We start from the raw sequence: 72,089 nt of genomic DNA on the forward strand, positions 1-72,089 counted from the left end.
ACGCCGTGTAGGGTAATATTTGTCAAAGGGCTGCATGCAAGCGAAGCGAGTAAGAAAAATGTTACCTTCTGGATAAGAAAATATGATTTGTTGATAGATTTTGACGTAATATCCAGACAATAATGTAATATTTCACCCTTTTCCTTTCCTTTGTCTGATTCTTTCCTTTTCTGTTTTTTACTTGGTCGTCGGTGAAACTTTTTTTTAGGAGGGTCATGTGTCCGAGCCTCCGCCCCATCTACACGCAAAAGTGTACTGCTGCTTATATCAATGATGTGACCGAATCTAACATAGCTTACACAGTGATTGATGGTCTGGTCCCAGAAATTCGTGAGGTACATTTTCCCTTTGTTTATAGAACAAAGGTTTATATTTTTTGATGAATACATATATAGTCTTTGGCAGAATCTACAATTCATTCAAAACATATCAATAATTCATAAGCAAAAGTCTAACCATTCTCATCCGACCCCCTGAGTTCTTCAAAAGCTTGTTCCAGCTTCTGACGGTCGGTCTTCCTGTAGAAGATCGTTTCAAGTTCATGAATCTTTTCATTGATGATTGATATTTCCTTAGAGAGTTCTGATCGTTCAAAAGCAAGTTGGTTGGATCGACTAATTGCCTGCCTCGTGTCTTCATAGTCTCGCTCCAGCTCAGCCTTCTCCTTCTGGCGTGCGATCAACTCCTGTTCGTTTAACTTTAAACTCCTGTTCAACGACTTCAGCTTCTTGTGCAGGATCTCGACGTCTTTCCTCACGCCTAGGATACTGTCAATGTCTTTGGAAAAGTCCGCAACGTCCTTGTTTTGGAAGATCATTCGTTTTCTTTCCAGGACGTCGTGTTCACCCTGCGATTTCTCCTGGTTCATTCCCCGATTTTGGTGTACGAGTTTATTGATTTCTTGGTCTAGTTGCTTTATTCGTTCTTTCATTTCTCGAGTGCGAACGCGGAGTCGTTTCTCGACGATGCTACTCAGGATGTTAGAATGCTCGAGCTCGATGGTGTTGTACTCTTCCTGTTTCAGTCTTTGTAGACGCTTGGTTTTGATCAATCTGAACTGAATATCTTCCAGATAAATCTGATCATTGGCCCGCCATTTCCCAAGGAGATGGATGCAAAAGTAGAACTTCTGGAAGAGATCCGGAAAGAGCCGAAGCACCGGAAATCGCTTAGAGTCCACGCTCTCTGCTACCTCAAGAGAAAACTTGTCTGCACTGAACAACTTGATGTTCACACCCGGATGAGCATCGGTAAGGAGCTGATCAATAGCATCCAGGGTGGATTTGAGTTCTAGATTCGTGCTACGGGCCCACTTCAAATCAAACTCCCCTTCAAGCGATTGGTAGTTCCTGCAGAAAGTTTGGACAATGCTGTATATGTCGCGTACTTCGTCTAGGAGATCTGCAAGAGCTTTGGCGCTTCGGGTGAACGCGGTTGCGAACGTCTGGATGTCCTTGCTGAACCCTGCATCGCGGACACCTCCTGGACGTCGAACCTCCATGCACGTCCTTATAAACAGATCAAGCTCCTGCATCCCGGCTACTCGAGGAATCATGCTCTTGATTCGCTTTACCCGATGTTTACTCTTAAAAATTTCTTCGACATGAAGCAAAAACTGTATTGGCTCTATTCCGCCGTAGAAGAACTTTTCGATCTTTGTAGCGAGGCGGGTTTTCAATAGCTTCAGTTCTCGATCGACATAATCGTAGACCTCGTGAATGTTGTTGGGAGGATCATCCCCCTGCCAGCCTGGGGAGGGCATGTCGGATCACGGGTGCTTAGTCGATCCCACGAACTAACTTTTACATCTAAGAATGTTTTTGAAGAAAGGCTATCTCTGCATCTGATAGATCTGAAGAAAAAAGATTGAATCATTAATTTTGATAGAAATATGCATTGGATTTAAAGACTCAAGGTAAAAAAAATCTACGGGTAACTTACTTCTTATTAAAAAAAAAACAGATAATGCAAATAGTCACGAATTCAGTCGCAATATCTACTTTGTTTTGCATAGTACTTTATCTGGGAAAGTAAATGTTATCATTGATATCATCGAGTTTTTTAAACGCGGTAGGAAAAAAGCAATAGATTTAAAACTGTGACTTCTTTATTTCCAATTAGACTTTATATAAGACTTACCCACTCCCATATAGGCAGTGGGGTTGAACCATATTGTTGAATAGGGGCTAGTTGCATAAAGAGTTTCGATTAATAAATAAACGCAAGTCAACATATCAATCACAAGTCCCGAAATGCATGATTTTGGTTAGTCGAAAATCAAGTAACGAATGATTTTTTAGAGCTGTAAAATTCAAATTCAGTTTTACTTCCAACAGAATAGAAAGTATAATACAAATTATTTTCATGCATTTATAACAAACATTTACAATACGAATCATGGCGTCATATGATATTCAATGACATAAATGACAAATTTACACAATATGGTATATTTTGTAGACAATTTATAATACATAATTGAAATAGAAAAACAGGTATCTGTGGAAATGGGAGATAGGTTTGGCATTGCCTACACTTTGTAATTCGATAAAAGAAACAAAGATTAACATTAACACCCCCAAAAAGTCATTCTGACAAAAAACTTCCCTTTATAAAGTAGATAATCTATCAATTGCCCCTTTCATAGGTATCTGTTCACATTGGAATATTTATTTTTTTAGACTCTGTACTGGAATATAGACAGTGAATGTTTAAAAAGAGACGAAAAATGAATGAGACATAAATAAGGTCAGTGAGAAAAAATGGAAATCATTTATGGACAGACGAAAATAGTATATGGACATGTGCACTTCAGCATTGCCTGGCTATACGGATGTATGACATTTATGAGTTTTTTGCTACTTTTATTGCAAGAATGGAAGCCCCAAACCGAGCTGTTAAGTTTGAAGCAACTGAATGCGATGATAGCTAGCTACCTTGGTATGCAGTGTTTGAAACTACTTCATTCGTTTCGCCACCGGTTTGGCTCTTGCATGCATGCTTTGTTAGAAATAAAATGTCAATTTTTAACTTTTTCATTGAGTTTGTGAGCGAAACTTTAAGGGAAAACGAAAAAAGGATGATTTTAAAAATATTACTTGAACAATAGTCCCCTATTTTATCAGAATATGCGTAAGAAGTGCATTGCGTAAAGAGCAAGTACTTACCAGCAGTCACCGTGCGGATTGGCGTAATTCCACGCGGCTCAAATAATTTTCTATGACGTCTCCAAAATGATTAACCAAATATTCATTTTTACATGCTTGTCTCAACGTTAACAATTTGTACTAAAATGTACCTGCTATAAGCTTAATAAAGGATAAACTTAAGAAAGATGCGATTGAGTTTTGAATCCTGGTACTTATTTCTCGAAAGGAATTAACCTTGTATGAAAGCTTAATTTCCACTCCTATTCTATGTTTTTCTTTGTTGTGGATACGTCGTACATTGTAAATAGTACTGCTATAGTAAAATTAGACATCGCATATGCCCTTCTAAAGAATACAGGAATTCCTATTTAAAGATGGTGGATCAGTCAATATATCAATGAGGTGATATTTTTCCAAAGAAACCCAAATATAAATCATATCCCCATTTTAACAAACGAATTCAACGTTAATTATAAGGAGAAGTGAATTAGAATGAAGTATATTTCTTTCATTGTATTCCTTAGCTGGTTTTAAATCATAAATTATCAATGTTTCTGCAATTTTGTTTTGATAACTGTTACTTTTTGCACCCCTATTTACTTTTTAGTTTGACCCTCTATTATTCCTTCATATTGATTATTTCAAAATGGCGCACATCAATATCGATTACATGAAAGTCCTCCCCCAAATCGGTTGGCGGTTTAGTGGTGGACCACAGATCCTCCCGAAACAAGAACAATTATTGATTTGTTCTATAAAGTTCTCCATCAGAAGAAAGTATCCGTCATTCAAGAGGTTCCTTAATATATATATATGGCAGCCATAGAAACAAATCTGTAAGATTTTCATATCTTTAAAAAATAAAACAGAATTTAAAAAAAAGTGGAATCTAACAAATAAATATGTTTATCTTTTGTCCATAGTCATTGGTTGGATACATATTCACAAACAAATTAATCACTTTCGGACCAATTCCAAGAGTTTATTTTAAAAATAATGTTTACTTCTGCGATAAAAATTACTCGGGATCAATACTTCTTCGTAGCTTAAAAGACAACATTTATGCCCTCCTTTAGTATAAGATCACTAACATCAGCCGGGTCAATATCGAAAAAAAAAGTTCATAAATGGTCCGTCATCTTCATGCACCTCCACCAATATGAATGAAATAAAGACGATGATAATAATGTTGTTAATGATGATGATGATGGTAATGGTGATGATACTGATGAGATGATGATGATGATGATGATGTCGATGATGATGATGATGATGATGATGACGATGGTGATGATGATGATGATAACATTGATGACGATGGTGATGATGACGATGATGATGATGATGATAACATTGATGACGATGGTGATGATGACGATGATGATGATGATGATGATGATGATGACGATGATGATGATGATGGTGGTGATGTTGATGATGATGATAATTACATTGATGATGACGACGGCGACAACGATGTTGTTGATGATGATCATGATTACATTGATGATGATGACAACGGTGATTATGACAGCGATGATGATGGTGATGATGTTAATGATGATGATGAAGATGATGATCATGATGATGATGATGACGAATATTAACATGCAGATATATTTAAAACAAACAAACTTTATGCCTCCTCTGAAGATAAGGACAAGGAAATTAAGAAGACCAGAGGATAAGAATGCGGGATATTAGAGGGATAAAGTGTTTAAGGGTGAAGACGAGCATACTTAAGAACAATCGTTAGGAAAAATAAAATGATAGAAGGAAGAAACAGGATATGAGAGATAAGGGTAAGGTCATTACAGAGATGAAAAAAATATCTGAATATTTTATTTTTGAGGCGATAAAACCAGGATGTATAATGCGCATAATTTGAATCAGGCACTATATACATAAAGTGTGCATTATTAATGCAATGTGGAATTTAAAAGCGGCACCCGGAAGAATTACGATACCTTAAAATTATTACGAGAAATAATTCAAACTGTGGAATTAGAATTTAAATAAGAAAGATAATACAAATCATGGAACAAAACTGTGAATTAAACATAGAGGGGATGATTATAATGGACATTATAATAATCTTAGGAATTCTGAAAGTATGCAATAGAATTCATATGGAACCAGAGAGCCTTATAAAACATTAAAGTCATGCGCAAAATGAGAATGGTGGAAATCGTTTAAAATGTCATACGGCCATTAATCGGCCACCGAGTGCTATTTCGGTCGCCACAAAAATACATCAACTGCATTTCCCCTTGTGTCGGCGACGGAGGAGAATGATGGAAAAATATACATGTACATGATATACTTCGGATAAACGAGGTTGGAATTTAATATCCAAGAAAACATCATGTCCGGGCCATTATTTTCCTTTTGCCCGACAGCACTTTGTCCCCTACTTCACAACCCATTCCCCATGTGACGTAATTCAATGTCGTCACAATTTGGTTGTCATGGGGACAGCATGATTGCGCAGCGAGCGAAATGTCCAGCTGTTATGATCGGCGGTGCATGGTGTATGAGCGGCTTTCCAAATCACGGACAAGAAAGTTGGTATCGAGAAATTAATTGAACATGGCAAAAATATAATTGGATAGAAACCAAGCGTGGTCGAGTTACTGACCCGTCTGTTAAACAAGATTGTGTTCATAAATATGTGTCCGACTAAAATCATTTAACTTGGTAAAATTCCGGCATAGGGGTTGTCTATAGCGATACCAAATGTGAATTTAATTTATATTTGTGTTATTCATTTTTATATTATTTATTTATACATTCATTTATTCATTCATTCAATTATTTATTTATTCATTTATTTATTTATTCATTTATTTTTATTTTATTTATTCATTCATTTATTCATTTATTTATTTACTTATTTATTTATTCATTCATTTATGTATGTATGTATGTCTCTTTTTTTTTTTTGGGGGGGTAATTTGCAGGTTTTACGGACCTCATCCTCCGCCTCATTCTTTTTTAGCATTAAATGGACTTTGCCCTATGAAAACAATCAAATGTTTTTTTTTCTTCTACTATCTATTTTTATTTATCCAATATACAGGCTTGAGAGTACCTGAACCAGTGTAGCTATGCTAAGGGTGGATCTTAATTGGTACTTGGTAGGATTCCTCCAAAAGAGTCCAGAAAGGTGTACAAACTGGTGCGCCGTGTGCGGTCACAAAGAGGGAAATAAAATAAACCAAAGGAGGAAGTGAAATCAATCTTTGTTACCTCCTTTTTGATACAAAGATGATTTTGCTGTCAGCATCTTCATTTATTTTTGTACATGTATCTTTCCTATTCCTCATTTTTTTTCTCCCCGCATCTTTTTTTTTTGTTATTAATTCTATCCTGTTCTTGTACGTCCGGACAGGCTCTTGTCCAGACAAGATGGCTATTTCAGGAACTTTTCGATGAATATTTCATGAAGCGATTGGACGTAGTATCAGAAAATGTTACAGATTACATAGTCACAGTTATTTTTGCTATTTGATGCATGCTTTTTTTTTAAATAGAAAATCCGGAGCAAAAGAATGTTTTTATCTGCTTTAATGTCAGGACATCGAACCCACCCCACACTTCATCTTGTATTATTGTATCCCGCTTCCTATCCATCCATCACCGTTCAAAATCACAGTTTTCATAAGGTAGCATTCATTGTCCAAATAAATGGAAATTTGCATTTTTACATAGCATTTTTTAACATACATAACATTACATAAAAATATACACACAGAGAGAAACGCCGACATACAAATATATAGAGACAAGGAAGCATGCATGGGATCGAGATGATTTTATATAAAATGAAGTTTAGATTTAAATTTGAAATGGAATTGAAATTGGAATCGAAATCAGGATTACAAATCTCCATCTTAAAAAGAGTTACGATTGATCCAGTTAATGTCAACTGTATTGATGTCATGACTTTTCTACAAAAAAAATGCACAATGTCCTTTGTAAACAAGGAGAAGCCACCGACTTTTCAAGAAATCAATTAATGTATGAATTTACAGCATATCTAAAAATATTTCGAGCCAAAATGGTTCATTGGTGATGATGTTGCTGGCTTTCCATTGTTCAATTCAATTTCAATTCAATTCTTTTATTTCATTTCCATTCAAAACATAATACAAAGTAATATAAAACAACACAAATCAAATACAATTTTACAGAAGGGCATTCTTACTTCGTAAAAAAAAACCCAGTATAATATAGAGCATAAATGGATATGGAAATGGAAATGAGGGGGATCCACTAAAAAGCAAAGCTTGTAAAAATGTGGATCCCCTTAGTTATGATTGATCGGATCAAAGATCAATCGCAATTCTCTGTAAGATGGGGCCCAGTAGTCAATTTTCTATTTTTCATTTTCTATCAAATTTTATCCGACATCTCCCCCATTTTTATCTCCATCCCCCTTCTTATAATTTCTTTCTCGTTGTATAATCGCATTCTCTTTTTCTCCTTACTTGCTTCTTGCTTCAATATTTTTTCTTTCAAAAGTTTTCTCTATCTTCCTCTTCTCCCTGTCTCAGGAAGGTTCATATTTTTCTTTTGACTGCTCTCATTGAAGCCAGCCCCTTTCTGACATCATCTCGTCTGTCATATTGTTGTTTAGGATATTTCAGATTCAGTATCATGGTTATAACTGCCCACGAGCAGAAAAAGGTCATTGAGATAAACCATGAAGGTGGCTTTTAAATTCACTGACATAGGCATTTGTAATTTGATGATTATTCATGCATTCCTTTCAAAATATTCATTTGATCACATCCAAGCTGAAGAGTAATAGAGCCTTCATAATCGCTGGTATTTGACAGTAGCCTTAACAATAGTCAAATGTGCCAAAGGCAGACAATAAAACAGATTTCCAAACCTTATCTCTGATGTACTATTATACAGGGGCGTCGATCCATTTTTCAGATTGGGGGGGCAAAATCATGGATCAACGTTCCAAAGGCGCTCGATCCCACAAAACGAACAAACTCACCCACACACACCCCTACACCTCCCACACACACATAGGCCTATATCATATGTATATATATGTGTGTGTGTGACTCATGAGAAAGAGACATATATCTCACCCTCACCAACAAATTAATGCGAGCGCGAAGCGCGAGCTGAAATTTTTTACTGACATGAAAACAGGGAAAAGGTACCTGTTTAGGAGTGTTTGTAGTAACTCATGAGGGGGATAGATACATGTATCTCACTACACAGATAATGTGAGTGCCGTTAGAGAGCTGAAATTTCTTTATATTCTGACCTGAAAGCTTGATATTCTAAACATTTTTGGTATCAATAATTAATATGGGTTTCTAAATGAACAATAGCTGCGAGCGCGAGCTGAAAATTTTGATATTTCGATCTGAAAAAATGAACTATTTAATGGACTATTTTTAATAAAGAACAAGATATATATATCCAACAAAAGATTATTGCAAATCGAAGCGGGAGTTCTTTTGAGGTTTAGAACTGAAAAAAGGACATTCTATTCACCTATTTAATCATGAAAAGTATGGGTTTTTGCTACAGAAATGATGCGAGCGCGAGCTGAAAATTTTTATATTCCAATCTGAAAAGCGGACATTTTGAGCACGATTTTAAATAAAGAACTAGTTGGTATCTCGATCTCGCTTGCTGATTTCCGTGTAACATTATAATCTTAATTCATTTTTTAGTTGCACATGCGGAATTATTGGGGGGCAAAATGATATGTTTGCCCCCCCAATATTTTCATTGGTGGGGCGATCGCCCCCCCTGCCCCCCCAGGATCGACGCCTCTGCTATTCTAGTCACCTGGTCTATACAATGCCTTTTGTTCTTAGAATTTGAATACTCTACCAGTAAAGCTAGCAACATCTACATTTGAAAATGATAGTGCTTATCCTAATGAAAAATCACAAAGGTCATTTGAGAAAAGTTGATCATGAGCTAACCGTGAACTGGCTTATTACCCCTCCCCCCCCTCTCTCTCTCTCGCTTTCTCACAAGAACTTTGCTTAAAACAACTAAATGCAATCAACTAAAATAAGGAATTCCCAGAAATTACTTGAATAATGTCTTTAATATCATTGGACGGTAATATAAACAAGAAAGTTGTTCTTTGTTTTTTAATATCATCGGACGGTAACACAGACATGAAAGTTGTTCTTTGTTTTTAGTACATCTTCGATAAAGGCCCTTTGGTCCAAATATTTGAAATGTAATATTTGCGTATCAGAATGGTTACAACAAAAAAAACCTTAATATCATATAATTTCAATATCTCTTTGAGTATCTATAACGACGTCATACTAAACATTGATACATTTTCCAAATGATATCTTAACAAGAATACCTTGGTCACTTTTCTTAATTCATTACATCCACCATCATATCACTTTACCTTAATGCAATACGCAAGCACATTTACATTGTACTTTGACGAATAATTATTTATCTGTACTTTCATGAGGCACTCAGTCTATATCTCAATATATATTTGTTCCTTATAAGGCCAACTTTGCAATATGTTGCAGCAAATGGTTGGATATGTTTGTGTTGGAAAATAACCCATACCCAATTGACAAATTCATTCATATACATAGGGTACTACCAAATACTATCTCAAACACATAACTATTTTTCCTAACTTAAATGACAAAGTGACTGAAAGACAACATCTTGTGCTATTCTTCTACAAACTATGATGAAATACGACGCAGAGAAATTGAATGAAGGTGAAGTAAATGAGACAAATAACAATGATTTTATTTACATGGGCAGACGTTCAAAAGGTCAGGCCATGAGCAGTCACATTCTTCTTCAGACCTGTTAATTGCCGCTTTTTGTCATCTCTTAATTTATACATATTTTTTTTATTACATCCCAACAAATCACACTATATCACAAACTATGTAAGCATGTCTCAATTCAGACCCTCTTATCACCAGAATGTAGTAATTATCCAAGAAACCATTCAACACTCGCAAAGTTGAACTTATTCTTTTATATACAAAGAAAACGTTACCCAAAGCAATTAGGTAGCTAAATTCACACTGTAATCTTTACGAGTAGCACAACATGCACATACAGACTTTCTATAAAAAACAGTCAATACGGACGGAAAGAAAACTGTCAAATAGAATGCAAGTTTATCAAAAGCCGATGGGATAGCCACGTAATAGCATGGACGGAAAATCAGTGGAATAACGTGATTGAAAGACATAATTAACATAATCATTTAAAACAACATGTCTCACATGGCATCTTCCTATTTCTCTCTTGCAATCTCCAAATTGACTGGACGGGATTAACCATTTGGACGGAGACAATTTTTCATATTAAAAAAAACCCACTGATATGAACATCATTGTCTCTAATTTTTGAAATGAATAATGCAACATAAATATAGTCAAACTACAAGGCTATGTTTCAATTTTACAAATTTCTCTAAAACGGATTAATAGTTTGCATTGTATCCCACATATTAGGAATCTTGAAATGTGACTATTTTTTGTTATGTAATCATTCAAACTAGGAGAATAAGTTATTTTCAATGACATGATTTGTTTCTGCCACAATGCATCACAGAAAATTAAAGTTAGAAATAAATTTATAAACTAAATAGCCCCCCCCCATTTATTCTTAAGAAGAGATATTCAATTACCTTGGCCATTCTTCAAACCAATGTAAATAAGTAAACCACTATCCTTTGTTGGAATCTGAAAAGTAAACATATATCTTTCTTCATTGTTTAGAATTAAATTATATAATGCATCATAATAATAAAGAAATTCAGCAACTAGTCTCATTTATATATAGTATAACATACATGCTTTCACCATTGCTAGCTATCATTATTTTGCACATTACCTCCACATACATACAAACTGACATCAATAGTTTTCCCCCATTTGGTATTGGAAATAAATGAAATAAGCAAAGAAAGACAATAGAATTTCATCTTCAAAGATTGGACAAACATTTACCTAAATATACACATCTCCAAGATTGAATCTGATTAAATAAAATTCATATTTACATTCAACCACTTCATACACAATTTTACACAATTACACAATGAAATATATAATACACTTATATGTTCATAATTTTTTAAAGTATAACATATGAATATATAATGTGCAAGCCTAAATTTGTCCTTCAAATACTTTGAGAAAAAATATTTGACTAAAAACATGAACCCCCACCCCAAAACATCATCTCTACATTACTTTGAAATTCTTCAAGATTATATAATCATTCAGAAAAAAAAAATCATTTAAAAAATGTAACAATTTGTAAGAAAGAATAATGGGAAAAAAATCTGTTAACATTAGCAAATCAACGTACTAATATAGTTGTAAATATTTTGAGAATGAGTATTTTATTAAAGTTGTTCAGCATCTTGTCCAAAGGACAGTTGTCCTATATCGAATTCTATTAATCATGAAGTGGTGCATATATGCATGTGCATGACATCCTGTTTTCCCTTAAGAATTTGAGTGAAAATTTTCATTAAAAAAAGCAGAAATGTGTGAATACGAGAGCCAATATTTGCAATAGATTTCTATGAATTTTATGAACATGGGGAGGATAGAGGAGGAAAGGTACCCAACATGTAGCCATGATGGCCAATGTAAATGTGCATATGGAAGAAAACAATATGGAAATCGATAACACAACATTACTTTTTCACAGAACAGTGATATCTCTATGTGCCTTTAATACAGATGTATTATTGCTTCAGTCTATCACTATCTTTAACTAAATGTACACCAATCCTAAGGTCACATGCAACATACACAGATGAGCATACATGGGACTACAACCAAACTGTCTGCCCAAGAGTTTCAGCTGTTGATACATCTCTATGTAAGGGCATTTGAACAGAACTCCATTTACAGTGAATCCTATACATTATGGAAAAATTGATAGCTCACAAATAATTTCCACTTTTTCCATGATTCTAATTTGTTGTAGACTGTATCGGAATGGAAAAGCAAGTCAGTTAACATCAATTAATGCATGCATTATCTAAAATACACTTGTCATGTTTATGATAGCACAACTACATCAATAAGCACATGACATGTCATATCAATCAGGCAGCCACTGTGAAAGCCTACATACTTGTTCAACATAACAAGACTGATGTTTCATAAAAATATGTGAAGATTTCCACCCCACTAATGATTGTGTATCATGAAACACAGAGATTGCAAAATATCTCGGAAGTAACTAATTGTGCAAATTTTGCAAATTACCAAAACTTATAGGCCAATATTCTGAAGTCGGGTTTAACCTAAACTCAGGTTGAAAGTTGAGGTTTAAGTATGGATAGCCAATTGTTACATAAATCACTAACAGTAGAGATATCATATTTCAGCTCATTTTGCTCTCAAATCATTCATAATTGTCTAGGAAGTATGAATAGATGATTGTCTTCACCATGGATGAATCAGGAGAGAGCACAGTAAACATAAGATACATGTTAATAAAGATTTTGACACTTTTGGCTTCCCATAATTTTAGCACAGAGTTAGACCATGGTCTAAGTTAAACCCGAATTCAGAATACGGGCCATAAAGTCTCCTACAAAATATGTCGTCCTGATGGAAATCAAAAATCCATTACTAGAAAAGGGTTTCACTTAAAGATAGCACTGATGTTTTCAAAAGAATCTATGTGCTCAGTACATATTGTTAATGATTGCAATATTTTATGCTGGTGAAACCTTCACTACATACATCTCTGGCTGTGTGAACTTCTCCAGAGTTGTTCAATTAACTTGAAGATCTAATTCTGGTCATCAAGGCCCTCTCTCACAAAAACTTCTTATCGATGAAAAAATACAACATAGGACAGAGAGAAACACATCAAGACTGTGTTTCTCATGACAATCACTAGAAATCTGTGACATATTTGTTCTTGGCCAATTAGATTACAGTATTTTAATAGCTTACAACAGTAAGCTATTAAAATACTGTAATTTTTAGGTTCAGTGAAACAGGTCCCTACATTATATTGGCCACATATGGAAACATCACAAAGCCCTGTTTGCACATGCTGTTAAATGGCTGCCGCTTACACCTGGAATGTTCTAAGAATACTTGAAAGTACTGTGAATTAACAGTAGGATGGGTGAATTGTTGAACATATTAATATCTGTATGCAAATCATAGATTGATACACACAGATACAGAAATGAGAAAAATAAATATTTTACAGAAAAAAATCTTACAAAAATCATAGGACTGATTAATAAGTAAAATATCTCACGGACATCCACCATCAATCAAGAAATATATATCTTGCTCTTCCATTCATTGGATGATCATTACTGACATAACAATCCTATTTCAATTGAAAAATATCTATTTATACTATTCTGAGCAGCATTAGTTGATAAAATTTATTTATTCATAACTCATATCCTAAAATTTATCGCATGAACTATTCCCACTTGAGTATATGACATCATAGCTAGATCAGGGGCCCGTTGCAGAAAGAGTTGCGATCAAACACAAATAAGAAAATCTTTCGCAACTTGATTTTCAGCCAATGAAGCACCCTACTCGGGACTTGCGTTTAAACGCAACTCTTTCTGCAACAGGCCCCTTGTGTTGTAAATATTGCAAGTTTTGTTTTCTAAACCATTAAAAAAAATGAGTATGTGCATCTATTGTGTGTACCGTTTGGCTGCAGAAAGACTTTTTATACCAGGGCTCTGTTGTACAAAGAGTTACAATTGATCCGATCAATTGCAACTATAGACGGCCAGCAACGTCAACATCTATTATGCATGTTTGTTCAAAATATTTTCTAGCTGTGATGTATATTCATGCATTCATTGTTTTGTTGAAAATTCACTGCACTTCTCTTTGCATAAAAAGGACATTGTGCAAATTTTTCGTAGAAAACATTATAAAACTGATGGATTTCCACAGAGTTACGATTGATCGGATTTATTGTAACTCTTTGTACATCAGGGCCCAGATGCCTAGCCATGGAGGAATAGAAAAGGATCACTTTTTAAATAAACTCACTCCGGGCCCATCTTGAAAGGATGGCTAGGGTGGATTTGCCTCTTACAAAACAATTCCTTCATGTGATAAAGAAGTTACCTTCCACTTTTGCATGGAAGTAGTTTGGGAAGGAGATATGTGATAAAGCTCTTCTGTCATCTAGGACAGTATGCATGTGGACCTCGTCGCAAGGTGATCCACCCAATTATGGGATGGTGAAAGAACGATATCCTTCAAGCTACCTGAAAAACCCGAGCTCCTGTATTGCATTGGATATAGCAGGTGAGACCAGCATGGTCATTTCACTTGTTATGTAAATAGTGTATCCTTCCTTTATATACTAGTATCTAAAACTTTGCAATTCAATTGCATCCCAGCCTTAATGATTTTGGGACAGATGTGGTATGACTTATACAAAGCCGACACATGAATGATTTGGTATTATTAATTAAATCCGCTTTTATATAGCGCTTAATACATCAAAATGGCGTGTCAAAGCGCTTTACAGATATACTATTACCCCGGTCATTGGATTCAATCAGTCATTCCCGCACACAATGTGTGCACATTTTCCACTCCCTGGGGAGTATTCCAGTCAGTCGTCGATGAGGCGCACACAGTACTGGACAAGCTACAATGACTTTCACATCCTACCGGGTACCCATTTAGCATCTGGGTCGAGAGTGGCAAAGTGTGGATATTGTGAACAGAAGCAGTGATATCAGATTCCCAAAGCATGTAATAGCTTTGGATATCATTCTTTTGGTCAGCAACCCAATACTAAAACAATTGAAAGAAATAAATTGGATCTCGGTATCCTTCTGTTCAACCTGGGGGGTGTTTAACAAAGACTTAAGGACTTAAATCACACTTAAATACTGACGCGTACATGATCTTATTGATAGATACACAGTAGTGAGTGTCCTCATGACACGATCCGACCAATGCGGTCAAGCGTTTCATACAGTACGCAACTCGGTACTTAAGTTCAACTCTAAGTCATACTTAGATCTTTGTGAAACACCCCGTGGTGATTAACGTTTCATAAGTGACTGTGATGAATTGATTTGATTTTGTATTTGAAGGCACAAATGAGTTTTCAATGCAAGCAGCAGTGTGAGCAACTCTTTGATCATATAAACAAGATACGTGCAGCAATTAATTTCAAATGCAGTTACGTACTGTAAAATAATTTCAATAATTCATAATTTGATCTTGTTTATATAAGGCGGATAATTTTATTTTGCATAACACTGAAATTGAAATTTCATTGGAAAGACTCAGAATAAGGGAGTGTTCGTATTACAATCATTAATAAAAAGAATTAAGTTTGTTCTGTTGTGCATGAAGATATCATTAAATGGCAGCTTCTTGTGGCTTGTCTGTTGGCGATATGTCAGGGTCTACTTGCCCTTAGGTCTGGCTGAGCTAGGTCTGTTCGTTGGCGGTTTACCACCTGATATCATTGACTCTACCGTCTCTGCATTCCCCATGATATCCTAGGAAAAGATCAAGGAGACAAACGGAGAGAGGAAAGAAAATTACATGAAAAGGCAAGTAATTCAGATTCTACATTTCAATTCAAAGACAAGTTAATTTTAAAACACATTTTATCAGCATTATAAAAAAAAAATGGCATAACCAACATTCACACAGAGAGCAAGCCAAAAGTGAAAAGGATAAAAGATATTTAGTAGGGGCGTGGTGGTCTAGTGGTTACAACTCTTGTCTTTCAATCAGAGGGACGTGGACTCGACTCCAAGCCATGGCGTGTTTTCCCTCAGCAAGAACATTACCCACATTGTGCTGCACTTGACCCAGGTGAAGTGAATGGGTACCCGGTAGGAAGAAATTCCTTGAATGCTCGAGCGCCCGATCAAGGTAGCCGTGCTAACGCCGGGTAATAATAACATAATCATGTTGAGCAGGGCCCGCTGAGAGAACAGTTTTCAGAACTGAAGTGGCTACCCTGGGTAAAATATGATGTTATCATTACTTATTCCCTGTAAACGACAAGGCCCGTTATAAAAAATACTATTATCGTAACTCTGTCATCTGAAGGTAACTAGCATGGAATCCTCTTTTTTATTGGCTCCTGAGCATGTACATGTTTAAATACAAAATATGTGCTAAATGGTTCCGGAAGAAAATGCGTAATTGTTGAGAAATGAGCCAAATAAGCACAGAATTCCATCAATTGTCTGGTATTTTTCTACGCAACATCAATACACTTTTCTATATATGCATTTCTGCATTAGTGGTCATCAGATTGATCGATTTTGAGCTAAGCTTTCATGATTTCACAAAGATAAGTTTACATCAATGTACCAGATCTAAATATACAATAACATGTTGACAATTTACCTTTAAAATACTTTCTCTTGAAAGCTTTGTTTGCTGCAACTATTTTCTTTTACCTTCAACCTTCCACTAAGTTACTAAACACCCTTTCAACTTACCTCATTTGAAGCATATTTGACCTTGACCTCTTTGATGATGTCCTTGACTTTTGACATGCTCTTCATATCCTCTAGAATATCATCTGTGAAAAATGTGGAAAAAAAATCATAATCTTGTGATGCCATCTTGGTACACAAATATGAAAATAATCCAATATGACCCCTTTCCTACATGAAAAAAAAGTGAATTCTACGCCCCCAAAATGTTGAAAAAGTCTGAACTCAGACTAATGTGGTGTTGCAAGAAACTTGCGATCAATTGCAAGTCAATTTTTGGTCCCTAAATCAATCATATGTCTTGCAGTTAATTTCAAATTAGTGATTGATTGCTAATTTGCTCCTTGAAGCAAGAAGTTTAACCTGATTTTCTACAGCTACCGTTGATCTATCAGTTGTAAAATTGCAGCAGAATAATTGCAATTAATCGCAAATATTTTCTTGCAACACCCCCTAAGTCTGAAACGTATCATCCCTGATCCCTTACACCAGTATTATTATCAGTCATAAATAAGACTATTTTCCGAAAAGTAATGCCTTTTTTTTCAAAATAAAATATGCAGAAAACCAATCAACCAGAAAGCCTTTATGAAATTTGGGTAGGAGTGTATGGAGGATTCACAACAAATTGTGGAACGGGGAAGGGGGTCAGCACGGTCAAAGAAATGCATGAAATAATCTATGCGGTATTTGATGCGGTATTTGACCGTTCGGTGTTGGGCCTACTTTTACACGTGCCAAGGATCAAACTGAAAACGGAAGTTGGTCCTAGGACGAACCTCACTTAGTGTTGAAATACCAATGTGCTTAGGATCATTGTTGTACGTTTACATCATGGTCCCTGTTTCACAAAACTTGTTATAACAAATTTACAATAAGAGTTAAAAGCTACTGAAATGCTTCAATCTGATTGGCTGAGAGTGAAATTATTATAGAAATTGTACATTTATTATCATAAAGAGTCTTTATGAAACGGGAACCTGGTGTTGGAGCTAGGGGAAGTTAATCTGAATTGTATTTTCAACACAAACACAACACTCAATGCTCACCCCCCCCCTCCATTTTATTAATAACACTAATGCCAGCATACTCACCAGTTTCAGCTAGATCCATGAAGAAAGAGCAAACATATTCCACCACGTCCGGGTTCTCCTTATGGACTTGGTAGGCAGCGGCTACGATCTCGATACCATCAGAATTGTGGGCCAGGTACGCACTCTCCTCGGACTCCGCTACCAGGCTGGACAACGCCATGCAGGCATTCTTCACCACGTCAGCATGCTGCGTGAGATCAGGATACAACAGTGAATTTCGCAGTCTGCTCCGACACAGAGCTTTACAAGAACAAAGGCTAAAACTCAACTGGTTGAACTCACTTATTACTGCATTATGTTGCTCATAGTCTTACCTTTTCTTGATAATTTGCCACATAGACTATGCAACTAAAACAGAGCTGCAGGTTAGCACAATTTTATAATAATCAGAAAAATTCTATTTTACTTTGATAATCAAAAGATTAATGAATAGTACTTGATCTTACAAGACAAAATGGAAGCCATAACATTTCAATATAAGGTAACAGATATTTAATGTTTTTCATGTGTCATGCCTTGTAGCGCATCCATCTGCCGGCAGGCTGCCTGGTATAGCAGCATGTAGTTCACCTAGACTATGGCTGCCAGAAGAATTATAATCGGTATGGTGGTAGCCACATCACAAAATTGTAGAGATCTTGATAAAGAACTGACCACTTGGCAAATCAAAGATAAGTGCCAGTTTTTTGTTGACGATTTCAGAATGAGTTTGCATATTATCCAATAAATGACCACCAATGTTTCTGTATGTATAAATAAAACAAACGTGCCAACAGATTCTGGGAAAGAAATCTGTAATTGCTGAGAAATAAGCAAAACAAGCATGAAATTTGAGGACAATGCCCTGTCTTTTTTCCAGTTTAGATTTCATGATTTCACAAAGTTCAATTATTGTAATTGTACCAGAATGATATAGTGATAATTAAACCTTGGTTTAACAGACCTTTTCCATGTTCACTGCAACTACTTTCACACAGGTTGTGTGGTCCAGTGGTTAGAGCATTGGACACATAATCACAAGGTTGTGAGTTCGAATCCCAACTCTACCATTATCTCCACTTTGATAAAAAGGTCGAAGAGTAATATCTGTCGTCTATTACATCAGCCAATATGACTGATTAACCTAGACGTAAAATGTTTCCAAGGGAATTGGTTTTACACCAGCTTGGCGTTTACCAGCAAAAATGCTGTCCTGCCGAGTTCCTACGGGAGTTACCATAAACAGAAACAGAAATCATTAAGCTCTGCCAATTGATGTCTAGATTGCAATTATGATTAAATCTGTGATTTTTATTTCGAAGCCCAGACAAAGTTACATACTGCCTTTGAAGAAAAGAAAGAGGAAGGATTGCTTGCTTTACCATTTGAAATGAGACCATATACCTGTTTATGATCAGTGATTGCTTTGAGTAATACTTTTGCCAGGCCTCTTGCTGCCATCATTTCTACATTCTCATCTGTTTCAAGAGTAATCAGAAAAAAACAATTGTTTTCAATTTTGATAGTGCAGAGGTTACAAACAAATAGCATTATATGAACATACAATCAGTGTAACAAAAGAAGTATAACCCAAGCAAAAATAAAATTATTTACAATCAATCCTACATATCTTTTATTTGAGACAGAATGACATTGCAGAATAAATACTAGATGATTAATTCTCAAGCCATTCTAAACCTTAAGCAAGAAAAACTTTCATACATTATCTGTGAGAACCACACAAATGCTAACTTGGGCCCATTTCATAAAGAGTTACAACTGTTGTAACTTTGCCATTATGACAACTACCATGGTAACCTTGATTGTGACTGGCTACTGAGCCCTGTTACCATGGTAATTGCCATAATGGCAAAGTTACAACAGTTGTAAGTCCTTTTTGAAACCGGCCCATGGTCTTTTGCATTTCCTTGTTCTGTTTTCCACACTTTGTTGGCTGAAAAGATTATATGACATGTTTGGATATTCTTATTACATTTTACATTCTTCTAAATACAACAGCGGATGGGGGGGGGGGATTTAGTATTATGCACTAACATAGTAGGAAATAATTTCTATATTTAGGAGCCATTTCTTTGCCACATGGGGCAATTGCTCAATTTTGGGGGTTATTTATTCATTTTTTTTTCATTACAACAGGTACACTTTTTGCTTATTAATGCTGTAAAAACATTTCTCACAAGCTGTATGCAGAATATTGAATTCCTTGAATACTGTTTGTGGAGATCTTGGGGAAACTTCAAAAAAGCTGTTTGCCCCAGAACAATTTTTGCAAATTTAAGGGGCGATTTTGGCAGTCGTGAGGGCGAAATCCCCCGTTGCCCCAATACATTTCCTACGCTGACGCAAAACCAAAGGTCTGGGCCTGCAGACTAGGAGGTGGGAGGGGGGAGCTTACCTTCTAGGGAGAGTCCCCATAAAGCCGAGCACGTAAAATCCATGACCGAGGAGTCTGAATCATGTGATTCCATGGCATTCATTAAATCAACTACGCCTTTTTCCTCTCTCATGATGTCGAGATTCTTATCTGTTAAAATAAAAGACGGCATGTTACTTACTGGATAACTGAAACATGGGTTTCGAATACATCATACTGGTTGAACAGCACATAATTCCAGTATTTTTTTTTTTTTTGCTGTGTTTTTTATTACAAAAATTTCTGTACCAGGCTCAAGATTACAATTGAAAAAATATGTTTAATGCATTTAGATCACATTCAAGCATCATCATAAGCTCAGAATCTGTATTTTGGATGATGTTAAGTAGATATTATGGATGATTAGAACTACAGACATTACCCATTCCAAAGATTGTTCTAATTTGATACAGGTCATTGACAAAAGTGTATGCAAATCATAAACCATCTAAAAACATTCTAGGAAGGGCAATCGCTGAACTTTTGTTCAAATGAGGAAGAAATATCACTTAGCTTTTGGACCTATTTGGCTGGAGAAGAATTGGGGCTATTTAACATTTCAGGTGATGAATGAAATCTCGTCAGAGGTTCATAAATGTTTATTTATTTTCAAAATGCGCCAGTCAACATACTCTCTTCTGGTCAGATATGAAACGTCAAATATATTTCCTATCCTCTGGTAGTAAACATTAGTCCCTCTAATTTCAGACTTATTTTCATGAATTTTTAAAATGCTATTTTAACACACTTGTCTATGGGCAAATACTCTACGCTCACGCCGCCTACATTCATGCGAAGTTTTACGAACTGACATGCAGTATCCCTGTATACTGGGGAGGTACGGAATATATAAAAGATAGATACACAGAAGTTACTTACCATTGATTGTGAGATAGGAGAGGGCACTGCAGCAGTTGGCACAGACCTGGGCATCAGCAGGATGCGTTCGTAGAGCTGATAGAATATCTTGGATACCTCCTAGCTTACCTATTGACCCTGCCGCTTGCTCTAAAAATCACGTAACGAGGAAAGGAAAGAATACATAATAAATCAAATACAACTGCCCATATTCTAAAATTAAATTTAAAATAATGAGAAGCCAAATATTTAAGATTTTGTATACAATGTAAGCTTCTAACATTTGAGTTTATTTTTCCAGGCATGACAAGCCGATAAGCTTGTTAATTATTTTATATCTACAATTATGAGGAGTAAAAAATATCAAGAATTTGTTCACAATGTTTACTGGTTATGTTTCTTCAATTCTTTCTCTCTGCATGATAAGAAAAACATACGAGTTCTGAAATTATGAGAAGCCAAAAATATCAAGATTTTGTTAATATCATGCGCTTCTTACATATACTGACTTCTTTATCCATGCCTGATTGTTAAATAAAACTATTTCAGTTATCATTTTCACACTTCTAGTTCTGTGAATTATTTGAGTGCCAAATAAGCAGATAAAACTCTACTATTACATATGTGTGGCGTCGCGCGAAAACCAGACTATTGGTGAGAGACAATAGATGCGCTAGGACGTCATTTAAATACGCGTGTCATCAAACTTTTGTCTGGCGCGCGTCGCGAGGAAAAACAAAACAAACAACCCGCGGGAAATAAAAAAATGTCAGGCGCATTTTCATTTTTCAGAACAGTGGATATTTGCTCGATATATTTGGTGGCGGGTTCGGATACATGTTGATTGGATTTAATTCCCCTGGCTCAAACTCATGAAGGTAAGTTGAATTTTGTTGCAGATTGAGTTTTTTTAAATTCATTGATATTTGTGATGCGAGGAACATGGCAACTTAACACTTGAATGTGAATTTTGTGTTGCGTATTTATGTGGATCGATCGAGAGAGAGCTTTTTAGGAACTTCAAATTACATGCGACTGCTGAAGCGATTCGCGGTATTTGTCCGGGCCTTTGACAGCCTTTTTAAGATCTAACTTACCGTATGTCTGCCTAGGCTATCAACTAGATCTGCACATACTTGTATGTAACGACGGACTATCTAAGAAGGTGCGGACGGGCTATGTTACATATTTGTATGTAACATAGCCATTTAAGTTAAATCTATCACATGCAATTAGTTCGTAATAATATATATTAATAAAAAAATTGGAAAAGGAGTAAAAAATCCATGATAATTTAAAGACATGGATTATTTCGGTGAAACAGTTCTATGCATGATTTTTTATGAATTCACTTGACAAACTTATGCAAAGATGTTTCAACTTGAATGTTATTTTGTATATCATTACATGAAATTATGTTTGTTCTATTTTCCGCCTCCAAGACTAGATATTAATGAATGCAAAAAGGGTGATTTATCATTCACACACGTATGACAAAATAAATAAGTATGATTTTATGTTTTGACATACGACAAATTAAAGTAGGGATGTGACATCATCAGCCCATCTAACGAATATTTATTAAGACGTGCATATATTGCATGAAAAACCCTTTTAGATCTTGTTATCAGATTTTGATGAAATTTGCAGCATTTGCTTGTTGTATCTTAGTACGTTTGATGAGATCATTTTAAGCTCGAAGTACCCTTTTAAATCGGTTAATTATGGACATTTTTCAAATCCCCTTCCCAAACAAATTCTTATTTGTCGGACTTCTGATTTTATTTTTTTTCAGAGGGGGTTTGGTTCATTTGTATGACGTTCACCAAAACTGTGCAAATGATATCGAAATTATAACTAGAAAACAGATTGTCACAATTTATAAGAAATTTATTCAAAAATAACAATATATTTTTTTTTTGGGGGGGGTATTTCTTATTTTTTCTACCATCTAGTCGAGCTACATTACATGAGGTTCGCCAACTTTCTGCACAAAATCATTCAATGTTTCAAAAAGAAATATTTTTGAAAATAAAAAAATTATATATATTCTTTTTTTTAAATAAACTTTAACTCTGAAAATTTGTTAACTAATTGGCCTTGTTTTATTTCGTTATGTGAAGCATGTTAAAGGCACATCATGGATCTACAGAGCAACTGTATTAGTGCAATGAGGACAAGGCATCTCAGAACCACAATGCAGCTGACAGCCGCCCTTCAAGAAGTACTTTAAGGCTCTGATATGGGATTCACCAATACCACAGCTTCAGGTAACTTTCCATGCTTTATCCATATTCTATATGGAAATAATGTGCCAGTTTTGACGTTATCATGTCAGTTGTAACCGATTTCTCCACGAATTCACTTAATTGCCGCCTTATAGGATATTGTTTTAAAACTAATTTTACCAGTATTAGTACATGAAATCTAGAATCATTGAAAAAATAAAAAAAAATATATGATAACAACCATAAAAATGAAAGAAATATAGAATTTGGATAAAGGCTCATGCAGAGAAAGCTGTTTGCAAGTGATATATCAAAATTAAAAATTTAAATATGAACATCTCATGAATTTGGAGGGATTTCTTTTACCCAACAATAGTTTAATCTTATTATTTTTGGTAGAAAAATATGACATCAGGGAGTACTTCCACCATTATTAGAAAAACAAATAACATTTACACAAAGTCAAAGAGTGGAATGTTAAATATCATGTTGTTGATAAATGTCCATGGATCATGAAGAAATAAGAGTGTAATGTGACTGTTTTTATAACACATTAATATCAGTGAACTTTTCAATTGCATTCATCAAACATGCAGATTCGAGTCATCGGAACGTGGCATTTTTAAGACCGGGACATGAAGAAAGCAAACAATGCAGAGGACGAAAATTATCCCTTTTGGTGACCCTGCTGACAGATACTCCCATATATATCAACTGGATTTTCCAAATAGAAGGAATAGGATATATGGAAAGATCTTAGATGATGACAAGGCACCTCGGCCTCCCAGGTAGGGGAGGAAATGGAACAATAAATACATGTTTTTCTTTGAATGAACAAACTCTATGATTTTTTTCGATTAAAAAACATTAAACTTAATTTATAACGTTTGCTGACCCATTAGAGGGATGTCATTGTAGAAAATTGAAATGTGGTAAGTTTGCTACTGTATTAAGGAGTGTGTAATAATACTAAAGGCACACACTAAGCAGAGATTGTCGTGTATTATATCCTTTTTAGTGCAAATTTGGACAGTGGAGAGCGATGCATATCCCTGAGTTTTGCTAATACTGCTGCATAGAAAAGAGTAAATGTATGTAGTCTCTTCCATATCAAGAATTAACCTCTGAAATTATATTTTTATTCAAGCATTAGATGTTTACAACGCATTTCATTCACACGTGTACAGAGTGTAGCATAGAAAAGAAGATTATGTATTTGTGATTATTTGTTAGTTATAATACCTGTCGTTTTAATATGTGGAGACAAGTTTTTATGCAAAGTTTTTTTTTTCTTTTTAAACGAAGTGCCAAAAAATCATAATCCTTCAGTGATCCAGATAATTTGGCACTTATTTGTGAAATATATTTCCATGACTACCCCATCCCTAAAAAGAAACCAACTGTGGCCCATTTCAAGAAATGTTGATATGATCCCTTGCTCGAATGAAAACTACCATGAAAACAGTGAAACTTCTGCTTCCTGATTCGCTCGTTCAATGAAAGTTGATATTTCGTCAAGAGTTGCTGTCATATTAAACCTTTATGAAATGTAGCTCACATCAGCTTTATTGCCACATTTGAATTTTGTTTGTGTTTATTTTCCAAAGCTTAAGCATGATTTTTTTTTAGATTTTACTTTGCGAGAAAGTAAAGTATGGACAAACAGCAAGGTAGTGTCTTTTTTTTTGGGGGGGGGGTTGTGGGCAGGGACGAATCTAGGGTAGAGGTGGGCAGGGGCTTTGGCCCCACTTTTTTACCTAGAACGCATGTATAAACATGTAAAAAAAATACCATTTGATTGTGATCTTTTTGTTTGCATGGACAGCCCCCTCCCATTTTCGAAAATATTCTGCGGCGTATGTGGGGGTGGGCACCCCCAAAAAAAATAATAAGCTGCCCCCCCCAAAAAAAAGAATTCAGATAAATAATCCAACCCCATCTGCCCCTGGTCATTGGATCTGGTGATCTCCTCCCATGTTAAAACTATGCGCTATGACGAATGTAGCATGACAAATGGTCTCCATAAGGGTTTTTTTTTGCATATAATGTGAGTGTGTGGGTGTGGGTTCTAGTGTGGGTGTGGTTGAATATGCATAATAATTTGTTTTATTGTATTCGCCTAGGTGTGTATGTATGAAATTATGTCTGCACTACAAAGATCACCTCGCCTAGGCCAGGTATGTTTGGGCGTTACAAGAGAACCAACATTTCCCTATCATGAAAAGATGAATAATATGCCAGACTACCATGACTACCCTTACAGCCATGCAGGGGGGGGGGGGGTACCCCTGATTCAATTGGCCATATCTCTAATTTAAACATGAATTAGACTCTAATATTTTGTATACACATTGTACATGTGCCCAGGTACCAGAAAACATAAAAAACCCAAAATCCAAAATTTCACCTATAATACCCATTTTCCCAGGATGGCTCACATATACATGTCACAACTAGCTATCAACAGTTAAACCACAGCTTCAGACCGAGTTCAAAATATGGGTCAATATCAAAACCCGCCCTCTAGGTTGAATTTAATGAAAAATAAAACAAGCACTCCTCCCGATTCTCTAAAAGGTTATGATTTATAATTCAGAGCGTACTTTTATGAATGAATTTTACGAATAAAAGTCACTCACAGAAGACAATTTTGGTGAAAACCTTTGTTTTTATTGTCTGAGAAGTATACCCAGTTGTTGTGTGACCGGACAGGTTGTGTATCCGGACGATCAATTTTAGAGTCATTTGGAAAAATTTACAAGCGAAGTTTCATAAATTTTTAGTACAAAATGTTAGGAAATATTATAAAGAACAAAATAGAAGATGATGACAACTATTGAATTCATATTTGTTTGTGTAATCCAAAGACAAAAAAGAAGGCTTCAAAAATATAAAGTGTCTGGACACCCGACCCCCCCCATCCTACTGTTACTGTAGCTACTTTATTATTTAGGTATATGTGTGTGTGCAGGTTATTGTTTACTTACCACTTAATGCTATAGTTTTCAGAAGAGAACAAGCTATATTCTGGAAATCTCTGGACGATGGATGGGCCTGTTACAATAATCAAAACATAAAACCATATTTAAGAATTTATCAGAATGATTTGATACTCGATAATCAAATGTACTCATCACAGGTGAAGAGGAGTTCTGGGGAGAAATTCATGAAACGACTTGTGGGGTGTTTTATCGGACAGTTACCATAGTAGCAGTGCTTCGTTGCCAATCAGAAATAAAGGTTAAGTCCACCTCAGAAAAATGTTGATTTGAATCAACAGAGAAAAATCAGCTGAGCACAATGCTGAAGATTTCATCGAAATCCGATGTCAAATAAGAAAGTTATGACATTTCAAATTTTTGCTTATTTTTAACAAAATAGTGATATGAACGAACCAGTTATATCCAAATGAGAGAGTCGATGATGTAACTCACTCACTATTTCTTTTGTTTTTTATTGTTTGAATTATACAATTCAATTATTACGAATTTGACGATTAGGACCTCCTTGCCTGAAGCACAAAATGTTAAAATAATGGAATTCCACGTGTTCAGGGAGGAATGAAACTTCATTTCACATGACAATGACGAGAAAATCAAAATATTTCATATAATAAAATACAAAACAAATAGTGAGTGAGTGATGTCATCAGTTCCCTCATTTGCATACCGACCGAGATGTGCATATAACTGTTTTGTGAAATGAAGCGAAACTTTAAAATGTCATAACTTTCTTATTTTACATCCGATTTTGATGAAATTTTCAGTGTTATGCTTGTTGAATTTTTCTCTTTTTATTCAAATCAAGGTTTTGTTGGGGTGGACTTGTCCTGTAAGGAAAGTTGCAAGATCTGACAACTTGATAATGAAAGGCCTGCTGGATGAGATATATATTGAAAGGAATTTGTGGAGTCATGTAAGTGGAACATGAAATTCAAATATCTGGCTTCAGAGTTTGAGGATTATTGTGATTTGCAAGTGATTTGACATGGTCCCGGGGGGGGGGGCACTCAGTATATAATGCATAGTGGGTATGTGCCGCGGAGGGGACCCCTATTTTCACACTCAAATTTCCGTTCCAAGGCATAGCATATTTTTGCCTTGTTGAGAAAAAGAACAAAGAAAGCCGCTCCAAGGCATAGCATTTTTTTCTTATCGAGAAAAAAGAAGAGAGAAATCCGCTCCGAAGCTTCGCATATTTTTCGTTACGCCGCTCCGATCGCATTGAATGAGCTGCAATTTTGGTGAAAAGCGGCCGCAGAGCTCCCCGGCAGAGGCCGCTCTAGCTGCATCATGCACGCATGACCGTTCCATAGGGATGCATACGCACTCACACGTTGGCGATCCGTTCCAAGGACCCCTGTTTTCACAAATATTTGTCGTTCCGAAGCCCGTTCCGAGGACCCTCCTTTTTACAATAAGCCCGCTCCAAGGCCCCCGTTTTTTGACTCGCCCGCGGCACATCCCCACCACTTTTTTGGTCGAGTGCCCCCCCCCCCCGGGGACATGGTCTCTGACACAGAGGACTTGAGCCCAATGCAAAGGGAGTTACAGATAAACACAACTACAAACTAGAAATCTGACGTGTCCAAAGGACCCAGATGCCCCCACTTAATGCGATCAAAAATTCATTCAATATGATTGAACTTAACATAGTGCAGAAACCAATATACATATATACATACATATAATGAACAAATTAAGAACTTTGAACCAACTCGCATAAATAATGAGCTGGGACCTTTGACCTGTGGACTCTGAATTCAATCTTAGCCTGTATTTTGGTCTCATCTACTTACACACCAAATTTTTTAGAATCCATTAAATTTTTTTCGAGTTATTGCGCGAAAACCACGTGGGGGGGACGGACAAGGGCAATGCTTAATGCCCCCTCCGGGCTTCGTCTGCGAGGGCATAAAAATCAAACACAACTTGACTTTCAACCAGAGAGACTTGCGATTGATTTTGTTGATCTGCGTTTAAAGGCAACACATTCTGCAACACGCCTCTGAATGGATTCAAGTACGACAAGGCCCTACCTACCTACCTTCATTGGTAGAGTTACAGCCCGGATGACTTCCTCAGAAAACAGATAATCATCAGCGTCAGATTCAGCATCGGCTGTAGAGATAAAAACACAGGACAGATGTGTGAGGGTGTTTCACAGAAATCTAAGTGTGATTAGTGTCATGCTTAAACGCCAATGTGCACACTTTATTTATCACATAATCTGATTGGTGGATACGCGGTAGTGCGTGTCATCCCGTTTCATAAAGAGTTACAACTGTTGTAAATTTGCCATTATGGCAACTACCATGGCAACAGGGCTCATCAGCTAATCAAAATCAAGGTTACCATGGTAGTGGCCATAATGGCAAAGTGTTGTAACTCTCAATGAAATGGGCCCCTTGATCAATGCAGTGATGTGCTTTCTACAACATGCAACAGAAATTTCTAGTGTGACTCTACGTAACATGTACGTATTTATGAAAACACCCCCTCGACTCTTAACAAATTTATTTCAAGTGTGACATTGTACACTGCTGATAATACATTAAAACATGTGGAGCAGTAGTGTAGCTATTTGTAACCACAATGAAAAAGCACCATCCGCCCTTTCACACGGTAAAAAAAAGGCGTAATTTGAATGATTCCAGTGAAAAATAAAGCTAATGACGAACATTTAGAACGTGTGAACTAAACTACAACATGATTAGCATCACAAACGCTATTCACAGTCACGATTACAATAGCAATCATCATTACAATGATGATTCAAGATTCACGTGTGAAAAGACCCTATATCAAATATCTTCTAGCTTGCCTACTGACAAGATGCACATTTATACAGGCACAATCATTTGCTTTTTATCTGTCTAGACCTCACCCTAAAGTTCGTGAACAATTGAAAATCCATTTAAAATATGTTTACACCCACTGCCTTAAAGGGATTGTCTTAACTTCATAAAAAAATCTAGTCTTTTTTATCAATCTAAAAGCTAATACTGTAACCAAATTGGTAACCATTAGGTCAGGAATCCCCTGAGAAGCTAATCGGCAGCTTAATTACAGCCATAAGTGTCCATATGGAATAAAATAATCACTTTTTTTTGTGATATCTTATTGTGAAACATGTAATGATGCCAATGACAGAAATCACTACTGTATGGCATGAATTGACATCACGTAGGGCCCTACAGCTCAGAATTTTGCAAACCTATACAAAGTTAAACTATCTTTTTACTCCTGAGTGGTGCTCTTTCATGAAAGCAAGGCTCTACAGTTAACCCATCGACTACTGAATTCCGTAATTCCCTTATACATTGTACAGGGAATAACTAGTTCCAGAAGGCATTGGGTTAGTGTGTATTCACTCTGGCCCGTATTCTGAAGTCAGGTTTAACTTAAACTCAGGTTTGAAGTTGTGGTTTAAGTATAGGAAGCCAAAAGTATCAAATTTTTTTTATTAAGTTGAATGTTTCTTAAGTTTACTTTGCTCTTTCCTGATTTATCGATGGTGAAGACAATAATCTATTTATACTTCCTAGACAATTATAAATTATTTCAGAGCCAAATGAGCTGAAATATAATATCTCTACCATTAGTGATTTATGTAACAATTGGCTATCCATACTTAAACCACAACTTTAAACCTGAGTTTAAGTTAAACCTGCTAACAGAATACGGACCAATGAGTCTTACCAGCTGCTGTGAGAGTCAGTAGGAGTCGGCAGGCTTCTATCTGTAAAGCTACTTCTGATACATTACTCTTCATACAGGTGATAATCAGCTTCTTACCCGCCTCATCAATCTGAGGAGCTACAGAAAAAAAAAACATATCAAGAGATAACTGAAGGGCTATTCCATACTTCAGACAAGCATTAACAGAGGCCAGCCTTTTAAAACAAAGAGAATTAATTATATAAGTTATATAAGTATGCAACATTGGACAAGCATTAACATTGCAATAACTAGAGATTTTCTGGGGCTGTGTTGTTTTTTTATAAACCTCTTCCTAAGAATGTTGAATAATCAGTTCCTCTGATTTGTCAAAAATGGGGTCATGTATTTGACCATGCCTGCGAAAACAACTAAGGTGGTAACCATGGGCAACAGGCATAGTTAACAAGGTTTCTGCCCGTTGCCCCCTGACCCGCCCCTAACAACGGGCAAAGCAAACTTTGGCTGAGATCCCCATTTGATTGCGTGCAAAAGTTGCCTTCTGCGGTGATTGCGGATACCATAAATATGAGCGTGATTTAATTGATAATTTTAGGCAACTCGCGCATTTACGCGCTTATTGCTCGTGTGCACGCAACGAATATGTCATATCGATGAAACGATACGGACGCTTGGTTTCATCTTGGTCTATCCCCAATATTTTATTAAGTATTCTTTATAAATAAAGACATTAAAGAAAGAATCGGAAGGGAATTTATTACTAACATCAGTCGTGACGGATGTCCTTCAGGCCTTGCCTTTGCTGATGTTATTTGCTTGCATAAGGCGAGTCCTGTTAAATAACGTTAAGGTTTAACTTTAGGCCTGGGTCTACGTTATGAATAAAGTCAGAGACAGGGGGTCTTATGTAAAATTAGGCCTAACTTGTTATAGATCTAGATCTAACGTTAACTCTTCCGCTTAATCTTACATCTGATGTAGAGTGAACCTAGATCTAGATATTTAGATCTAGATAGTAGATCTAACTTTAGACTATTTTGGAGATATTAGACTTAATGTTAGAAACTATTATCAATTCAGTTCATAAAATGTAAACTGTACCGGTATGGTCTATGGACTGTTTTGCTTTTGAGACCTAACGTTAGGCCTGACTTGTTTTAGGGCCTAGAGTAATCTAGAATTGAAACGTTAAACACTAAATTTATATCTAAAATAAATTTTAAAGATTATTTTGGAGAAGTTAGACTTGGAAATCAATTATCAATTCGGTTCAGAAAATATAAAATTGTAACTTACCGTACAGACTGCTTTGATTTTTGAAATCTAGATCTTATGTTAACGTTAGGCCTAGCTAGGCTAACTTGTTTAGGACCTAGCATAATCTATAAACATTAGACTCTAGATTTAGATCTAGTTGTAGATCTAGACTATTTTGGAGAGGACTTGTTATTAATCCGATTCATAAAATATATCTTGAAAGCTTTGATATTTGAGACATGGTTGTTTCTTTCGGTTAGCGGGTACAGCACCGGTCAAACCATGCCCTCGGGCATAGTCGCGTTGCAGTCCCCTTGAGCCTCTAGAAACAAACCATGCCTCTCAAAGCAGTCCATATATCTACATTATTTTCCAGGGATATTTAGAACGATCGGGGGCAAAACTGTCCCTGAGCTCCATGTGATTTCCCCCCCCCCCCCCTGATCCAAACCAGCCCATCCGCCTTATTTAGTCAGTCAGTAGTTCTTAGTTTTGAATCTGGTCATACTTTGCACAATTACATGGTGTTTTTTTTTCTTTTTTTTTATTTCAAGTTTTACTTACTTTGAAGTGTGTTGAGATATTTGAATGCTCTTGTAATGGAGATCTCATTATCTTTATTCTCTGTAATGAAAGCTGAAAAGAAAGAAGATAAAATAAAATGATGCATGAACTGCTTCTAAAGCTTGAGAATAGATGATTTCAACATGAACAAGGGTGACGCTAAGGCGAGTACATAATACATCTGTCTGTAACACAGAAAATGGAGTTATTGGTCAAGCAAGAAAAGTGGAAGATGGCGACTTCACCTTTGACCTTCTGACCTCAAAATCAATTGCTAGGATCTATGCTAGTATCATACACACCAAACTACATGAGCTAAGGTTAAGTTCAACTAAAGTATCGCATTAACAAGGACTTCAGAAGGATGATATGAAAACAAGTCACTGTGACCTTGACCTTTTCATTTCTTTTATATTTCTACCATTTTTTATTGCTTATACTGTGATTTAAATTCTTTTACTCTTCTGTTGTTGTATCCTATCATAATTGTATATATGTTTGTATGTTTTTTAAGGAATGTCAAATGAATGAATTGAACAGGGCCTTGGCAAATATTCCATACCAGTTGCTCCATTAGAGTGCTGTCAGATTCAAACCTAATATTTACACTGTAACAGGTACATGTACCCATTCAACACTTAACACGTTAAATTGCCAATTTGTCCTCTGCCAACTCGTTCACTCACCGCATGTCCTACCTTCATGTAGTCTGATGCCATTCCGTCCATCGACATTTCGTCTAACAACCAATCGGTCCTATAACCATTAGGTCCAATCGTCACTTTGTCTAATCACCAGTTTGTCTATAACCGTTTTGTCTCATAACGAGTTGGTATAATATTGATTTTGCCCAATTAACACTTTGCTTAATTAAACCAAATGGTACATGGACTAAATAGCTATTAGACCAACTGGAGGCCGTTTCATAAAGCTGTTCGTAAGATAAGAGCGACTTTAAGAACGACTGGTGAACCTTTCTTACAGTTTAACCATCGCCAATGTATATACCATTTACCACAAGAAAGGATCACCGGTCGTTCTTAAAGTCGCTCTTAACTTACGAACATCTTTATGAAACACCCACCTGGTTATTAGACAAAATGGTGAGTGGACGGAATGGCAATCAAACCATGTGGATATTGGATGGACTGATAGTAGACCTGGGGCCCTTTGCAGAAAGAGTTGCAATCAATCGCAACTCTAAAAATCATGCGCAACTTGATTTTCAACCAATCAACAGCGCGCATTTGGGACTTGCGATTGATTTTTTTACTTGCGTTTAAACGCAACTCTTTCTGCAACGGACCCCAGTTGGCATTTGGACGAATTGGCATTAGACCAAATGAAAACAAACCAGGTTTAAACAAGGGTAGAGAGTGGCAATTGTAGATTAATGCCTTGCCAGATAAGTACTAAATGAAGAATGATATTGACTTACCTATGACACCAGGAATACCCTTATCTGTTGGACAATCCTCTGTTAGAAGTAAGAAAATAACAAAACAATATAAAGAAATACATGTATAAACAAAAAAAGTACTGACTTCACATTCATTGTGAACACATGGGGCTGTACACCATCATTGCTTGGAAAAGAATCTGTTCCCTGACAACAATGCAATGATTATTTTGCTAATTTTGTGAACAGTTACACATGTCTTACAATAGTAATTTGGCATATATATATTTTTAATTTACACATATGAACACTTGGTTGGTCATTTTTTGGATTCGGTTCAATCTCATTATGATCGTTACTACTCCTGGGGGAGTGTTTCATCAACATATTTTGTCCCAAAAGTTGTCAGATCTGCCATCTTTCCTCAATTCTGATTGGCTAAGAAGTACTCTTACTATGGTAACTTTCGGATAGAACAGGACTCGTCGGATAAAACATATGACAAGTCCTTTCATGAAATGCTACCCTGGCATTTACGTAAAATCAAATTCCAATCAAAATGAATTCACAACAAAATTGTCTTACTTGCTGCCTTCTGTTTCTCCTTCTTTTTGCCGGTCAGAGCTGAGTTGCTCAATGCTAGGCATTCCTTGATGTAAGGTAACTCTACCAATTCTCTGTGGAGCCAAATAAGAATGGAGGTTGTCTGAGAGGGAGTCGAAATGTGTTTCACAAAAGAGGGAAATCAATCTTTCAAGAGAGTTGCAAGAGAGATGCCACAACTTTCTTTTTTTGTTTCAAACTCTGTGCTTTAAGATTGTAAAGAGTGCTTAATTTACAGTTTCATTTTTCTTTCTGAATCACCAAAGTACATGTCACCGCCTTCCCGCACAATGGCTGTTAGCGCACACTGCACTTCGCCTGTCTCATTTTTCTTTCTGAATCACCAAAGTACATGTCACCGCCTTCCCGCACAATGGCTGTTAGCGCACACTGCACTTCGCCTTTCCACATAATGGCTATTAGCGTGCACTGCACGTGCTAACGTGCAGTGAACAGTACGTGGTAACGGCCTTTGTGCGGGAAGGCGACGCGCAGGCCGCACTAACTGCCCTTTTGTGGGAAGGCAATACGTAGTGCGGGCTAAAGTAACGGCCTTTGTGAGGGAAGGCAACGATGTATAATCCTTTTATGTCAATTTCTTGTTGTTCTTAACTTGTAATTCATTTTCAATAACTTTTTTCCTGTACTTTGTTCTAAAAAACCAAGTAACCTAGACTTATTTCTTCCTTTGTTTTCACATTGAATAAGGGTGATATACAAAAATAACAGTTTTATTCTAAAAATTGTCACAGCAAATCAATATATATTTTGTTGAAGCGCCGTGGTGTAGCGGTTCTGACTATCGCCTTGTAATCAGAGGGTCGTATGTTCGAATCCCACAATGGCCTAGCGCACTTTGGCAAGGCGTCAATCCACACTTTGCCACTCTCACCCAGGTGCTAATTGGGTACCGGTAGGAAACAACCGTCATTGTGGTTGGTTTTGCAAGCTTGCGCCTAACAGGCTGCTTGGAATGCTATGAATCCAGTGACCAGGTAATAATAATTGTGAAGCGCTTTGAACAGTCGTAGATTGATAAAGCGCTATATAAATGCCAATTATTATCATTTTCTGTTGCTTCACGTAGAACTGCAATTAATTGCAGATTCACTATCAATTGTTGACTTGGAATTAATTTTTGGACCTATATTTTGACTTAATACAATTGACTGCAGGTTTGTTGTGCCAACATGTTAAAGTCATTTACCATAACCAATGAATATTGGTGCATTTATGAATGACAGACTACCCAATAGTTACATCCTAGGCCATAATCTGACAAAAACAAATTTAGGACTTCTCCCGCATATTACAATAATATTTCAGGCTTTATATCGCTCAAAATAATTGAGATAAGAGAATTATTGGTTTGGTTTTATTTACTGTACGGTATAAAAATCACAACAAAATACATTGTTAAAATATTAAAAACAAATATATAAACACTTAAAAAGATAGAGATGGATCACTTTATTAAGAGCCATTGATATAATGGCTCTGTTCTTCCTAGAAGTCAAGAAGATCTAGGATTCGAAAAATTTAATAACATAAATTGAGCTGGCTATGACAGTTTCATACTGATATAAGTATTTTTTTTAAATTCTGAATACAGAGCAGGAACACTCTAACATCTATATAATGGGAGTGACATAGAAAAAAAATAATAATGAATAAATTATATAAACAAAGGATGTAAAAGAAGCTTACAATGCTGATGGCCTTTGTTGAAAGTTTCTCCTCAGCATCGTGCGAATAACTTGACTAAGATCTGCAGAGTAAGTCTGAAAATAGACAAAATACCAATTATCATTATACAATACACACTACAATGTGAGAGAAAAAAACAAAGAAAAATCACTACGATTAAATGTTCTTAAGCAAAACAAGCCTGTCAATATTAATAACGTGTATTTGGTTGAAAACAACTTGTCTTCTTTAAATAATTCATTCAAAATTTTTTCACTGTTTCTGCCAGAAAGCTGCGTTCTCCCAAGAACCTTGCATTCTTATATCATTTACAAGAGAAAATTGAATTAAAGCTAAGTTAGTGTAGTTGCAACAAAGAATAATATCATGTGAAACTGTTTAAATGTTTAACTGTCACCACAGCAACGTTCATCTAGATCTTGTACACTTACATGACCCACGTTGTGAAATCTAAGCTGTAAAACAATTACTGAAGATCACCAACACAGACAGGCTTGTGTGAGACAATTGTATTTTTATTCTTGGAAACAGGCCTGACACCTGACTTGAATGCCTTGCTTATTTTGCTAATTTCTCAGCAATTACGCATTTTTTACCATGATCATTTCGCATACCCCTTGTGTTAATGTATACAAACAATTTGATGGTCATTTTATTGGATTCTTTTTCAAAGTTATTATGAAATTATTACAACTGTCATTTATGTCTGTGCACTCATAATTGTCAACAACTGCATATGGATGTAGTGGCTTGGTCCCACTGCACTTAAGAATGCAGAGAGGATGTAAAATGGAAAAGAATCTTGCCATCCGTTGGAAAACATTAAATATCTGTTGTGCACTTTTTGCATAGTATTTCATACGCTCTATATCAGAGATGCCAACCTCTTGACACAAAAAATCAGACTGAATATCCTCAAAAATCATATTTTTTAGTGAAAAATCAGATTTTCACGAAAACTCAACATGACCAGTGCAAGCCTTGAATTTTTTTTGAAAAATTGCCCTGGGCTCGCAGGCTTTTTACAGGAACCGGGGGCAATTTTCTGGAACCAGGGGCAATTTAAAAAAAGAATATAACTGTGAACCACACTCAAATTTGTTTATAGTAAGCGCAGCTCCTGCAATTTTTTAATTAGTACAGAAATAGCATGCTAAGTAATAGGCTTATTCAAACAACTAAGAAATCAGATTTAAATGTTTAAGTGTGTTTTGACACCCTCACTCCACATCCCCTTTACATGGGCTTATTTACTTTTCATCTTTAATGAACCACAAACAATGAACCCCCCAAAAAAAAATCTAAATAAATGAATAAAATAAACATATAAAAAAGAGAGAATTCAGATCAAATAAAAAATTTAGAAAAAAATTTTTTAAGGTTTTTTTCATGGTTAGAATCACGGTTGTGGGTGAGTGTTTGTGTATGATTGTGACTGTGAGGTGCACTTGGATTGCATATAAATTATGTTAAAGAAATGAAGAAATTAAATCAATATCTAACTCAGTCTATTCAAATTCCAGCACATAGCCACAGGCTACATGTAAATTTTTAAATGTACATGTATTGTAGGTTCATGTACCTTAAGTTTTTCACAAGTTATTTGAAAACGCAGATCTTCACAGAAAATGCCTTTCATTCTGGGAGAGTCTAAATTCTGTGAAAATGTATTCATAAATAACTTAAATATTCATCACAATGAAGAAATCATGAAGTTTTTTGACAGTTTTCAAAAATTAACATGAAATCTAAACTCTATCTGAAACAGAAAATCACCATCACTTAGGCCATTACTGATAGAATTCTCACCCAGAGCTCTGGCAGAGAACATGAGCTCAAACTGGCTAGCTAACAGCATACAAGTACCACACTCAAGTGCACGGCGTCCTCCTATTTTTTTTAGATGGAGCCTTGTTTGATGATTTATTGTCTGATATTTACCCCTCACCAAGAAAGAAATTAAAAAGCTATAATTCACAACTATTGATTTTGGATTAATAAGGCTCCGTTTTGACAAGCAAAGTCGGCGACTGTGAGGATAAAAGACTCGCACATCCTATGTGCTGTGAACGGGGATTTATCTCCTGTGCAATTCAAATTACTATATCACAGAATTGTGATATCCCGACTGGAAATGTGTGCATTAGAAATTGCACATGGTGAAGTAGGGAAAAACTGTTACCGCTACTGGAAGCACGCGCGTACATGTATTACAGGAAGAAAAAAAAGACGGACGTAGCTCACTTTTTATGGTACTGAAAAAAAGACGCACTTGGCAATTTGAAACTGTGCTTATACATACACAGCACACATATATGGGACAAAAACAGGACAATGACAGAAAGTCGGGAAATCGTATTTTTGATGGCCAAAATCGTACTGTCGTATTTTACTTGTTTTATCGTACTCAATACGATAAAATTGTACTGGTTGGCATCTCTGCTATATCCATCGAGCATCCGTCCACCTGTGATTTCATTGTTGATGAAAACGGATGGAGCCACCCCTAAATTTTGTGTGTCCGCTGTATTAAAGGAAAATATTAACTCTTCCCCAAAAAACAACAAACAACAAAATGAGTCAAATGCACAGCTTACCTTACTCACTGTTTCTAGAACCTCTTCTAATCTAGCTGGATCTTGCTTGATGTCCATTAAAACTTGACCCACTGATTGCGTCTAGGGTAAATAAAGGTCAAACAATCTCATTAATTCAAGAATTTCAAGGCATCCAGGAAAATCAATTTAAAAGCATTTCAAAATGAATTAGAGCATTAATTATGATTTCCTGCACAAATCAGAGCAAATAATTCTTAATCAATTCCTTCTGTTTTCGTACTTTACAATTCTCTAGATTATGTAATAGGTGACGAATGTGCCAGTTTTCCTCATGGCTGTGAGATGACCAGGCAATTAACTTTCAATTTTTGGGAGCCACTTTTCAAAACCGACTGCCTCGATAATGACAAATAAGTTTAACATTGCATTATTTTCCAGGGCTCTTTTGAGCATTTCAGAGGCAGTGTCATCCAAAGCCCTTATGTAATCTTTTTCTCTGGAGAGGAGTCCAATCATTTCAAATCTATCAAGGCTACTCCACACCTCAAGTCTGGTCCATGATCGGATTTTGGAACAAATTGCATTTTGCTCAATTTCTGAAATGTGAATGGAAAGTATTTTTTTTTATTTGAGGCTCAAATTAAGTGAAAGAATACAAATATAACAATTTGGGATGATTGCAAGCCTTTATTTTGGAGTAAAGGCCAAATTAGTTTCAAATCGTAGCTGATTGACGATTGCTATGATGTCATTACGACTAGAGATTAAATTCACTTTTATAGGATGACAGCATAGTCACAAATTGCACATAGGTATTTGTACAATGAACATTACACAGTAAGATATGCCATGTCTCAATATCAGCATCAAATTCTACGCTTTATTCCAAAATCGGGTCACAGATCGATCGTAAGGTGTGCAGTGGTCTTCAGGGTAAAATACAAACTAACTTCTTACATCTAAGAATCCACAAGTAGCCATCTCAAGAATAATACAGCCTAAAGACCAGACATCGCTTCTCTCATCGTATGGCTTCTCTAAAACCTCAGGTGCCATCCAGTTCATTGAACCTGATAAAGGTCAAAGGAAAAGGTCATATCATAAAGTTATTAATTTGATAAAACAAGGTATCAGGGTAAAATTATCATCCATTCCGGTATTTGGATTTCATGAACTTGCAGGGTCTCAAAATCTTCTCTGCGCTCTCTTCCATATTCAAGCACATTACTGCTTATTTCCCCAAATCAGAAAATTCTACGGTATTGATGAGAAATCTAATGCCTCCTATTACTACTTTCTATTAAAAGGTACAGATGACGAAGCTGCAGTAAATACTGATTTCATGGGAAAGTCTGCAAAATCAGGGTCTTGTTGCCATCACATCATATTAGATCTAGACCTAGTTTACTTTACAAAAACCCAACTCTGTGAAATCTAAGCTAAAATGTGACCGCACTGGAGATCATCCACACGGATGCGCACATGTGGGGTAGCATATCATTATTGCTTTTTAAAAAAAAACAACCCCCAACATTTGGGTGGAAAACCATACTTTATTGTCCATTTCTCAGCCATGGCACTTTTTCTACTACAAACTTTTGACAATTTTTTTTATTCCAACGTATACAAACTTTGGTGATCATTCTATTAGATTCTGTTTGAATTCATTCTCAGATCGTAACCACAACTTGGCCCCGTCTTACAAAGAGTTATGATCGATCAAATCAACCACAAATATGGAAAGCCAGCAACGTCATCATCTAAAAAGCATGCTTGTTCAACATATTTTCTAGAATGATGTCCACTGATATATTTTCTTGAAAATTCAATATGCTTTTCTTTGTTTTCAAAGGACATTGTGCAAACTTCCTGTGGAAAAATTATGGTATGGATGGATTTCCATACAATTGAGATTGATTGGATCAACTGTAACTTTATGTCAGATGGGCCCTGGTGTTTTTTTCTTTAATACAGTATCACTCACCCACAGTAGTCCTAGCCTTGGTTCTAGCGTCATCCATGATGGTTGCTACACCAAAGTCTCCAAGTGAGAGTGTGAGGTCATCGGTGAGGAAGATGTTACTTGGTTTCAAATCTCTGCACATCAATAAAATGAATAGTTTACTTTACTTTAAGATTTATTCTTAAAAATATTCAACCAAAGATTTGTTCATTGAAATATCCCTCTAAATAAATTCACTTTCACGACGTGGTAACTTTTTTTGGTTGGGAAATAAGTCAGAAAAAGAATGCATTATCTGTGGCCAATAATTCAAAATGAATATCTTCTTCTCTGATTCTCAGAGGACTATCAAGTAAACCAATGTACATACATTTAAATAAAAAAATCCATAATTTATTTATTGTTCGAAATAGACATGAAATGAAATACTCCGAAAATTTGCTTTGCCCAATTGATCGTGGGCCCAGCAGCCACTGTGCAGCGCCAGATCAACGAGGCTCTATCCCTTTAATCGTTGAATGCCAAACAGGGTAGCAGCAACTCCCATCTTTTAACGTCTTTTGGTCTGACGCGGCCGGGGTTTGAACCCCCGACCTCCTGGTTATGAGACGGACGCTCTACCAACTGAGCTAACACACCGGTAATGAGGGGACTATTCTGCAGGAAACAAATCTCTTAAATCGTTATTATCTGTTTGATATTCAGAATATTGTGATTGTGACTGTGATAAATATTTTTCAAAAATTTCAGAAAAACTTAGCAAAGTGAAGACAATAAAATGGACCTTTATCAAAGAATTGGTTCAGGGCAGACAAGTGCCAAGCCATTAATTTTGCCTAATATGCATGATTTTACTTTGACATGTAATGAGAGGTATAGACAAGCATTATGACTGATGACTGAAGATGAGGGTGATTCATCAACCGACAGGGATCCAAAATTAGCATGTCATAAAACAAATAATGCACAGTATTTTCTTGGGAATTAGAATTAAAACCCACACAGGGTACCCTGAAAACAATTCAAACACCCGAGCCCTGGGCATATTAGAACTGTTCTGAAGGAAGCTTGGGCAGGTCACTCTTCCGAATGTCACCGGTGTATTATTTCTACTTTAATTACCTGTGAATGACTTTTCTTTTATGCACGAATTCAAGAGCTTCGATCATCTGTCCACACCATTTCTTCAGGATCTGAAAAAAAAAAGAGATTTCTTTGTTTAATTTTTTTTACTATATATCTTATGATGAATCATTGATTATGAATTAATTCAAACCAGGCATGGTGGCTCAGTGGTGTAGTGCCGCCTCATGGACGGGAGGTTGTGGATTCTATACCCGGCTGAATTATACCAAAGACTTTTTAAAATGTAACCTTTGCCCTCTAGCTCGGCCCTCAGGAGTTAGATCCAAGAAGGGTATTACGTTTATGCAGGGCCTGCTGGTAAGGCAGCTTTATAATAGAAGTGGCTAACCTGGATAAAGAAAACATACTCATTATTCTTATTGATCTAAAGCAAAAGTGATGCCAGTACAGAATTAATCAATGATTTAAGATTTGTCAAGGGTCAAGAAGACCAATTACATCCCGGCTGAAAATTTCAGGAAAAAATAAAGTTTTTAGAGAAATGTCAGTAGTTGCAGTAAACACTACTTTCATGAGAAAGTCTGTAAAACCAGGCTTAATTGTCAGTATATCATCGCGAATCTAGATCTGGTACAGTTACATAAACTGAACTTTGTGAAATCTTGAAATCTACGCTGAAAAATGTTTACACTGAAGATCACCAACACAGATAAGCGCACGTGGGACAGTGTATTATTATTGCTTTGAATGTCGGCCCGACGCTTGACCCGAATCCTGTGCTTATTTGCTAATTTCTCAGCAATTACACAATTTCTTCCAGAATCCTTTGGCACATACTTTTATTTATACAGACACTTTGGTGGTCATTTCCTTGGATTCTGTACGAACTCATTTTGATATCGTTACCACAACTGGCATTTACCTTTAAAAGCAAAAAGTATAAAATAAATCAAACCGTAAATGAGCGAAGAAGGGTATTACAGGTGCTTTCTTTTATCTAATACTTGATTTTTTAGGCTTGACCTAGATAAGAGTAACAAGTACTGACCAGTTCTTCGATGGCTTCATTCTTTTTACGTTTCTTCTTCAATAATCTGTCCAGATCACCCATCTTGTAGTAATCCATGACTATACAAACTATGATAGCAGCTTCCTAGAAAAAGAGGGATTAAATCGGTGATGCATTTGTAGAATAAAAAATGAAAGTAAAAAATATGGCATTGCTCGTACTGTATTATTCCTTTTTTTCCGATGGATGAATTCAATACAAATAAACAAGATACTGACACCACCCTTTTTCTTGTCTACATATATATTAACACAATTATAGCAAAAAATAAAATAAAGAACAAATATATCAAGTTTCTTGGGAGATTACAGTCAAAATAACTATAAGTTGGTTCTAATTTATAACATTTTTATGGATTGGGGTCTACGGGTCGCTATGGAAGAGGATGACATAGTTGTCTTTGGTTTTTGACAATATCTGTGTATCAAACCTTGCCTTCTGTTCTTGTAATTACTGTTATTCTATTACATGTACATGCATACAAATAATGCATGCAGCCGATTGCGTAAGTGGAAATGCAGAGCACACAAGGTTTCTTTAGATAGGTGCTGCACAGTGCACGAGCCGCTTGCGGCAAGTGCCCAGTGTGCACCATTGGAAGAGACAGAGCTTTTTCTGCATTTACTTTTACGCACGACAGATCAAGTGCATTATTTGTTTTCTAAAATAGCAACACAGAAACAAATTCTTAAAAAGTTACAGTGCAGTTTTGTTGGACTTCTCACGCACCTGGTGTGCTTGAGCGTGCAATGTCAATTTTAATTGCACACCTTTTGCACTGCTGTGCATGCACAAAAAAAGTTGAATGTCATGTGACGTGTATTGGCCAATCGTGATGCTTGAAATAATAAACCTATTTTATAATACTGTACATGTACATACAATGTACTCTGTACTGCTTTTGAAATGCTTTATATGAGGAAAATCTTCTCCACACGGGCAAACATCTACTCAAAAGATTTGTGAGTCCTGCTTTGGCATATGTTAAACTTTTTCAGTTTATCCAACTTGGGAAAAGGGTGGGGTTTTCCCCTTTCTAATTTGTCACAGATCATATTCCTGATATAGATTACACCAATGCATAAACAACATTTGTATCAATACCGGTCAAGCATGATTCACAGCAAAAAAGAACCACCCATACCATCTTTTGTTTGAAACAATGCAGAGTCATTCAAAGGAAATCAATTTTTGTTATGTAATCACCTCCTCTTGAAACCTTCCCGCTATTATTATTGCCTTATTCTCATCTTTTTCTTTTCAGCTTTGTGTATTCCAAGCTTTATCACCCAAACACAATAGACTCACATCATGAAATTCCAAAGAGAGGTAACGAAAACAATGGTTCATCTCTTTATTTCACCACACCCTTTCATTATTATTACGAGGTGGTGGCTTCATTGATAAGGGGATACACTTAGGTCAGAATACTTCAAAGGTATTGATCGATTGATGCAAGGACCAGTGGACAGTATATAATTCTCAGTAAAGTTTATCGTACTTCCACCGTTAAGACTAGCCCCAACCCTACTGAACATAGACTCTCTAACAGAAATTGACTGGTATATCTGTTTATAACAAATCAACTCCCTCCAAAGTTTTACTTTCCCCCCTGGAGAATATTTTTCCTCAGCACTTTGCGCTTCTGGCAAAAACATAACTCCGTCAGGGAAATAAAATTTTATATATTATTATTATTATTTTATTTGGCATACAGAATCAAATAAAATATTACAAACAAGTGAATACAAAATGCAATAGAGTCATACAAATCATAATATAAAATTCAAGACAAAATTACGTTGTATCAGGTGCGTCTGGTCAAGCTGCCAGGGTATGGAAAAAGTTAACTTAATAACTATGGTCCGCAGACCTTCCTCCCCATACCTGACCAGACGCACCTGATATTGATTGAAATAATACATATATATATACATACATGTATATTCAACTCAGGTATGCACTATCTGTATGATATTGCATGGGAAAACGTGAAATAGTCGTTATATTTACCTCTTTGTCCCATACATGTATTGCATGGGAAAACGTGAAATAGTCGTTATATTTACCTCTTTGTCCCATATTGCATGGGAAAACGTGAAATAGTCGTTATATTTACCTCTCTGTATGATATTGCATGGGAAAACGTGAAATAGTCGTTATATTTACCTCTTTGTCCCAAGAGACGAAGAAATCCTTGTACCCACAGATGTATGCATGCTTGAGCTCTTGAAGAGCCATAGCCTATACGGTAAAAACAAACAAACAAACAGATAAGCAAAACAACAAAAAAATGAATCAATAAACATCAAAAGTTTGCACCATTCTGTTCACTTTATATCCACTTGGTGTTTTGTAAAACGACTTGTTTGGTTTTTTATTTGACGGTTTCCCTTAGTAACGGCTGTGCTTCTCAGCCAATCAAAATCAAGGATAGTTGTCGGGTCTGAACACTTACAAGATGACGAACATTGATGAAATGCTCACCCAGACACTTTGGATAAAATAATTATGTTGCTATATCTACAAAAATTTCACTAAATAATTGGTTTTCATATAAAGCTGTTGAGCAAGTTGCCACTGTGTCAGTTGTCATTGATAATGAAAATAACATGTTAAGTTTAAGGCAAAAGAATCCTGGGGTGGTATTCTGGAATGCTGTCATAACTTTTGTCGTAAATTTTGTCATCTAGTCCCCAAAATGTGACACCACAATGATTGTCACAAATCAGTAATCGGAACATTGTCTTTTACCAATCGAAATCACTGTTAGTTCCGAGTGAAAGCCCTTCTAAACAATAGGAAGGCCTGGGGGTACGTGGGCATATCCTCAATAAAGTAGTTGGCATCGCGTGACTTACAAAGAGAGACAGAGAGCTGAGAAGGCTTTTTAGAAGGGAGAGATATATATATATATATATATATATATCAGGAATGCGAAACAAATTCACGAGTAATGCAGTTTTTGCAATGCCAACAATTAAGTTCTTTTATTCACTCTCCAAATTTTCGGTAGACCTCTACCTTCTTCAGGGAAGATTTGTGAATTGTGAATGACAGTTCTTTTTATTAAAGCATGCACGATCTCAGCGGGACTAGGGTAACTGCTGCTAGGTGTGCAAAATGCTGTTATTAAAGGACAAGTCCACCCCAACAAAAACTTGATTTGAATAAAAAGAGAAAAATTCAACAAGCATAACACTGAAAATTTCATCAAAATCGGATGTAAAATAAGAAAGTTATGGCATTTTAAAGTTTCGCTTATTTTCAACAAAATAGTTATATGAACGAGCCAGTTACATCCAAATGAGAGAGTTGATGACATCACTCACTCACTATTTCTTTTGTATTTTATTATATGAAATATGAAATATTTTTATTTTCTCATCATTGTCATGTGAAATGAAGTTTCATTCCTCCCTGAACACGTGGAATTCCATTATTTTAACATTTTGTGCTTCAGGCAAGGAGGTCCTAATCGTCAAATTCGTAAATATTGAAATATTGTATAATTCAAACAATAAAAAACAAAAGAAATAGTGAGTGAGTGACATCATCGACTCTCTCATTTGGATGTAACTGGCTCGTTCATATAACTATTTTGTTGAAAATAAGTGAAACTTTGAAATGTCATAACTTTCTTATTTTACATCCGATTTTGATGAAATTTTCAGCATTGTGCTTGTCTGATTTTTCTCTATTGATTCAAATCAAAATTTTCTGAGGTGGACTTGACCTTTAATGTATATTGCGTGCTTTTGGGTAAAATATCATTAATGACGTATTAAAGTTACGTAATAATAAAAGAGTATGATATATTATCCCTCTGATTTCTGGTTCTTTTGACAGTCTGTAAAGTTTTCAAAGACCATGACTTGGTCAGTTAATGAAATGAAGTAAGACTTGAGAAAAATGGGGGTAGGACGTACAAAAATGTTGATCATTTTATGGAATTGCCCCATGACAAAATTTGTGACAGCTACATACATGTAGAACCTGTCATAAATGTTACCACTTCATTTGCTTGTCTATTGGGTTTCCATGCATTCATGAACCACATACTTTTAGTGCGTGCTAAAGAGAAGAGACAAAATTTATGACAATTTTTATGACATAAGTTCATATGACATCCATCAGAATACCGTTTCTGTCATATCTCTGAGAAAAAATATTGGGAAAAGACAAGGTTCAGAACACCGCCCCTGGATCTAGCTTCATAAAAGTAATTTCTTCACTAAATTTGCCATCAATGTAAATGATCACTTACCATAAAAATATTGATTGCAGGGGGGGAAGGGGAGGCTAAATTCATGTACAGTTACTGAAAGTACCAAAGTGCAATGTAAGTACCTGTACAGTACAAACTAGTCAATTTCCAGCAAAATTTGCATTTTTAACAGAATTTTTCAAATGATGATTAAGTCACTTCTCAGAGACATCAACGCTTTGCCCCCATCCCATGACTCGTTTCCTAAAAAGTCCTTTACAATACAATGTTTAATACTATGGCAACCATGCTCATTAGCATGGATATGGAAGTTACTGCTGGGTACACATTTACAATAATAATAATCATTCATGAAATTGTGCCCCAGGTACACTAATGTTAGGCACCTTTCGCAAATCTCTACAACGCGAGATTAGAGTCGGGTAACTCAAAAGTTAACGATTAATCATAGACTCGAATTTCTAGATTGATTATACATTACAGTCAATACAATCAAACGTAGAAAATTGTTTACGATCATTGCCAAGCTTTGTGTTACAGGCCCTATAGATCTTGCTTTTCGTGTGCAAAGCTCTTTCATACGATACCAGCATGCCATGCCATGCCATTTGCCTGCCTAAGCTCGCGGCGGGACTGTACCTGTATCATGGCTATGACTCCAGCTGGCTGGAGACATGCGAAATGTAGATTATGACATGGATAAGAAAGTGGTTTTTAAAACAAATCGAGTACATATTGAGTAAGGAAAAACTTACCGAATTAAGGCTTAGATATAGATCATTACAGTCCATCGAATCGATATTGCATTTAATGTGTATTATTTATGGATCACTGGCAATTGATTCCATGGGTCAGTCACCTCTCAAGCTGAATCATTTCCCATGCGTTGACATGTACACAGCATGCAACAGGCCATAAACCGTCTAAATTTGCGGAGTTTTTTTCTTTTGCTAGCACCTTCTACATAAACGATATGCCTCTAGCACACAATGTAATGGGCAGTATGTTTTACTTTTCCGCAGAAATGGGGGGTTTGCCGGGGGGTACACTTCCATTGACGAGTGGATACCAGGCGCGACCATGGGGTTTCGTAAAGCACCCTAAACAAGGGAAGGTCTTTTCCAGATTATTAAAATGCATCTCTCAACAAGTTTTTGGGTTGTGACACCCAACAGGTAGTGGAAATATACACCTTTTCAGTATTTTAATCATTCTTTCTCACACCCTCATAACGCTACATAGGCCTATACGTATACCCACTCTTTCCCTTTTAACGTGTGGTCGCGCCTGGTATCCAGCATTCAATGGAAGTGGGTCCCCCGGGCGGCCTCTCGAGCTCTGGGAGGAAGCAAATTTGGATTTTGAAAGTCGTCCTAAATCAGATATATCGCTGTTACCATAGTAGCAACCAGAATTTTGCACACGAAACGCAAATTGAATGTTTCTGTTTCAGATGCGAAACGAAAAAATATCCCATGTCACACAATTTGCATTACAGGACGGAGTTTTACGACCATGACGACGGGCCCAAAAGTCTCTCCCAAAATGAACTACCGTTCTAAATAAGCGTACGCGTCCTCAAACGAAAGGTCGGGGTTGACAGAGCTATAACCAAGTATTTAAGCTAGCTATTCAGACTATAATTATATTTGTACAAGGACTGGTGTTACTTGTACTACATGTATGTGGGGGGCAAGGCTAAGTCAACAAAATTAAAAGACACCACTGGAGCGAAAATTCTTTATAAAGCTGAACAACAGATAGCTAAAAGTCGAAGGCTATATATGGTATCACGATGTAGGACATGGATGCTAAATTTACCACAGCATGTACAAACTGTACATAACCCCTAAAGAGCAACAACTCCTGTACATTTAAGTCATGAGTTGATTAAAGTCCATGATTGGGAGAAACTTTGGAAAGACCCAGGGAAAAAGATTCGGGGCAAAACATACCCTAAATATGTTTGACCCTGCGATTTACCATTCTTTCAAAACCACCCTTTTCTTGAAAATCAATGTTTTTGATACTTTTAACGAGTGCAGGCGCGGCCCTCAACCAAAACTTGAAGCAAACAACCATTTAAACTTTTTTTTTGGGGGGGGAGGCTACATAGTACATACATGTATGTATACAGCAATACATATTTGACTACCCCCCCCCCCCAAGGATTATAATCCTGCTGTAGAACGTGGGAGGATAGATTGCGTTATCCGGACTGACTTGGAGGACTTATCTCTACATTGAGCAAATAATACAATAGAAAGAATAAACCACTAAATAATACTAGTGGCTTTGAAGACAATGTGTAAATGTTGTAAGCACCCACTGTAATGTACATGTGTCTAACACATTTACTCCATGTGTAACACATTACATTAAGTTTACACATTTTATTAAACAGGACACTCTTCTCATATCGAATATGGGTAGGAAAAGACTGCCACTATTAAAGAAATTGTCGCCACTTGCTTTCGAGCAGTTTTACTGGTTGCTAAGCAACAAGTGTTTTATGATCCAGGATACCAGAGAATCTGTCTGCCGCAGACTGGAATTAGTTAATGAATAATAATTACATCTAGTCTGTTATTAGTAAGTCTACAACGACTTTATACATAGAAAGCACACAGCAAGAAGAGCTCGACTTTGCAACCTTGCAACATATTGAGTTACAAAAATTACTATTTCTTTGTAATGTCATGAAAATCACAATCATAGCTTTCTATAAACTTTTCCATCTGCCACCCAGCACGTTTAGAATTTACTGACTTTTGAGGAACAAAAAGTTAATATATCAAAAGACTTAAAGACAGTCACACATAAATGTTGAATACAGTATTCGTAACTCAAATATTTTTTAAAGGCAAAGTGGCTGTAGAGACTATTACAATCTAGGTTTTTTTTCTGCTTTCTACTTTTGTTCTTCGCTGTCCTATTAGAACTTTGAATGCTTTCAAAGCCTTGCAGGTTATCGTGGATTGCTTTTCATTTGACCTTCGAAAGAATGGCTATCACTTTCAGTCAAATAATTTTCCACTTGGTTATAATAATGTACATGACAGGATATACATTTAAATTAAATTTTCCAAATAAGTTTGTATTAAAATTGGAAGTGCAAGACATTTCTTTAGACATTGCTCTTGCAGGGTCTATCATGTGGAATTCTCTTCCACATACCATTACCATGTAGTTTGAAAACCCAGTTGTTAGCGACCAACTTCATGGGCAACGGGGCTTTTTTTACAGACAGATATGTCTTCATTTACATAGTAAATTTTGAATGTGTATTCTAACTGATTTTCTTTCTCTAATTTGCTCTGAAGCACCTTGGGCATCTATGGAAGGTGCATTGTGCAAAACAAATACTATTATTTATAAGATATGTACATGTATGTATGTAAAATACATAATGACCAACATGTACTTGTATGTGACTTATAAAATGCCAAATCCACTCCGTAAAATGCTCAAGGTACATATTAAAAAGTAAAAAGAAAGATTTAACATTTTTCAAAGACTCTATTTTTGATGCCTTCAGGAAGTCTGTTCCAAGGTAGGGGAGACTGGGGTTAGTTGGAACATGGGGTAAGTTGAAACATTGTAATTTTCTTTAAAGCCTGTAAAATAAATTTATGCAATACTGCCCTCAAATTATTGCTATTAATAATACAACAGTGTTGAATAATTTTTGCAATAAATTGAGGGTAGTATTGCATAAATTTATTTACAGGCGTTAAAGAAAATTACATTATTTCAACTTACCCCTTGTTCCAACTAACCCCTGTCTCCCCTATTGGACGTGAATGAGCAAATGATCTTTCCCCCAAGTTAGCAAACTATCACCTCAGCACAAGCACCTGTCCATTCCCGACTAATCTGATAAATCATATTCCTAAATTACCTAGATTAACATTAACCTGTTTGCACATTCAGTGACCTGTAACCCTAGCCCCATTCTTGTGACCCTTAACTCTACAATTCTTGAATTCTTGCACTCATAGGCAACCAGGATTAATATTTTGAACTTATTTTCTCATGATCACTAGGTTACAGCAGGAATTTTCATTTCAAATAATGCCCTTCGTGACCTTTGACCTCATCATCCCAAAGTTGGATACCAAGATGGATGAAACGACAACCATAAAGAGTGTGAAAACAGACGGGTCGCACAGTATTACAAACACCTGTATATTCTAAAATGATGTTCATACCAATTTTGGAATATGTTTAATTTCGAACCCCAAATTTTGTTACATTGTGGTGTATTGCATGTAAAAGAGAAATATTGTAAATCTCATTTACTTCGGATATACATAAATCTAAACAAAATATTTTGATAGCATCATCATAACATGGGGGGTGGGGGGGGCAGTCAAATGTAATGCTGTACACACGCGTGGCCAAATTATTTCCAAACACCCCCTAAACGAGTTTTTCTCTGTGTGCAAAATAACCCACTAAACAAGTTTTTCGCGGGCTTTATTTACACATTTTTGCCCCTAAACAAGTTGTCGCCAGAATATAACCCCAGGTAAACGGCTTCCATGGAAAAAAACACCCTAAACACGTTTGGCTAGTCTTTAAAAAAAGCTTTGGAAAAAAAGCATGTACCCTAAAATACGTTTGACCCTGTGATTGACCAGTCTTTCAAAACTACCCCCTTTTTTAAATCGGTGTTTTGATACCCTTAACAAGTGCACACACAGCCCACATCCAAAAAAAAAAAAAAACCTTTAAACACGTTTTTGGGGGCATGCGTGTGTACAGCAATATATATTTGACTGCCCCCCCCCCCCCCCCCCGGGATATCATGGAGCTTTACAAGTACCGGTAACAAAAAAGGTGTTGTAGCAAACAATCATTTTCTTTTACAGAAAGTATTTAAAATTAAGGTTAATTGTCACCATTATCATCTAGATCTGGAATATTGATATAAATTGATCGTTGTGAAATCATGAAATCTTAGCTGGAACCTAAAATTTTGATGATCATTATTCTTAATAAAGGCATGTATGTGGGACAGTGCATTGCTTTGAAAAATACCCTAAATTTGATGGAATTCTATGCTTATTTTGCTTTAATACATGTAGGACAGTGATTTTCCGCGATCGCGGAAAACGGACGGAATTCACGGAAAGGGCCTTTTGAAACGGAAAGTGGCATTTCAAACGGAAAATCACGGAAAACGTATTTTCCCTCAAAATACACAGAATAGCAACACAAATTACTCCAAAATCACAACAAAATGAGAATATTAAATGGCCACAAAACCCCAGAAAACACGATCTCACTTCGCTACAATCATGACAATTCACACATCGTGACTGCACTCGACATCAGCACACTCGATTGTACCCCGCGCCCGTACCCGGCCGGCCGGGTTGGGCTTCACTGCACTGTATACACATATCATATCGTTCAACTACACGGTCGTGTGTTGCCGCCCTCTACGTTTGAAGATGTAACAGTACGATATCGTGGTCTTAAAATCCAAGATGGCGGATTGGCAAACGCCGTTGACTGATGATAACGATGTCAAAAATCCCCCAAAACTATCGATGAAATATCATTTCACCGTGAAATAATGCTAATAATGTGAAAGGTGAGGATGTATGCATGCTAAATTTCGTTGTAAAAATATCATATATACCCGCATAGATCCGATTAGAACGGATTCTATTGTGTTGTTGGTACAGTAGCAGATACAATTTTGACCAGTGCGAGTGTACGGTACGTGTAATTTTGCTATTCAATGTGGAAACGGAATTGTCACTTTTCCGTGTGTACAAAGTCTATGGGGAAACGGAATTTCCGTTTTCTGACATGCTGAAACGGAATTTGAGATTTTCTGAAACGGAAAAGGCAATTTTTTGAAACGGAAAATCACTGTCCCTATACATGTATATCTTAGCAATTACAAATTTTCTTCAAGAGTCATTTGACACAGGTAGGCATTTTATTGAATTCTGTCCAAACTCATTCTGAGATCGCCACCATAACTAGTATTTATCTTTACTATTTGGCACCTATGAGAGAAAGGTCTGAATGAATCTATGAAAATGAAAACTATAAGGAGTTACCCCCCCCCCCCCCATTTGAACAACTCTTACTTTGAGAAGAATATTTCTTGCAAACTTAAAAAATTGGTGCTTCAATAGAATGTTGGAAACCTTAAATAAAGTCCATAACAAAAACAAGAGGGTTCATTGGCACAGATTGCTAAGCTTGATTACAAACATACACAGCAAAATACTATAACACTCTCTGTATCAACATTGAAATAGATATGTAAGACTTAAAATAGATTCCCATTTCATAAAAACACAGAAAATTTATAATTTTTTTTTTACTTTGGCATGTTTATCAACTTCAATTAGTTTGTCATACTTTGCATTTGAAAGGACTGGTGTGAAATCCAATCATTGAAGTTCAGTGATCCAAGGGCAGATCCAGGATTTATGAGGGAGGGGAAACTTCAAAACAAAGCCATGAAATTGACAAGCCCCCCCTCCCCCCCTGAAAAAATATCATCACCACCACCAATCAGGAGCATTTTCCAGTGCAATGTTTGACAAGTAAAAACATACAAATTAAATAAAAGCAAGTTACATAAAATCAGATGCCCCCTTGCCCCCCCCCCAAAAAAAAAGATTGACCTTTAAATGTTAACATCTGAAAAAATAACCTTACCTCCTTGAAAGCTTTGGTGGCTTCAGTCTCATCATTACATTCAACCTGGGGAAAAAATGAAAATAAAATCAGTTATCTCTCAACAATTATGGGATTTGATCACCAAATTATGAAACTTCAAAGCTAAATTAGAATTTATAGGAGTGACATCATCAATAGTAAAAAACTACACATCCAGTATGTAGAGGTTTAGCATCCCGTTGGCCCACTGAACTCTCATGTTTCGAAGAAACTTTGCTCGTAATGCATTCTGGTAAGGAAGTCACGATAGCCTCAATCAAGACAAATTCGCAATTTCGTTTTGAATTGATAAAAAGTCAAAATCATTTTTTCTCAGAAAAGGAAAAACAAATATTGACGGTGAACTTAACTCAGAACGTTTTAACAAAAATGCTTAAGAAGAAACACAGAAGTTCGGAATAACAAACTTTACCGTGAGTCTAATCAGGGGAGAATCCAGGATATTCCAAGGGGGGGTGGGTTGCTCATACAGAAAAAACAAGCCCCCCCCCATCCAATGAAGGACATTTACATCACAAATAATTTTGCAATTAGTATCTAAAAATCCAGAATTAAAAAATCTAAACCTAAAGGATTTTCAGTAAAAAAATGAATAAATAAAATGTAAAAAATCTCTTACCACAAAGGCCTACATGTATATCTGGATCTGCCCATATATATTTAGGGGCAGATCCAGATTTTCAAGGGGATGGCAGGGGCATTTTCACAGAAAAAATAACAAGGTTCCATTGGAGATGATTTGTGTCACGAAAAATTTGACAATAAAAACAAATCCTTGCTTAAGTATGAAGTTTTAAAAACTTTTTAAGTTTCAAGGTAATTTTATTGATTTCAAGTCCAAACATAAACTTGCAGGGCTCCACAGGCACACTAACCTTTTTTTAACTACTGGTCCAACCTATTCATGTCAGACCAGTAGATACTGAGAAAGAAAGAAAAAGAAAGAAATAAAGAAAGAAAAGAAAGGAAGGATTGAAAGAAGGAAGAAAGGAACTAAGGAAGAAATACAGAAAAGGTAAAATGATAGAAAGAAGGAAAAAAGAATGAAGGAAAGAAATAAAGAAGGAACGAAGCAAGCAAGCAATATAAAATAGAAAGTAAAGGTAAAGAATAGATGAACTAAAGTTTTTATTACGGACGATTTTTCAAAGAGTCTTGCAATAAATGTGAATATATCGTTGATTCCAAGATAAATTACAGCAACAAAGGAACGAAGATCACATTTGGAACTTCAGGGGGAGATAGTGGTATGGTAAGCTGAACTCTCTTACTTTTACATCAATAACAGTGAAAATATAGTCTCTGCCTACGCCTCCCATCCCCTTCCTTTTGCTGTACATGGCGAATAGTCAGGGATGAGGAGTGGTCTGAGATCTATACGATATTTCTGAATTTTACAATGTAGGCCCTATATATTTTTTCGTAAGTTTGGATGTACTTTCTTTATCTTATTATAATGTGACATTTTATGCACAAAAAAGCGATCCAAATATCAGGTTTCCGCCAAATGTTAGATCTAACGTTACCACTATTTGTGCTAAAACGTTGCCTGTACGTACGGGCCAACAACTCTTCAGTCTATGACTCTATGTATTGGTGAGTGGAGCCAACGTAGTTCAAGGGAACAACCAAAATACAGAGACTGAAGCTTTTGGTCCAACTTACTGCTTGCTTAGACCAAAAGCTTCGGTCTCTGTTATGTTGGTTGTTCAGCTGAACTCCGTTTGCTTCACTCACCAAATACAGAGACCGAAGTTCTAGCGCAATCTGTACAGGGGACTCAACGGCCATATGTTTTTAAGATCAGATAAAACAGGGAAGTGAATTTGCGTGACAGCCGAGGTAAGTCACTGTTTTTGTTCCTTTTACTTGATTTTTCTCTGTTTTTTGGCAATTAATGCCAAGAGGGATTAATTTGCATTTTGGTCACATTAATTTTCAAAATTTTCATTCATTAAAGACAAAAATTGAAGAGCCCCGACAGGGGATCTTGCATTGCAAGTCCCCTAATGGTGGCTGCACGATAGCGAGCCGTCTGTGTACGAGGAGAAATTTTTAAAAAATGTAAAAAAACTCCTCGAAACGGACGGCTGCCAGCTGTCTACTGCTTGCTATGTTCCACTTGTTCACTGCTACCATCCTGCCTGTGGGGAATCTTCAGGTAGGACTATGGTATGCCAATGTTGTACAGAGCACACACTTTAAAAAATCATTAAAATATCACTTTTGTGACCAAAATTACTAATTTCCATACAGTTGCAATTTATTTTACATTAGTAACTTGGGAATAATTTTTGTATTCACTAGAGCGCTCAAAAACTTGAATTTTGGGCATATTTTTGTGTACGCCCTCTATTGGTGGAAAGTAATATGGCAAGAAATTTTTCATTTTTTGATCCCTATTTTTAATTAAAATAAAATATTTAAAGTGTCAAATTTAAATAAGAGCCAAGTTGTATGAATAATAGATGTAATGAAAACTGTCAGTGTAAAAAAATCAAGCATTGGCAAGACTTCCATATGTCCCCTCCACTAAAATTAATGTTGTAACCCGCACCCGTTGCGGTACGGGTTAACCTGCCGGTATGCCTCCGATCGCGGGTTGCGGGCCGGGCCGAGTTCATTCTCAAACCCGCAGACCGTCATGCGAAAAAAAGGGAGAATAAACGACGCATAATAAAAACATTCACAGTGAAAATTGAGTTAAGATCATGTGCTTCTTACGTGGCAGATTCTTTTAGAGACGTAGATATTTCCTTTTAAAAAATGCCGGCATATTTTTGTCTTGTGAATAGTGAACAGGACTGAGTCTGAGACAGTTCAACATGATAAATACATCGAGTTGCTCTTTCAAAGGCCAGTGCATGCAGCGCAGTCAAAAGCAACCGCATGGGCCAATGAAACTCGATGTTGAGTTTCCCGTCCCATTTTTTCCAGCTCATAATGAGGAACCGATTTCATTATTCATTATTTTTCAGAAGATGAAAGTTTGACCTTTTGTAACCTTTTAACGCACTTTATTCTGTGGAACTTGAAGCCAGGGAAAAATTAATCATTTTTTTTCGGGGGCTCCATTTTCATTTTTTTTCATTTCAGGGGCTCTTTTCAATGCTACGTTTTTGTATTTTGAGGAATACCTGTTCACTTATTAAATTAATTATTACTTGTTGTTTAATATTGTATGATTTTTAAAGTTTTTTTCATGCTTAGAATCTTGGATGTGGGTGTGTTTGTGTGGGTGAAACTGTGAGTTGAACTTGATATAAATGAATTTAATATCTAATTTTTACTCCATCTAATTCCAGTACTTGGCCATGTAATAAAGGCCCACATACCCTTACTTTTCCTGAAGTTCTTTGAAAACGCAGATCTCCACGAAAATTGTATTTCTCTATGGGGGAGTCTAAATTTGGTGAGAATGAACTCATTAATAACTTAATATACATGACAATGAAGAAATCATGAAACTTCATTGGCAGTTTTGAAAAATATACCCGAAATATAAACTCTGTCTGAAGCAGAAAATCACCATCATTGAGGCCTTTACAGAGCGAATTGTCCCCCAGAGCTCTGGCAGAGAGACAGAGCTCAGACTAGCTAGCACAAGCGCCAATGCGTACGTGTGTGAGCCTCCCGTCGGCCTTGTAACAGATTGAGCTTTGATGATTTTTTTGTCTGATATTTACCTCATCCCCTGGAAAAATAAAACAAATGATTTTTAAGTTATAATTAGCAAATAAGATAAGTTATTTTGGATGTTACTAGGCCGTATGATAACTCACCAACGCGAGGTTACTAGACTTTGGGATTTATTGAGGTAGCTCAACCATACCTCGAGCGATGTTCGTGCAGGCTCCACCACTTCTACGGTTGTTGAGTGGAGCCTGCACGAACATCCCTCGAGGTATGGTTGAGCATGCAGCGTCATTCCATTCACAAAAAAGAAAGAAAGAAAAGATTTACAGGTATTTACAAGATATACAAGTAATTGTGTTACTGAAAAGCTTATATTAATGTTTTAAATCAGTTTTGAATCTAGATATCCAAATAGTTTATTTTCAGAATTTGATTTTCAAACGCGGGCCAAATTTCATAACGCGGGCGGGCGACGGGAAACTGAACATCGAGTTTTAGCGGCCATATTATCGAATGAAATACAAAAACAGAAGGAAATAATATAGAGATAAACGAGAAGAAAAAATTGACTGTATCATTATCCAGGTATTTATTGCAATTTTGATTACTTTATAGACGAGGTCCCATAGAATTGAATATTGTAATTATGATTGTTGTGAGTCGCAGTGTCGACCGACCTGGACTGAAAAACAACATTGCCGTCTGCCGATCCTTGCTGGGCAGCCTGGGCTAGCTAGCGCACACAGCTCCGGTTCGCTATCTCCGATCCAAGGCGTTAATTGCGTAATGCTTTCAATTTTGAGATCAGAGCGGACCCATTTCGTGGTACAAAGTCACCCCAAAAAACATTTTCTCTCCAGAATAAAAGGCGAATTTGCAAATTGTAAGTAAATTCACTCTAGGCTAGGTAGTAGTAGACATATATTTTACTGATTTGAGCCTGTATAGTGTGGGGATTGCAGAAATAATGTTTTTCATTTTTCAAAGATAAATTGACTTGCGGGTTAAAACCCGACGGGTCAGCGGGTCCCGCTTGCAAAGTATTCGATTATACGGGACGGTACGGTTCGGGTTTTCACTTGCGGGTTACAACATTAACTAAAATTGAAAAAAAAAATATGGAGGTTTATCAAGAATTATCTAACATATATCTAAGAGATTTAAGAAGGAAAAGTCGGATACATACCAAAATATGGCTTTATTCCATCAAAAATTCGAGTGTGTGTAATTCCCAATGGCATCGGTTTATTTAGTCAGAAAAATAAATACCCAATACTCTTGGAGAGTAGACTAGGCGTAATATTGGTTGATAATTGTTATGAAACCCATGGCTTTCAACAATTCCTGCTAGCTCAGTGAGTGATACCCTTTTCATAAAACTATCCTCCAATTAGCCGCCTAAGAGTAATGCGGATAATTCAATAAAAATTGCGTTCATAAACTCCGAAAATAAGCCGCATTATTTTTACGAGCGCCCGTCCTGAAAAAGGCGGATAATCGCCATGACAACTGGACACGCCCCCTCCGATGCGGTTGTGTTGGAAAAGGGTGACCTTGTGACCGCACCATGGCAATTATCCGCATTATTTGGAAATGCGTTCATAAACTCAAAATCTTGTCCCGATGCTGCTATTATCTTCTCTTCTTCTTCTGATAAAGTACAGTCCACCGACTGGTGTATTGTCGTACTATATTAGGCAGGTCTGGTGTGGAGTATGTACAGTGCCATTTTAAAATATACTAAAAAGTTACTACTTGTAAGTGCAGCTATTATGCGGATAATAGCAGCATCAGAGTAATGCGGATAACTCTTGTCCTCCTCCAATTTTACGACCAAATTATGCTGTTATTAATAGCCGCCTAATTCATAGTAATTGGGTTTATGAAAGGGGTATGAGGCGACAGACTGGAGATGCTTCGTTCTGCAGCGAGAGGTTCGAATCCAAGTTCCCACCGGAATAAGAAGAAAAAAAAGAAACAAAAAAAGAAAGACAGAAGGGGGTTTTGGGGAAGTATTTTATAAACTTAGTGGAGGGGACATATGGAAGTCTTTCCCAAGCATTTGCCCCAATTAAAGAAAAAATAAGCCAAACATTGCCACCCTTATTTTGCCACGCATGGAGATATAACTGAGAACAAGGTTATATCATAACCTTGTTCATTGAATGAGTGGGCAGGGGCCAGACCACGCAATGCCTATGTACCATGCCATGGTCAGTCCAATTGTTTGGCTTTGTCTAGAAGTAGAAGTAAATCTATTTTTATTTTACCTTTTTCAACACATATCTTTTGTCATCAGACTTGTCTATTGCCAGGAAAACTTGTCCTTGTGCTCCTTTTCCGAGGCGGTTTTCGAGCTAAAAAAGAGATTGACATGCAAGAAAAGCTCATTCATACGGATTGAATATAATTGAATGTAAGCTTAGACGTATTCATCACATTTTCTTATATTTCTCAAACATGAATTTGTAACTTTTCTGAAGTTGCTCTACTTTACTCACCTTGTAGTTCTCCATCTTTCCTCTTTCACTGGCAACGCCAAACTATTGAATTACGCATGCGCCAGATACGGAGCAGTGGCACCAAACGGGATTTCTTTACGCACATTAGTTTAGCTTCACAAAAGAGATGCCGGTGTCATAGGCGATTTGGACCGGCCAGTCGATCGGGGCCGGAGGTACTAATCGACGGCTCTTTTACCCGCCGATTAGTTCCGAATTCTGTTGTGTGATGCGATCGTTATAGTCGATTTGTTCCGACCAGGCGATTTGTTCCAATACCCGGGGGGCCACTTCCATTCACGAGCAGGGTGACCAGATTTCACAAAATGAAATACGGGACAATCGACAAAAAAGATCAACAAAGAAGGCTACACAGTGTTACACCCAGTGGCGTACTGTGAGTCACGGCATGGGGGGGGGGGGCACCAGCAAAAATTTTGATTCACCTAGTGAGCGCGCGAAGCGCGCTCAGTTGCTAGGTATACTGACCTATAGAGACATTTTAAGGACAGTGTCATTAAACGAATGTGTATGCTACTGATCACATAATGCGAGCGCGAAGCGCGAGCTGAAATTTTTGTATATATTGACACTTTAAGGACTATATTGTAGGAATCTATTAAGAGTATACATATCTCACCACAGTAATCTAATGCGAGTACCAAGCGCTTGCTGATTTTTTTAGAATTATATACATCCAAACACATAAAGCACCTGTAGTCATTGTAATCATGATTAACATGCACTTCTCACTAATCAAATATTGCGAGCGCGAAGCGCGAGTTAAAAATTAGGAAATTCACACCTGAAGAGGGGCATTCTAAGGCTTGTTTGTAGGAATTCATGTAGTCCATGCCTATTTCACTAACCAAATGATGCGAGCGCAAGCTGAAATTTTTTATATTCAGATCAGAAAAAGGGACATTTTAGGGACTGGTTTTAGGAATTCATGAAGAGCGGACATATCTCACTAATCCACTAATGCGAACGTAAGCGCGGACGTGAAATGTTTGATATTAAGACCTTAAAATGATATGTCACTGCATAAAACAATAATAATTCGAAGTGCGAGGAAATATATTTGGTGTATATTGACTTGAAAACGGGAGGTTTTAGTACAACAGGATTATATATCTCGTTAAACAGACAATGCGAGCATCAGGAACAATGAAGACATAGGCCCTGAGCAAATTATGTTTCATAAAGTTATGATATCTTTTTTTTATTTTCATGTAATATAACATAATTATAATATAACATAATATAATTAACAATAATTTTTCCTTCCCATTACGTTTCTCTCACTTTCTCCCTCTTTTCCCCCGTTTTTTGGGGCCAGCCGATTGGGGGGCAAGTGCCCCCCATGCCCCCCGTAGTTACGCCACTGGTTACACCTGTGAAAAATTATAAAGCATTGGAAGGGTGGGTGAACGAAAGAATGAAGGAGAGAAAGAAAAGACGAAAGAAAAGAGATGAATTGAGAAGAAAGAAAGAAAAAATTAAGGGGAAAATGAAGGAAAAATGAAAAAAGAATAAAAGAAAGTTAGAATAAAAGAGCGAAAAATGTTACCGTCATTCTTTGAATTGAATTCAGAAAGAAAGAAAAAGAATGGAATGGAAGAAGGATACAATGTGTGAAAGACAACATAAAGGAGAGAAAGAAAAAAATTAAGAAAAATGAGGAGGAAAGAAAGAATGAAGGAAAGAAAAATGTTTCCTTCATTCTTTGAAAGAAAGAAGCAAACAGAGAAAGAAGGGAGGAGGAAAGGAAGGAATGAATTAAGAGAGGGAGGGAGATAAAGAATAAGGGAAAGAATTAGAAGGAAAAGTCAAATGAAGAATGAAAGAAAGGAGGAAAGAGAGGGAGAAAGAATTTATGTGAGGAGGGAATGAAAACATAATGGAAGAAGAGAAAGAATTTAAAGAAAAAGGAGAGGAAGGGAGGGGGAAAAAGTTTTAAGAAAGAAAGAATATAAAAAGGGAAATTTGATAAAGAAGACAGGTAAGAAAAAGGGGGAAAGAAAGAAAAATGAACAGAGAGAGAAAGGATCAGGAAAGACAAATAGGAAATAAAGATAGATGGAACAAAAAACGGGCAAGCAGGAAGGATAGAAGGATGAAGAAAGAAGGATAGAAAAGAAAGAAAGAGGAAAAAAAGTTTAAACTTCAAGCAAAAAAAAATCAATCATCTAACAAAAATCATAATGATATTTGGTGTTTTTCAAATATAATTTTAGAATTAAAAATAATGTTTTAGAAATGAATAAAATTTCAAAGTGATTTTTTTTTACTTAAAAATTAGATGAAACATCGCGGTATCATACACAACAAGACTCAAAACGAAAGCTGAAACAACTAGATCTAGTTATGAAAACTCAATAACTTAATTGTTCCTCCGAGATTACATCTCCAAATCAGTAATCTGAGAACCCATAATATAGTCATACAAATTTCCCGCCGATTTTGTGATTATTTTGGCATGTTTGGTGGAGAGAATCTGCTCAGATCCTACATGCCTAGCTAGTAGCCTGCCACACAATGGCAGGAGGCCAGTTAGTTTACGATGTATTGGGTTAGCAAGAAAATCACCGTAGAACTTGCAAATCGATTTTATTGTTGTCTCTGCTTCGTCATCTACCTCTGTTGGTTATTTTGATGAAAATTCGTCACTTTTAAATACATTTTGTTCAATATTCTGAAATACGGGACAAATAGGCGTCCCGGGAAGGGTTTGTCGGGACGCCGGGACAAAGAAGCAAAATACGGGACAATCCCGGGAAATACGGGACGTCTGGTCACCCTGTTCACGAGTGGATACCATGCGTGACCATGGGGTCTCGAAAAGCACCCTAAACATTCTGAAAATGCACCCCTTAACAAGTATTGGGGTGTCAAACCCTAAGTATTGGAAACAAAACGATTATCAGTTATTATCTTGGCAAATATTTCCTGAAATGAACCCCTAAACAAGTACAGGAATGTTTTATTGTTACGGGTCCTTCGGTCGTCGGCTTTACCTTACTGGTTTAGAACGAACCCACCTTCTACACCTCGCGCAAATCAGACTCTAAACACGAAGTGTTGGGGCAAAAAGGACATCCTTTATAAAACATTTTAAGTTTAATTGTTTTATCATCCCCGCAAATTCGACCCTAAACACGTAATTTTCCTTGCGAAATAGATACCCTTTTTTCATTATTTTTGTGTTTTTGACACCGTAACGTGCCCTATCGTGAAAAAGACATCCTTTTTACGTGTTTTTTTTTTTTGGTCGCGCATGGTATCCACTCGTCAATGTAAGTGCCCCCCCCCCCCGGTCCAATAGGCTGTTCATGCAAAATTATCATCCTACAGCAAGAATGTGATATTCTAGTCGTCCTTTTCAACTAAGGTTTTTGTTTCAACCAATTATTGGCTCCTCCATGCAATTAAGGCACCCTGTCCACAGAACAGATATACTGAGTTGCTGATTTGAGAATCTCAAGTTATTTAGGGAGTTGTATGCATTTTTTAGCACTCTTCCACTTAATCAAACATCCAGGGAAGGCTGCTGTGTGGAGCCATGAAGCCCTAATCATACACTGCGTGTTCCCTTTTTGCGCCTGTGCTATTCAAGGTGTGAACTTCGATATATCCACCAATATGGCTGGTTTGTCTTGGTCTTCACCAAGCAAGAAATAGGATGGGATTGGCGACTAGGGTGATGGGGGGGGGGTGGTAAACACTGCTGCATGCTCTTCGAACCTCGATCCAAAGTAATCAAGTAGAAATCAAAATGAATGTATCAATACACGAAAACTAAGTCCAACTTCAATAAGGTTGCCAAAACACAGGAAATTCTCAGTGACACCTTATTGAGACACATACTATGCGCATATATTTTTTTTTTGGGGGGGGGTTGGGGCACGGGAACTGGTCAGTCGAAAAAGGAGGAAATATATATGAAAATAAAAGGGAAAGAAAAGAAACGTAGGAAGAAATTATGGGGGAAAAGTATTTGAGAAAAGGAAGAGTGAATAAAGGGGGGAGGAGAGAAAGAAAATGAAGGGGGAAAAGAGGGGGAGATGAAATAATAATAATAATAAAAGAGCGTGCCCGCAATTTGAAGTTTGACCTATAGCGAGGAGCAGAAATGATGGTCGAACTTTGGGGTACCAATTTGGTGTTTGACCGGGAGCGCATTCATGTGTCACATGGGGGAGGGGTGGGCAAACTGAACTTAAACGGCATGAACTTGACCCGTTCTAGGCACTGATCTCTCCTTTTTATCAGTGGTTCTAGGGGGGCACCAAACTGACCTTATAAGCTCGAGAGAGGGGGTACTTTGGCGAGGATCCGGCTCATGCCTCCCCTCCCCTTTTGAGAGCCACAAAAATGTGGTCAAAACTACCGTATATGTGCAAGTGCTAACTTTTTTATTATTTTTGCTTAATTGTCAAATTTTTCTGGACAAAAGTGCCCTCCTGGAAATTCCTGGATCCGCCCCTGGCTGGCATTCAATAACACACATGTAGGCCTATTTATTTAGAAGTGAATGAATGACTCAAAATTGGTCGTGTAGCTTCTCATTGGCGGCGGAAGCCCAAAAAATTATGGGGGGGTCTACCTGGAATTTATGGTTGGACACAGGAAAAAAAAATTGACAAGCAAAAAAAAAAGGTTAAACAAAATTTTAGGTGCCATGAGCCTAATTACATCAGGAGGGCTCAAGAAATTCGTTCGACCCAACCCATTCAAATTTTTTTAATTTGATGTTGCTTATTGAAAAAAAATGTATGAATATGATTCAAAATCTAACACTGATTCTTGAAATGGTAACTACTGAACTTCCTTCGCCCAAATTGGGAAGATAAATAAGTGCCTTGGAACTATTTTTTGACTGCATGGCGGACTAATTAGGGCTATTTTACTGTTTCAGTTGATGAATTTGATCCATTCATACTTATCTTCATAAATGGCGATCTATTTTTAAAATGAGCTGGCTACGATACCCTTTCCTGGTCAGATATGGAATATCAGATATATATCCTATCCAATGGTAGTAAACATTCCACCCTCTAATTTCACATTAATTTTTCAAAAGTGTCATTTTAACACACAAGTCTAAGGGGAATGTTTTACGCGCGTGACACCTTTAGGGGGGCCATAACGATTTTAAACAACTTTAGGGCGGTCCACCTGAATTTAGGGGGACGCAGGAAACAAAATTGACAAGCAAAAAAAAAACCCAATTTAAGAGGGGGGAGGACCCTCGCCCCCCCCCCTTCCGTCGCCTATGTAGCTTCTTAATTTATTCCCTTATTCGACTCTCAATCGTGAATAGATTCTTTTCAGTCACGCCTCACAATCCTTAACACATCCAGTTCACCTGAAATTGAAAACATTTATATACTTTACAAAAACATACCTGTTTCGAGGGGAGCACCAAGCTTCGACGCCGGGCTTCGTCAGCAGTTCCCCCTCTCAGTCAATCAAAGAACGAGTGGCAAGAAAATGCATTACACAAGACAATTATTTCAATTTAGCCAACTTTTAATGTATAATGATAATAATTCAACATGTCTCGTTCAACAATCTCATCGAACACCTAATCCATATTTCACAATGTTATACGTATGATCATACTGAGATACTGAGGCTAATTTACCCGGTATATATAATATATATACAAAGGAAATTATAATTTGTATGGTGTCGAAAATCTGTCTATCTGACGGTCAATTGGATCAGGGTCGCCCTATCCACTAACCCGTCTCTGTGGGCTAGTGGTTATGGCACCGGCGTTCAAAGCTGGGGGCCCGGGTTCAATTCCGGGCAGAGACATTTTTTCGGCATCACCAATTTTTCCAAAGGGTAGATAGCTCTGGGGAACTTTGATTTAAGCTAAGCCTACCATTGTTCTCTTCATCCATTTCTTTACACAATATTTAAAATAAAAGAGTTGCCAAAGCTGTTGTACATGTATAGCTTCTCTCACACACACACACACATATATGTTCATAGTGCGAGCCCGATCCGATTGACCGTCAGATAGACAGATTTTCGACACTACCAATTATATTTTCCTTTGTCGGGTGAAGGTGAGTTTTGAACAATGACAAGCCGCCAGCATGCCTCAGCTGGATCAAAGCTATTGCTTTGATGCAGTTCAAAACTCACCTTCACCCGACAATCGGTTATGAAATAAGCAAGTTATGGGAGTTTGAAAACTCAAATTGGCAAACGTGCTTCAAAATGACTGATTTTGTGGACAACTCTCCATTTGTTTGGTACACAAATTTTCAGATTTTCCTCATTATCTTTCAAATTGCATCTTGCCTCCTTCTGAGCACAACATATGTCATGGGAAAATATAATCCACACCATATATGTCAAGGTCAGGAGGAGATAATGTGAAATATGTGAAATAAAGGGGAAAATCTGAAAATATGTGTAAGAAAACAAATGGAGAGTTGTCCACAAAATCAGCCATTTTGAAACATGTTTGCCAATTTGAGGATCCACATAGAAAGTACAACAATCGTCCATAACTTGCTTATTTCTTAACCGATTTTGATGAAACTTTTTTTTTTTAATTGTTCCTCTCATTTTACTCTTTCCAATAAGATTGCTTCTCTTCTTGGGTTTTGGTTTCCTTTAACTCCAATCTGCAATATGAGTTGGGTTCAGAAGTGAGATCCTTTTGGTCTGGTCATGACTCTCGATCGGGCTCTCTACAACCAAACAGGTGACAATCCACGGCCCTCGGAACTGACCCTCTTTGGTAGATGCTTTAATCATAAACGTGCAAAAGATTTTGAAACAATGGGAAACAATGTCGTGATTGGTTTGATCGAATGTTCTACAGTGCGAATGAGACATGAGACGTATACCGTATAGGCTTGCCTGTTTCAATAATATAGGCTTATCATCAAAGAACTTTTGCATGACTTGATCAAATTGATAAACTGATGAGAAACCATCTTGTTTTAGAAGTTAGATAGTACAAGACAGTAAGTCGCTTTAGTGAGCAAAAATAAATTCTTTAATCAGACGGCTGAACTGATATTTATCGTCTACTGACATAATTATGGATGGAAAGAAAGAGATGCACACTCGCGCGAGCTCGAATAGTGGATATATCCATGATCTATTGTGCGGAAAGAAACCCTCGGATTTAGTCTTAAAGTACAGATTTTTTAACCTTAACTGGGTGATTTTGTTTCATTGAAAAGAAAAAAAACTTGTCATATAACAAACGCAAAATTTATATTTTACAAATTTACTATCAGCCAATCAGATTAAAGGATAAAAGCAGCTTTAAACACTCATTTTATTTGTTATCACCACCAGTTTTATGAAACCGTCCCGATCTAAATCTGAAGAACGACTGCAAGCGACTAACATTATTCATCGTCGGAAGAAGTTGAAGAAAGTTGACGTATTCTGAAATGGCACAAATAAATCAACCTAATTTATCTCTTGATCGGACCAAATGTAAGTTGGCTTTGTTTTTATAGATTTCTGATAACTTGTTGGGCAGACGATTCAATATGTTTGATGTTATTAACTTTTTGGAGTTATGAAACAATTTTCTTCACTGTAAATTTTCAATGTTGTCCCATGCATTGCAAATAATGTTAGTGAATTTGGCCTGAACATATTGTGTGGACTTGTGACGTGTAACTACTGTAAGAAAACATCCCAAAAAATCACTTAGGACAAGGGGGGGGGGAGGGAAGTGGCTATGTTGGTAACGGAGGGCAGAGAGGGAGAGGAGTTTCTCTGAAGTATTGATTTAATTGTGGGGGTGTAGATTAGCCTTGCACCTTGAGGACTCTGAAGTCTGATGATTTTATTTTTTAAAAATATTTTTACTTATTATTAATATCTAGACTCTACTTTTCATCACGAACCCTTGAAACCCTCCCAAAACTTGCCTATATGACTATAAACTTATAAACAAAAATTGATTTCCCTAGGAAATCCATATTTAGAGGGTGAAATCGGTTTGTTTCTCTTGATTTTATTTTATCTATCATCATGTCTATATGCCTCATGCGTGGGCATTTCGAGGTGAAATCGCCCAGTTTTTCTATAGCCCGGCCCTGTGTAATTTTTTCCCTGCAGTAAAGTGATTTTTTTAAATGATTATTTCAGCTGCCTTGAGGGATGTGTTAGAGGCATTTTGCAGTCCCGATAACAAGGCATTGATGGATAAACAGAAGGAAGCAGCAGGCAATGATATGATGCACATGATGCATCTCGTCTTTCCAGCTGCGACGCAGATTCAGATGGAGGCTATACAGAAGTATGGATTCACACCTGATGGAGAAGGTAATACAACCAAGGGTTATATTTCAATGTTATTGAAATTATGTGATATGGAAAAATGTGGAATATTCAATGGCTATATGTTGATAAAATGCGGTAACAAAATATGACCAACATATTGTCGATTATGAAAAGTTAATCACTATTGACCATTAATGCTACTCTGTACTGTTGTAAACAAACTCAGAACATTTTGGTACCCAAATGCCTGTTTTTCATAGACAAGTACTGATAAAAGCGATACTTTCATTTCCCATTTTCCTGCTCTCACAGAATAGCAGTTCATTATCAGACCTGGTGATGTATCATGTTAGTGGCAATATTTTGGTGGCAATAATTGGCTAACATTGCAATCAATGTCAACCATACGTCTCTTACACAGTTTTTAATGGGCATTGGAGAAGGGTTTCTGTAGCCTACCTCAATTCTTTACTGCACGTGCATGTACCTCGACAGATAACCCAGGGAGCTCCTGCACGGGGCTTACTGTGTATTTGACCATACTCACGGGACTAGCGTGATTTATGGTCTAGATATTTCTCCAAATGAATTGTGAAAAGAGAAATTATGCACTTACCATGATTGTATGGATGAAGGTCTAACGAGTGGCAGTTTTCCTGGGTTACTCGACAGACTGAGTTCAATAAAAAGAAGACCAAAAAAGAATGTTTTTCAAACCACTTTTGAATTAAATTGATGTCTTTTTTTTTACAGTAGTCTCAATGTTCCTGTCTTTCAAAACAAAAATTGAAAAAATGGTAGCTGGATTAACCAAATGGTCATCTCATAATTTATATAGAAATATTTAGCATTTGTTACTGAGATTAAAGTCTTTTGATAGAGGCCCCTAGAGCCCGTAACACAAAACTTAGCAATGATGGGAGAACAAATTTTTATGATTAATTGCATTGACTACAATGTACAATTGATCGTAAAAATCATGCGTACAATCAATCGTTATGCTTTGTGCTACCGAGCCCTTGATGTATAATTTGCCGTGATTTTAAGTTTATTGTAATGAAAACAGAAAAATGAGAGAAAAGTAGTGATGGAGGTTTGGTGAATATCAATTAAGAATAACAGAGTTGTAAATTGATGAAAGATTTTATATTCTGGAAATCACTGTTAACCAACAGTAAAAATGGCAATTTTGGGAATTTTCATCTAAATTGCATCATAATTTACTGTACTGGTCAAGACAACACATGTTTTCACGAATCATGTCTCAAGTGAAAAAAAGTTAAATAATCGCCTTATTTCTGTTACTTCTTTTCTTAAGGTGCAATAAAATTTGCGCAGACAGTCCGTCAATACGAATCCGCAGACAATGAAATAGCAGAGATGGCATCGAGACTGAAGTCCATGTTTCTTCCGCCCCTCCCGTCCATGGCTCCACCCCAATCCCAAGGCCCTATGGGGGCATCATGATGATATCTGCAACCTTACTACCGGTAAACGCATCTTAAGACTTTTGGATACTTAAAGAATCCATTGTAAATGCATTGATGATTGATGTTGCTTGTGTGGACCTTCCAATTGCTTGGCATGATAGTTCATACCTATTGGATGCCAGGTGAGGGTTTCATGAATGGTCTTGTCTGTGATTTTTCACTGGCGAATTAACTCTCATCCAATCAGATGCATGGATTTCGGTAGCTTATAACGGTCGGTTATTGATGTAAACAGTGAAAAAAAAATTCTTTTAACATGCTACCCACTGGAAGCAGATGGTGCCTCTGCAAACTCTGTCACAATGACAGAATTTAGTCGTCACTTGGTGAAAAAGTATGAATATCTGTCTTTGTTGAGGAAATGCTTCTCGGATACCATCTCTATTGGAAGATCATAGATGTTACCCTATAAAGATGTTAGCTCTTAAGCCTGGTTCAGAACCTCTCATAGTGAGATTTCCCCATTTGGGTGAAGTCTTTATGACACTTACATAGCATGCAGAATACATAGGGTTTACACTTTTGTCTGTCAACTGAAAGACAGTGATTATTTTTTTAATGGGGTGAATATAAGAAGAAGCAGAGACCTTTCACCCATCTTGATGGACCGTGTAAATGTATTTATTAGCTTCTGGCAATCTTCACCTGGCTGACGGTCAGGTTTTCTTTGAAGGACTTCAAAAAGACATCTCCAAATCTGGAAAGCATGATTTTCTTCCATTTCTTTGAAAAGAAGAAACCAACTCTTCATAAATTGTCTCATTCACTTGGATTCTGTTTTATAATTTACATTGAAGCATAAAATTTTCAACATTGAATAAGACTTTGGTTGTTTTATTGATTATTCCCAATACTTCATACTTTGTTGGCTCCATGAGGCAATGCTCTTAAATTATGATGGTGCCCTCTTGTGTTGAAATGTTGAAAATGTAAGTCATATTTCAGTACTTGATGGAACTGATTTACACACAAGGACATGCAAACTGTAAATCTGATAAACATGTAGTGAAACAACATAACTTATTGTGTGAAAGTTATTTACAACAAGTATTTTGTATTATTTTGTATTGTATGCATAGCTAGTACGTATTTAGGTTTAATCCTGTAAAACTATTTTGACAATGAAGGTAACATAATGAACATTTCTCTAGCTTCACTTTCAAAATGATTTTGTAAGATTATAGCTGAATTACAATTCAATAAATTCATTATAAAATAATATAGTGTACTGTATTTCAAAGTTTTACCTATCTAATTACAAATATTCCCTTTTTATAAAAACTTACACTTCAAGTTCAATTTAACGTTGTGTATTGGGTAAAGGCTTCAGGGTACATGAAAAAGAGAATGGACCTTTGGATATGTTGGATGTCATGGTCTAGTGGTTAAGACTCTCGTCTTTCAATCTGAAGGACGTGGGTTTGATTCCCAGGCTTGGCGTGTTTTCCTTCAGCAAGAAATTTACCCACATTGTGCTGCACTCGACCCAGGTGAGGTAAATGGGTACAAAGCTGTGAGCACCAGAATCGGTAGACTAGCTTAGCTGGGGTAATATAGAAGCGTTTTGAGCCCCTAACAAGGTGGATACGTGCGCTATGCAAATCCCATATTATTGTTATGATTATTTCATTAAGTTAGCTTGTGTGAAAGCAGAAAAATCCAAGAATGATATAAAAGAAAAGAACACCTGGAGCCCGTAACACAAAACTTAGCAATGATTGTAGAACATTTTTCTATGATTGATTCCATTGACTACACTGTACAATCAATCGTGAAAATCAAGTGTACGATCAATTGCTAACCTTTGATTCACAAAGTCACTACAATTTTCGCTGTCGGCAATAACCAAATGTTCCCGGATGTAGGCCATATACTTGTGTGACCCAGTAAGTACCGGTAGCTTGAAGGTAAGAATAGAAGAAAGCAAAAAGGTTTGCAATGATTCCTCCTTGAAATGTAAGAAGATGTTGAGAACGCAGTGCAAAAGCAGATGCGACTAGACTGGCACCAGCTATGGTACAAGTAGACCAGTGCCCCGTCCTACAAAGATTTGCGATTGATCGTATCAATTGTAACTCTATGGAAATCCATTAATGTCATAATTTTTTCTACAGGAAATTTGCAACATGTCCTTTGTAAACAAAGGAGGTCACACCAAATTGTCAAGAAATCAATGAATTTATGGATATGCATTCATATATTGAATTTTTAAAAAGTAAACATGCATTTTATATGTTGACTCTGCTGGCTTTCCATAGTTGCGATTGATTGGATCAATCACAACTCTTTGTAAGACGGGCCCCAGAAGTTGGAGGGTCACACATCACTTAACAAGAAGCAGAATTTCTAGTTCAGTGGGTACTAAGGGACGCACCATTAGATATCCGGGGGGGGGGGGTGGGCGCTAGAAGTTTTTCCCCAAAAAACTTCACTTGCTATGTGAGCAAAAAAAAAATTGACTCACCATCAGAGAAAAAAAAAACTTGGTCCACTGACAAATCATCTGAAAGTAGCCAAAGAAAAACTTGTCTCAATGGACTAAGGAAAAAAACTTAAAGAAGAAAGGATTTTTTTGCATCAACCCAAACTCCCCCCCCCCCCTGGTATGTAATGGTGCATCCCTTAGTGAATGGCAAATTCATGTGGTGTGCTACATCCCAAAACTTTTGATTATTGTTTTTTACGAGAATTGTGAGTCTGTTGTGTTCAGTATTGGTTGTGGTTTTTTTCTTAGGAAATGTACTTTCACTAAATTTAGCACGTTTATTCAATCTTGTGGTTTCTATCATCCGATTATTTCTTTTCAATCTATACAGCATGATTTGTATTAATTTGTTATTGAATCACATTACGTGTAGGATCGCACTGAAATAATTTGTTTGATGGTGTTTCCAAATAACTCTCACACCTATGGCAGCAGTTTGATACACAAATGATGATAAATTGATAATGAACATCTCTTGCATTGCACTTATCATAGTACATGTTCCTGTCCTGTGTACATTTACATGCACATGCAACCTCTCCCCTTGTGGCATAAATGGGACAGTCCCTGTTTTGGAAAATATACGCTTCCTGCACGTACCTGTATAATACTCTCCCTACTGATACATGTAGGGGCAGTCCCTA

The 72,089-nt window shown here is 36.6% G+C and overlaps 3 protein-coding genes and 1 long non-coding RNA gene across 4 annotated transcripts in view; 2 read left to right on the top strand and 2 right to left on the bottom strand.

Annotated features, from left to right (window-relative positions):
* LOC121429242 overlaps positions 1-3,471 on the bottom strand; it is a 3,993-nt gene extending 522 nt beyond the window's left edge. The window contains exons 1-2 of the mRNA XM_041626204.1: positions 3,168-3,471; positions 1-1,852 (exon numbers count right to left, since the gene is read on the bottom strand). The exon at positions 1-1,852 is cut by the window's left edge and continues 522 nt beyond it. Coding sequence (XP_041482138.1) covers positions 452-1,762 — 1,311 coding nt within the window. The 5' untranslated portion in view covers positions 1,763-1,852; positions 3,168-3,471 and the 3' untranslated portion in view covers positions 1-451. The remainder of the gene's footprint in view (positions 1,853-3,167) is intronic.
* An 11,336-nt stretch (positions 3,472-14,807) lies between these two features.
* LOC121428601 (serine/threonine kinase-like domain-containing protein STKLD1) lies at positions 14,808-59,449 on the bottom strand. The gene is made up of 22 exons (XM_041625358.1): positions 59,197-59,449; positions 58,966-59,052; positions 53,039-53,083; positions 44,290-44,364; positions 42,100-42,204; positions 41,088-41,158; positions 39,987-40,099; positions 38,960-39,072; positions 38,042-38,122; positions 35,445-35,518; positions 33,720-33,811; positions 33,174-33,212; positions 31,736-31,807; positions 29,936-30,052; positions 28,281-28,354; positions 26,222-26,288; positions 21,028-21,156; positions 20,131-20,259; positions 19,119-19,192; positions 17,736-17,922; positions 16,645-16,727; positions 14,808-15,684 (listed from the first exon to the last, which is right to left on the bottom strand). Exons 1-22 carry the CDS (start codon positions 59,209-59,211, stop codon positions 15,589-15,591), a joined length of 1,938 nt encoding a protein of 645 aa, XP_041481292.1. The 5' UTR covers positions 59,212-59,449; the 3' UTR covers positions 14,808-15,588.
* Positions 23,080-25,384, top strand: LOC121428602. Its single transcript, XR_005971813.1, has 2 exons — positions 23,080-23,276; positions 23,831-25,384. It is a non-coding gene; the product is annotated as an uncharacterized LOC121428602 (long non-coding RNA).
* Positions 59,450-66,443: 6,994 nt separating the features above from the next.
* On the top strand, positions 66,444-69,987 carry LOC121429200 (protein C10-like). Its single transcript, XM_041626152.1, has 3 exons — positions 66,444-66,672; positions 67,336-67,512; positions 68,789-69,987. The coding sequence occupies exons 1-3, from the start codon at positions 66,627-66,629 to the stop codon at positions 68,935-68,937; spliced, it is 372 nt and encodes a 123-aa protein (XP_041482086.1). The 5' UTR covers positions 66,444-66,626; the 3' UTR covers positions 68,938-69,987.
* Positions 69,988-72,089: the final 2,102 nt, after the last annotated feature.

This window comes from Lytechinus variegatus, chromosome 15 (assembly GCF_018143015.1).
Source record: "Lytechinus variegatus isolate NC3 chromosome 15, Lvar_3.0, whole genome shotgun sequence".
Classification (NCBI taxonomy): domain Eukaryota; kingdom Metazoa; phylum Echinodermata; class Echinoidea; order Temnopleuroida; family Toxopneustidae; genus Lytechinus; species Lytechinus variegatus.

Excerpts from the sequence above, each read along its gene's own strand:
- LOC121428601 (XM_041625358.1), bottom strand. Across the intron at positions 53,084-58,965 it reads AAAGATATGTGTTGAAAAAG|GTTGAATGTAATGATGAGAC; the intron begins GTAAAATAAAAA and ends TTTTTTCCCCAG. Across the intron at positions 33,812-35,444 it reads CAACAAAGGCCATCAGCATT|AGAATTGGTAGAGTTACCTT; the intron begins GTAAGCTTCTTT and ends TTGGCTCCACAG.
- LOC121429200 (XM_041626152.1), top strand. The coding sequence starts at position 66,627 with ATGGCACAAATAAATCAACCTAATTTATCTCTTGATCGGACCAAAT. Across the intron at positions 66,673-67,335 it reads ATCTCTTGATCGGACCAAAT|CTGCCTTGAGGGATGTGTTA; the intron begins GTAAGTTGGCTT and ends TGATTATTTCAG. Across the intron at positions 67,513-68,788 it reads ATTCACACCTGATGGAGAAG|GTGCAATAAAATTTGCGCAG; the intron begins GTAATACAACCA and ends TCTTTTCTTAAG.